This window comes from Crocuta crocuta, unplaced genomic scaffold (genome assembly GCF_008692635.1).
Source record: "Crocuta crocuta isolate KB4526 unplaced genomic scaffold, BGI_CrCroc_1.0 scaffold141, whole genome shotgun sequence".
In the NCBI taxonomy this organism is placed as follows: Eukaryota; Metazoa; Chordata; class Mammalia; order Carnivora; family Hyaenidae; genus Crocuta; species Crocuta crocuta.
The window spans coordinates 1,717,143-1,789,231 of record NW_027527951.1 but is presented as its reverse complement, the minus strand read 5'-3'; the positions used below and the strand labels follow the sequence as shown (position 1 = coordinate 1,789,231).

Genomic DNA, 72,089 nt, shown 5'->3' with positions numbered 1-72,089 from the left:
TATGAAAACTAATTTAAGTAACTAGTACAATTTCAAGGATTTCACTTGCATCCCCATTTTGAAAAGTATATTTATTTCTAGCCTTCTCAGAGTATTTTTTGGAAGCCCAGGGTCATTTCTTGTAATCACAGTCTACTAAATTTTATGGTCTTTGCTTACTTCTGAATGCACACACTCTTATCTAACCACCCATCTATAGCTAGAAACATATACCTTAAGACTCAAATGAAAGATTGTATATTTTGGTTTTGCTTTCTTTTCCCCTGGATTCATCCACTACTTTTTCTCATTTATGTAATGTTCTCAAGCTTTACACCTGCTCCCTTCCCTGGACTAGGATAAGTTACTTATTCACATATTAACTAATTCTGTAATGTTGATTGGTTTCTGGACAGAACTTGACCTGCAAGCATGTTCTGTGTCCTGTGCTCATCTGGCCCGGCATAATAAATCCTGACCATTACCCAATTCCCAGTACTGTATTTCTAACTCCACAGCTTGATGTTACCAAGTGGATATCATTTCAAACTCAACACATGCAAATTAAGCTTCCCATTTTATTACTCAAATGGGATTTTCTTCCCAACTTGTTAGTCAGAGGGTTTTTTTTCCCCCCAAGCTTCTAGGCTTAAAACTTTTGAAACCTTATTAATGATCCACTTATGAAACCCTATTCCGTGGCTACATATAATCACTTTCCCATAAAATTACTCTGTTATTTTTGTCTCTGTGCCCAATTTCTACCTATTCCCCTTATGTAGAAGGCTCTGTCTTCACTTCTAACAATTTTATTCTTAGCCATACTTTATATTCAGCTTGTTTTATTTGTTGATAAGAAATCTCCAATTAACCTGATATTGACTGTTTATCTTCAATTTAAATATTTCCAGGTGACTTTCTTCTATTACTTAGTACAGGAATCTATCTATCTATCACTATCTATCTATCTATCTATCTATCATCTATCATCTATCTATCATTTTTTAGTTTCACACTTTAATTTAAATTCCAGTCAGTTAACATACAGTGCAATATTAGTTTCAGGTGTAGAATTTAATGATTCATCACTTACATACAACACCCAGAGCTCATCACAAGTGTGCCCCTTAGTACCCAATACTCATTTAACCCATCCCCCTGCCCATCTCCCTTCCAACAACCCTCAGTTTGTTCTCTATAGTGAAGGCTTGGTTTTATGGTTTGCCTCTCCTTCCCTTCCCCCATATTCATTTGTTTTATTTCTTAAATTCCTTATATAAGTGAAATCATATACTATTTGTCTTTCTCTGACTTATTTCACTTAGCATAACACCCTCTAGCTCTCTATTCATGTCATTGCAAATGGCAAGATTTCATTCTTTTTTATGGTTGAGTAATATCTATATCTATATATTTCATCTATATCTAGATCTCTCTATAAAATTACATCTTCTTTATCCATTCATCAGTCAATGGACACTTGGGCTGTGCCATAATTTGGCTATTGGTGGAACATTGCTATAATGTTTGGCTATTGGTGAAACTGCTATAAATATTGGGGTGCATGTGCCCTTGAGAATCAGTATTTTTGTATCCTTTGGGTAAATACCTAGTATTGTAATTGCTGGCTCATAGGGTATTTCAATTCTTTAACTTTGTGAGGAACCTCCATACTGTTTTCCAGAGTGCCTGCACTAGTTTGCATTCCCTCTGACAGTGTAAGAGGGTTCCCCTTTCTCTGCATCCTCGCCAACATCTGTTGTTCCCTGTGTTGTTAATTTTAACTATTCTGACAGGCATGAAGTAATATCTCATTGTAGTTTTGATTTGTAGTTCTCTGATGATGAGTGATATTGTACATGAACATATTTAATTACAAATTCTCTTCTACAGTTTTCCCATAACTTATATATAAGATCTTAAGAATGCAGAGTGATTGATTTTTTATTATTATTTCTCTTGTGAATTTTAGTGCTCAACAGAGGATTGAAAATTGAGTAAACAATCCATAATTTTTAAATAATTGATTATTTATCGAAACCTCACTTTCCTACAAAATGATGGCATACTATAGCAACTAAGAGATCAGACTTTGCCTTCAGAAAGATGTAGCTTTGTGGGGTGCCCAGGTGGCTCAGTTGGTTAAATGTCCAACTTGTGGTTTCAACTCAGGTCATGATCTCATGGTTCATGAATTCAAGCCCCACTATTCTCACTAATAGTGCAGAGCTTGCTTGAGATTCTCTCTCTCCCTCTCTATTTTCCTCCCCAATAAACTTGAAAAAAGAGAAAGATATGGACTTGTATGCTAGCTCAAACACTTTCTCTTTGTTATGGGACCAGCTCAAGCATTTTCTGGCTTTGTAAACTTGAGTAAATTGCCTAATATCACTAAACCTGTTTTATTAGCAGTAAAATAATGATATATGGAAAATTTCTAATAGGTTATAAATTGTTGTGAGGATTATACTTTATCTTATGTGAGTTCTTATCATAGGAAGTCTCAGTATAGTATGACAATTATTATTTTATCACTATTCACTATTATTAAGGAATATTAGGTGACATTTAACAAATAAATAAGAACAGGGGCTCCTGGGTGGCTCAGTCAGTTAAGCGTCTAACTTTGGCTCAGATCATGGTCTCACAGTTCATGGGTTCAAGCCCCGTGTCAGGCTCTGTGCTCTCAGCTAGCTCAGAGCCTGGCGTCTGATTCAGATTTTATGTCTCCCTCTTTCTCTGACCCTACCCCGCTCACGCTATCTTTCTCTCTCTCAGAAATAAATAAAACATTAAAAATTTAAAAAAAAACAAATAAATAAGAACAATATTAAAATAAAGATAATAATTTCAAATCAGGACTGGCAAAAATACAAATAGACCAGGAATATAAAACCATATGAGTACATAGATATATAATCCTAGGGTCAACAGTGGGCACTGAAATGGATTGTCAGGCTCTGTTAATCACAGCAGAAAAAGAAATACAATCAATTACAAGGTTTGAAATGGACATAAAGGAAAAACTTACAAAGTCTGGTGGAGAAATAGTTTTTCCTATTATGTATAAGAAATACACTTTTGATGCTGAGACTTCTGGTGGAAATACTAAATGATGTAGTTGACAACATGTTTCATAATATCCCTGGAATAACTGAGATGGCACAAAATGAGTCCCTTGAAGTTAGGACTCTTACACCTGAGACATAGTCCCAGTGCTCAAGCCAGGTGAAGCATTATTGCAGCAGGCTGAAAGAAATGTAGTCCAAAAGTGTGGCTCTCTGTTGACATTTAGCTTAATCCAGAGATAACATCTAGACAATCCAGATAGGTTCTCCAAACAATCCTATGTAAACATCTATAAAGTATTTCAAAGTTTACAGATCACAGTGCAAGATTGTTCCAAAAACAATTTAGCTGTATTCTTTTCCTTAATCTTCTCCAAAAGCCCTGACTGCTAGTTTGTTGGATTTGAGGGCAAATATATCCTTAAATTTGCCAAAAGAAGGAATTTCAGACACTCACAGATTAACTCAATCTGTTTGGGGTAAATACTGCTTAGTTCAGAGTTTCTCCTCCATTCTTCTCTTGGGAGAGAACACTGAGGTAGAGGAAATCTGTAGGGCTTTTTGATTCTGTGTCTGTTTTTATGTCCTTTGGATGCTAATTAGCTTAAGTGTCAAAGTTCCCTGTACTGCCTGGTAGCTGGGCCTTATGTTAACATCTGTTCTTAAAATTCTAGTGGGTGAAAGTTGAGCCATTCACTTAGAATGGAGTCCAGTGTCACTCCCTTGACGATTTGCCCTCATTTCAGCTTTCACTGGTCCTCGGAATTTCAATTAGGTTGTTCTTTCACACTCTTGGTTTGGATTCTTCATCTCCACCTGTGGCCTCTGCTGCAAGGTCACCTCATTCTTCATTGCCCCTCTTCTGTTCCCCTACTCTCTGCCCCTGGAGCATGTTGGAAATTGTTTTCTGTGATACTTGCGATCAGAGGGAGATTTGGCATATATCATATTTGCTCTTTTCTCTGCTAAATATGCTGTTTTATCGATGCCGCTACTCCATTCAATGGGAATTGCATACAGGGGCACCCTGCAATGTACTTTCCTCATAAAAGCCCAAATTAGAAGTGAGTCAAAGCCTTCCAGCTTTCGGCCCCCTGCTCTGTATGTATGAAGTATCTACCTGTTGCCATCCATGCTTTGACTCCAAGGATTGCAACCTAGAATTATAGCTGTAGTGTTTATCTTCCTGTTTCTCTATTTCTGTTCCCTGGAACAAGACAGGCTTTCTTTTTATTCCTTTTCTGACTATAAAATACTTCTTTTCTGTGCTAGCTTCCTCATTCTCAATATATCATTAACCTGTTCCTTTCCTTGGAGCCATAGTGGCAGGCAGGCTTTGTGGGAACAGGATTTGAGGGCAGAATAAAAACTATTTCAGCTTATCATTTTTGGAATATTAACCCATTATGTATAATTTCACTGAGCAGAATTTGTCATAACTGTTGATTGCCAGATAGTCAGAGGTTACTATCAAATGTCTCAAATAGCACATATTTAATTCTCGTTCTGTCACCCTTCGCTAGAGCTGCCCAACTGCACGTTTCTAATCATGGTCTGTTGGAATGACAAATGATGGACTTTGCGATACACAATCTGACTAATGGCTCCACACAGCCCAACATAACCATCCCATATGTTCATTTCTAAATTTTTACTGGGCAGCTAACGAGACTTTCCCACAAAGTTTATCCAGACCTTCTTCATAGTGAGTGAAAGGACCAAAGAGAATTGATGACTCTGGCTGGAGTGCAGATGGCTTTTGGAAAGCCCAAGTTTTTTCTGGCTGTGTGCTGAGGTCTTGGATTAGGAAAAGGCCATGCTGATATTGCATTTGTTTATTTATCAAATTTAGCAAACATCTTTTGAATGTCTACTATAGGCAAAGTCTGAAATTATGCCATGAATAAGTGCATTAAAATCTCTCAGTCTACTTGACCACAACATGAACCTCTTGGGTTTTATTTTGATATATTCTTGGCACATGGGAAATAAATATCTTATCTTTGGGTCATTGTACACTTCTTCTTTTCTAGCATCAACTTCCTAAACAGGGGGTGGAAATATACATTTCTTTTCTTGATTAGAATAGAACTTGAGGGGTTTTTGCCTCTGTGGGATAAACATACAATTTCTGGATGGTCTTAACTTCTGAGTCCTTTTTCCCTTCACTAAATAACCAACACCCATACCCCAACTCAAACCATCTGTCTATAAAGTACCTTGGATTCTTCATGTGCTTCATTAGATATAATCAATATTTCATTCCAGAATTTACCAGTGTAACTATATGTTTTATCTATTCAACATGACTGTGATTTTTGTATACCTCCTGGAGCCAGATGTTTACAAATTCAACCATACAATCTTTCATATCCATTAAGTCTGGTGTATCTACAAGCCTCTTAGTGGAAAATAACACAGGTCTCCAGCTGGCTATTTTGCAGACACCAACACAAACACACTAGCTGTTTGAAGAGTTCCTTCATGCTTGTCCTCCTTCAGGGCTGTTAAAGTCCATAAATTTATGGACTAGTTAAGCTATGAGATTCTTCTTTATCCACCAGACACTTTGGTTTTACAAGGCTTGAGATTGTAACCCAGGATTTCTGAAGGCTGTCTAAGGGAGGCAGGGGAAAATATCTGCCTGTTTTAAGGATTGATCAGAAAACTAAGAGTGCCTTTTCTTTTACTGACCTTAAAGAAACCATAGACTATGGTGTTCCATGCACTTTGTTTTAAAGCATTAAGAGAATCCCTGAGATGAGTTAAAGCTCACCCCTTATCCAGAGCCATGAAATATCCATGGTAGCGACTGCTGCATACATGTTCACTCAGGGCCTCGTTTACTCCATGAATTATAGAAAGATGAAAGTATAGCCTCAAATTCAATAGGACAAAAAAGGTGGGCAAGGACACTTTAAAGCAGTAAGATTGTTCTAGGAGTGCAGTTATTAAATTATTAAGATAAGAGGCTCTAGTCAATTAGAAGCTCCTGTAACAGAATCAAACCCAATATGGTTTTTCTTTTATCTAAATATCCTGTTTTGTCATGTGTTGATTAGCTCAGTGAGCATATAATAATCTGCACTATTTACCAAATTAATTTTATTAATAAACTAATTTATTTTAAATAAATAGCATTTCATAGTACATAGGATTATGTATAGCATGTAGTATTCTATAATTATACTTCTTTCCTCCTTTCCTCCTACAGTGTTTTATAGATATACTCTCAGCATGTTTAAAAAGTATTATAAAGCCCATCAATTTCAGTTATTTTTCCTTGGAAACACTTGGGGCTCTTTGTGCTTCTTTTCCAATCTAGACTGGCTGCCCTCCAGGCTATATAAAGCTTGTGCTCTGATACTTGTCTTTATTAACATCATGGGAATTCCCTTTTTTAAAATTCTCCTTAAATTAGAATGAGAATAGTAGAAGCTATTTCTTGGATTACATATATATACCTTCATTTAGTCTCTTTTAGNAAGCTTGTGTTCTGATATTTGTCTTCAGTAACATCATGGGAATTCCCTTTTTTAAAATTCTCCTTAAATTAGAATGAGAATAGTAGAAGCTATTTCTTGGATTACATATATATACCTTCATTTAGTCTCTTTTAGTTGTAGTAAGTTCTTCAATGGGTTCCCCTTTTTTGGATGAATGGTAAATTTGAAGATCTTACATGAATAAAAAACAATTTTGCTCTACTCTTATATTAAATATTCATTTAACAATTGTTCTTTATTATTTTGTATTATTTATTTTATTTTTTTAATGTTTATTTATTTTGAGAGAGAGAATGTGAATGTCAGCAGGGGAGGGGCAGAAAGAGAGAAAGAGAGAGAGAATTCCAAGCTGGTTCCACACTCAGCTTTGAACCCAAGACGTAGCTCAGTCTCATGAACTGTGAGATCATGACCTGAGTCAAAACCAAGAGTTAGATGCTTAATCAACTGAGCCACCCAGGTGCCCCTGGTATTTGTTTATTTTAAAATCAAGTTTTGTCAGGGACTTAAAAGGCTGCTTTGTATTTTCAGAACTATTACCTATGAGAAAGTTCAACTTTGGTCACACTTAAAATTGTTAATTTTTATACTTCTAAAGTGCAGAAAATCTAAAAGTTTTTTTGTTTTGTTTTGGGTGTAGTTTTGTTTGTTTGACTTACTTGAAGAAAAATAAACACACAGAAGTTGGAATAATCACACAAATATCATTATGATACATTCAATTCCTAATCACATTTTGTAAGAAAGATTGAAAAAAAGAGGGATAATGATGAATTAAAATACAGATACTTGAATCTGGTTTCACAATACTGTGTAATAAAATATACTATATATGTAGATGTATTATATATTTTTTATAGAATTTCTCAACTATTTTGAAAATGCAGTATTTTGGTATTATTATATCCATATATAGTATAATTTACAGTGCTCAAAATTTGAGAACATTTTGTAGGATTATTCTGCATATTTTCTGAATCCAATAAATTCATGATCCTCTACAACATTATAAATGGAAATACATATTAAACACCAAAACTCTATCATTCTTACAAAGCCTCCACCCTTCATCAGTTACCCCCAAAATATATTTTAGATTGATTAGTAATTACTAATGGTTAAATTGGTGAAAAAAGTTTGCAAATCTCACCTCGACATTTTTAAATGTTGATAACTCCAGAATGTTATTGAGACTTGTCATTAAGCAAGAAAAATTTTTATTAAAGAGAAGTTAATACACAATTTATGCATTGTTTTCTTACTGTTTACTAAGCTCTTTTTATAATAACATAAAAATATCTGTAATCATTTCATTATATAAGACAAAAAGGTTGCCACCCTACCTGAATAATGAACACACATGGGGTTGTGAACTTATTGAATCTAACTGGAAAAAGAAAGTGGTAAGTGTAGTTGAGTTATAAAGTTTAGCTGGGGTACAGAAATAGAAAGGGATGGTTGCAGCAATTTAGGCTTACAAAGTAAATTGATTTATAGTCTCAAGATCCTTGTAAGGCAGGTGAAAGCACTGAACTTGACTCTATGGGCAATGGGCAGCCAACAGAGAGTTACATGTACATGAGTGAAATTATTCTATTTGCTTTTTAAGAAGATAACCAAAAGCAATGTGTCTGATGAATGAGAGGAGAGACACTGGAATAATCCTAGCAAAAGATAATGGGATTAACTTTAAGAAATCATAATAATGATTTGGAGAGAGAGAGACAAACCAAGAAACAGACTCTTAACTATAGAGAACAAACTGGAGGTCACCAGAGGTGAGGAGGGCAGGGGGATGGGTTAAATAGGGATGGAGATTAAGGAGTGCTGTTGTCATGATAATCACCAGGTGATATATAGAAGTCTTGAAACACTATACTGCACATCTGAAACTAATATAGCATTGACTGTTAATTAAACTGGATTAAAATCAAAATGACTAACTAAATAAAATCGAACAATAGAGAAATAAAAAAAGAAGTCATAAAAATGATATTTAAAAGAGAGTAGATTGGCGCAATATTCCAGAGATGAAATTTACAACTGATGGTTGCCACGGGTGATGGGGTAAGGGTTTGGGTAAAATGGGTGATGGAGAGTGGGAGATACAAGCTTCTAATTATGGAATGAATAAACCTCATGGGAATAAAACTCACAGCAGAAGAAATGTAGTAAGTGATATTGTAAGAGTGATAATGTAATAGGACAGATGGTAGCTACACTTGTGGTGAATGTAGCAAAATGTGTAAATCTGTCAAATCACTAAGGTGTACACCTGAAACTAATGTAACATTGTGTGTCAATGATGGTCAAATAAAAATAAATCCATACATTTTACAAAGTTAGTGGATGTATGAAGCAAGGTGAGAAAGAGTGAGGCACAAAGGATGATTTGGGTTTCTGTCCTAGGGATGAGAGAATATAATTACAGTTTCTATTTATATAGCATGTCACAATTTACAAAGCACTTTTCATGTTTGCTGCATTCCATTGTTTCAACAACCTATGATAAATTAATATGAATTAAATTACAAATAAGGTTTATATAACAATCTTAAAAGGCTCTGACCGCTACTAAGTAATTTCTTTGGGAGATACTATATGTAGGTACCTTTCCCAGTGACCTTTCTTCCTTATGAATTAGAAGTTGACTTGTGTTCCCCATTTCTTTGATTCTCCCTATGTTACTAGATAAATGGATTTTTTACAGTGGTTTATATAACAGGCATATGGTTGTGTCTCTGGAAAAAAAAGTGATTTAGATAGTACTTCTCAAGCTTTTAAAATACATATGAATCTTTGGAGAATCCCAATAAAATACATTCTGATTTAGTGGATGGGGGTCTGAAATTTTGCATTCCTAACAGACTTCCTGTGGCGTCAATGCTACTAGTCCATAGGAGAAATTTTGATTAGAAAAGATTTAGACCAAAGCCATGCATAAATTTGTACAGACACACACAGACTGCCTTTGATTAGGCAGGTGTGCCATTCTGGGATATTTATATCTTATTTCACCTTAAACGTCACGATCATTTCCTCACGGGTTTCAAGATGGACAATAATTGCTACCAATTGTATATGTTATATGTGTGTTTCTGTGTTTTTCAGGAATGTAGCTACATTCCATTTCTGTCACTATTGGCAAAGATTCTCCTAAAGTTCTCTCAACACGTTAATGGTCTTTTTCAAGAAAAGATCTCATAAAGAAACACCTCATTGTTAGCTGTTCATTAATAGTTCTCTTATTGGCAACCTGGATGTATGCCTCTTAATTTTGCAAGTATTTTTAAATTAAAATTACTTCCAAAGCATTTCAAATACTCCTGGCAATAACGTCTGCTTGGAAGCAGAATTTCTAATTGTCTTCCCACAGGTCCTTTCTTTTATGGTTCCATAGCCTTGTGGGTTTCCTTAATAGTCTGAAATTCCACAATATAATCCATGTGTGTTGAAAGACATCTGAAATCATCGACATGCCTCAGGGTCTCAGGATTAAGCAACTATCAGCTCTGTCCTCATATAATTGGACTCGAAGAGGTAATCTTCCATTTAGGTTCAACTCAGAAATTCCTTCTTTCTCTTTCTCTTCCTCCATCCCTATACTTCTTGGTAGAGAAAACCCATTTATGATTCAGACACATTTCTTTTTTTTTTTTTTTACATTTTTAATGTTTATTTGTTAAAAAAAATTTTAATGTTTTTATTTATTTTTGAGACAGAGACAGAGCATGAGATGGGGAGGGGCAGAGAGACAGGGAGACACAGAATCTGAAGCAGTCTCCAGACTCTGAGCTGTCAGCACAGAGCCCGATGTGGGGCTGGAACCCATGAATGTGAGATCATGACCTGAGACGAAGTTGGAGCCTTAACCGACTGAGCCACCCGGGTGCGCCAATGTTTATTTATTTTTGAGAGAGAGAGTGATACACACAGAGTGTGAGAAGGGGAGGGATGGAGAGAGAGGGAGACACAGAATCAGAAGCAGTCTCCAGGCTCTGAGCTATCAGCACAGAGCCTGTCATGGGGCTTGGACTCATAAACTGTGAGACCATGACCTGAGCTGAAGTCAGATGCTTAACCGCCTGAGCAACCCAGGTGCCCCTATTGAGACACATTTCTTAAGGAATGCATTTTGATCCCCATGGAAACCCCTCAAATCAAACTTCAAGAGATGGCTAATACCTTTTTGTGTACATGACAGAGAGGTAACTTGAAGGCAATGATTGATTTTTATGAGACTCTAAGCAAGAGGTCAGCCACCCTGGAGAAAGAAAGGCTCATCTCCACTGCTTAGATAATAAAGCCCTTTAATCTTATATATGCTGGTATAGGGTAATCAGTGCTAGCACTAAACTCTCAAAAGTTCTAGGATCTTTGAATTGATGGCCCCAGAGAGTATGTTGCCCATCTTCCTGTTCGGTTCAGGAATCCTTAACACTGTGTCCTTGAGATTCATTCAAGGTGCTGGGCATGAGTACCTTCTAAAGAGGTAAGACACTAGCTGGACAGCTCCATTTGTTACATATCTGTTACTGTGAACAGCCACATGCATTCTCTCAAGCTACTCTAATGTTTTTTACTATTCCTGCTCACCTCCTATACTTCTATGTTCTTGCCTTTTCAAGTCTACAGTGTTAATTAATTCCTGTTTACAGCTTTCAGTATTGTACCTAAGCTCTCCTAAAATGACTTCACTTTAGTTAGGAGCTTAATACTTACTAAAATATAGTGAAACTTGAACTTTGACACATGTTAACATCTAAAACTGCATCTCATGACTGTACTTTGAAATTCAGAGAAACTTCTGGTTTCAAATGCCTTACAGTTCTCTTAAGGAATTTGATGACGTCAATCTCGCCATAGGATATGTACCTTTTTCCTCTCATTTTTGGCTGCACCAATGAAGAGTTAAACAATGTGCATCAGGCCACACATACTGCTGAAGACCCAACTGGGAATATAGCCCAGGAAACTTGGCTCCCAGTCCGGTGTGTTTCTAACCACATGACCATCATTTCTGATGACTGTAAATTCACATAGTACTCTTCCTGCTGAAATATGCAGAAGACAATCACATTGGCAAACCGGACAAGTCAGTGCATGTTAAGTAAGTTCCTAAACTGAAGAGTGTGTATTTTCCAGGATTCCTGTTGCCACTGACTATGAATGGTCCACATTTTACTAGTGATATCATGACACATGGCATTTCTGAGGGTCCTTCCATTGCAGATTCCCCTAAGATTCACATTCTTGGCACTTGTCTTGTCAGACACAGATTTTGCTCAAATGTCATCTTTCTGAGAAGGCACTTCTAAGTGTTGGCAGCTGGCTGCTGCTGTTAAATTCTTCATTGCCTCTGTGCTATGCCCTCCAATATGCTTCCTGAGAGGCTGAGCCACTCTGCTTAGATTTCAACTATATGTTTTTAAACCTGAAACAGATGTTATCTTGGCTTCTGTCATTTGTTAGGAGCCTCTCTATTTGCATTACATACAAGGTAGGTAAAAAGCAGGCAATTTGCTGCCTCAAGCTATGAGGAAAAAAAAAAGGGAAAGAGGGTGAGACAAGACACAGGGAGAGAATAAACACATAAATTGGAAGAATAAAGCCACATGGAGACAGAAAGTACAACCACTTGAGCATCTATTATCCTAATATCATGAGCTATAGTTTGGCTACTACTGATTTGGCTGGCATTCCTCTTGAATCATATTTGTGGCCACCCAGATTAATGATGTGAGCTGATCTCTTGATTTAATATCAGCTTGCTCTTTTCAGCTCCCATGTCATTTACTGTCTTTAAAAAAAATGTACTGCTTGTTACTCAGCCGTCTCTGTTTTCAAGAACTCAGTCTTCTTTTATTTTTTTTCTCTCCTTTTTGTATGGGAACCAGGAACTAGAAGGCATTAAATGAGAAAAATTAACCACTCACAGAAAAGGTAGAAGCCCAGAGAAAAAGGGGTTTGTCTTTTATGGTTTCTACTTTGTAAGCTGTGGGTGTGACTCAATTTCCTCACCACCCACATAAAAAGGTTGCCACCCAATCACTGTTTTTTTCTATCCCAAACCCCTCCCCTTTGATTTTGGCTAGGAGAGACCCTAAGAAAGACTGCCCTTTCTGGAAGTTGCAGACTGTGACATATAAAAGCTGTTAGCTGCTCCTGCAGCCAGCAGCATTCAAACCTTGCAGAGTTTTGCTCTCTCAGAGTCTGTAATAAGACACACTCTTACAAGAGTTCATACTACAACCTAGCAAAGAACTTTAAATTTTTGGAAGAACAATATATTCATTTTGGCATTGTGCAGAGGTAAGCTCTTTAGCTCGACAAGTTTATTTTGCATGCATTGATTTTATACTAGCTCACATTTTTATTTTTATTTTTTAGAAATGAGACTGGCTTATTATAACTTTTTTTCTATGTATTCTATCACTTGGTGTCCATATATGTCTGGGACACATTATCAGCACATTCTCTGTTGTTAACTGTGATGCATTTTTCCTCCTCATTCTCAAGAGTAATCTCAATTCCTAATGATTTCCCTCTGAGTATATGCAGTAATGCATTATGTGGTGCAGAAATTTGGGGCAAGTGGTTCACATGCATTGTAGGGTTAGTAGTCATGCTGTTTATTTTTCTCTAGCTATAGGCAGTTTGTCTTAGGAATCTGCCTCATAACACCAAGTAAAATGTATAACGACTACTGTAGGTTGTTTCCTAGGCTTGAGTTCAACATTTATTTGCATTTTTCAGAGAAAATCAAATCAGTGTTCCCAAGTGATGACTTTGTAAATTCATACCCACTGGACACTCCCCTTTTTTTTTCTTTTTTTACTTTTCATAGACCCTAACTCTACCTTTCTGCTTTAAAGCAAAGTAAATTCGGTGGCTTCTCTTCCACTCCTCAAAATGATAGCAACCTCTGCAGTCAGCAGTGCACTTCTGTTCTCCCTTCTCTGTGAAGCAAGTGCCGTCGTCTTACTCAATTCCACTGACTCATCCCCGCCAACCAATAATTTCACTGATATTGAAGCAGCACTAAAAGCACAACTAGATTCTGCGGATATCCCCAAAGCCAGGCGGAAGCGCTACATTTCGCAGAATGACATGATCGCCATTCTTGATTACCATAATCAAGTTCGGGGGAAAGTGTTCCCACCAGCAGCGAACATGGAATATATGGTAAGAGGAATTCGTTTTCCTTAAGTAATTCTGAGGAACGACGCTGTATTTCAATTGTTCATTGAAGAACCTAAACGGTGTTTACGTATTAAGGGATATGGAGCCTTGTACACATTTTAACTTAGGTTCTTATGTGCATAATAAGCTTAAGTTTTATTCCATCATGGAATTAAAGGAGGCGGGTGGGGGGTGCAGTTCTCATTTTCTTTTGTGAGTTCCATAACCACTGATGAATCAGGTCTTATATAAAAAACAAAGATAGAGCGTGGAGTATGCTGACTGACCACATTTGAAAGGTACACTTTTTAAAGAAGATTCACATGAGACTTTTTCTGTGCTTCGTTTATCTAATAGTCATATTTATCAGCTCAAATATATCTTGAAAATAACTTTTTTAAGTTACAGGTTTTGTGTACATGATTTATTCTCTGGGTAGGTGTCCCTTCCCTTTCTTGGACAAAGCTCTTCCTGACGTTGATCTATTTGTATTCTCAGAGAACATGCTGACTTTTTCCTCTTTGTGATTTAGTGCCTTGTCGTTCAGATAACAGTGAAGCCAGCATACTTGCACACTGTTCCAACTTGCCATGAACACATTCTTTGCTCTTTTAAAAATAGGCATGCTGTGTTTAAAGCAGAAATCATTCTGCTTAGGAAGTAAAAAAAACAAAACAAAACAAAACCCTTGAGTTGGTTTTGAAAGGATAGATGTCTTCTTAAAGTTACTTTATTTTTTGTTTTGAATTTATGCAAGGTTACGGTTTAAAGTTCAGTACCTTCTGAGAGTGGCTTGGAGCCTGTTTAAGGCAATGAAGATCACCAGTCTGATATTTCCAAGTTGGGGTCGAGGGTGGGGGTGGTAACTTTTTATAAGTGCTGATCTAAAATTTGGTATTTCTATCAGATTCTAAGTTCACCTTTTATTTAAATAAGCTTTTAAGTTTGACTAATTACAGATGTCAGAGTTACAGGAAAAATAAAGGCTTGCCAAATATAAGAGAGTCATAGTTCATAGAAGTACAATTTAGAATCTATTATTTTCTATCCTAGAAAATGCACTTTCCTAGGATATTTTAAAGGAAGAGGAAAAGAGGATATAATCAGTCCTGGTGTATGAATGGTAATATAGTCTCATGATTAAGAATATGGGCTTTGGAATCTAAACGCGTGGGTTCACACCTCAGTCCTGAAATATAACATGAATGAATTTGTTATTTCATTTTCATCACCTCTAGTATGAGGATAAATGAAGTGTCTGCCACTTTGGGTTGTTTAATTGGGAAGGTATGAGTTGAGCGGTTGAGCAACTAGACCATAGCCTAGAGCAAAATAGACTCCAATAAACGTTAGCACTTTCTAGAAGGTGATACATCGATGTAGAAAAAAGAGTAAGTTTTTTAGTTAACATAAATTATGAGAGAAATGTGCATGAGATTCTATGAGATCAGAAGAGCTTATTATATAGACTGTGAGTTTAGGAAAGACTTCTTCTGCCAATCACATGGCTTGGACCAAAGTAGGACCAAAACAACTGAAGTGCTTTAGAGGCAAGCTCCTCCAAGTTCAAACCCTAACTCTGCTGCCTACTCTGTGATCTCCTGCGAGTTACACAATGTGTGTGAGACTCAATTTCCATATCTTAAAAATGAGAATAATAATATAGATACTAAACAGGGCACCTGGTTAAGTTAACAGTCAGTTAAGCTTCTGACTTCGTCAGATCATGGTCTCATGATTCGTGAGTTCGAGCCCCACGCTGGGCTCTGTGCTGACAGCTTAGAGCTTGGAGCCTGCATCCAAGTCTGTGTCTCTGTCTCTCTCTGCTCCTCACCCACTTGCACTTTGTCTCTCTGTCTCTCTCAAAAATAAACATTAAAATTTTTTAAATAAAAAATGATATAGATAATAACCAAATATATAATGCAATTCACTATTTTAATGATAACGATGGTAGAGGGCTCATCTTGAGTAACAGTGGAGTACAACACAGTAGAAATGGTTGAAAAAAGCCACATTTTTCTGGTTATATTTGTCTCCACTGGTCAAGAATTAATTCATTCCGAATGCATTTATTTAATTTTTTTCTTTGTGCCAACAACTTCGCTAATTGTTTTCATAGATGATCTCATTTGATAGCTCACATTCTCCCTATGAGGTTAAGATTGTGAACTTTATTTTACAAATGAAATCACTTAGACCTAGAAAAGCTAATGAGTAGGCCAAAGTGGTATTGACGAATGAATGGTGTTAATAGAGTTAGAATTTAGGTCTATGTAATTTCAAAGCTGATGCCTATGTTGGGAAGCCTCTTTTCATTTGCTAGGTTTTTATGTACCAGTGGGGGAAACTACTGGAGGTGTCAGGAGATCTTTCCTCCTTTAAAATGCCACTTGAAATCCAATAATATTCATATTCTTTTCTATTATTATTTCTCAAACATGAGAGCTATGATATGATTTATTTTGTAAGAACCAGACACAGTGCTGATTGTATCAATGGATAGGTGACAAAACCTCCTTCACTTAGTCAGGTTAATGAGAGGAGTAATTAGCACAGTAAGTTCTATAAAATAAAATGAAATTGTCATGTAAATACTGCATATACTTCTTTTGCCCATGTATTTATTCATTTAATATTTATTGAGCGTATATTCTATGTCAGGCACTTTTGTAAACAATAGGGTACATTCATTAATAAAATGTATCTGGTTCCTCTGGGAGGAAAACCACACAAAAAAGAATAGAAATAAATCATATTTATATTCCATATAACCATATAGTACATTAGAAGGTGATAAGGATGAGGAGATAAATAAAGCAGGTTGTGGTCAGGTTGTGAAACCGAATAGGGTGGCCAGGGAAGGGTTCACTGGGAGTGTCGTTGAGGAAGCACGGGAGTCAGGCACACTGATAGGTGAGGGAAGAGCTTCCCAGGTGGAAGGAAGAGCCAAGGAGAAGGCCCTGATGTAGGACAAAATTGATTAGTTCAGTTAGAAAAATGTGCTCAATTTAATGAAACTGGGTGAGAAGAGCAGTTTGACTAAGTTGAGCCATTGAAATAACTCGGGTGGATCACTCATGAAGACTCAAAGAAACTCTGAGTGAAGTGTAATGTATTGGCAGCTTGGAGGTTGGAGCAGAAACTGTTAAGTGACTAATCTCTAGGCCAGGTGAAAAAATACAGATCTCAATTTAACACTATTATCTTCATTTGAACATGTTCAGCATTGATTTGGATTGCGAGCAGTCTGAAGGTGAGCTCAGTTCCTACCTCTATTCAGTACCTCAAAAACTTAGGATTCTTAGCTCCCTAGGACCACAAGCTGTGTCTTCAAATTATCCTCATCGGTGAGTGGTAGCAGCCATGGGACCTTCATAGAAGAGGGTATTCAGCTCAGGGCTTTTTCTTTTCTTTTTTTTTAAGGTTATTTACTTTGAGAGAGAGAGAGAGAGAGAGAAAGAGAGAGAGAGAGAATCCCAAGCAGGTTAAACATTGCCAGCAGGGAGCCCGACCCAGGGTTTGAACACACATACCATGAAATCATGAGCTGAGTCAAAATCCAGAGTTGAGCACTTACCCGACTAAGCTACCCAGACACCCCAGCTCAAGGTTTTCTCTAACTGTGTCCCCTGATTTGTGTCCCTTTTACCACAACTTTTCAATTTGAACCATTTTTTCATGCTGCTTCTCTCCCTCCGTCTCCTCCTTAGCTTATTCCATGATTTACAGCCCTGCCCTTCAAATCTTATATCAGAATGCTGTGTCCTTTTTTGATATATATATATTTACCCTCACAACTATATTTGATATCTCCTTGTTTTAACTTCTATTTTAACTTCTATTCATGTCTGTTACTCTGCTCTCATCAAACTCGAACTCTGTCTACACTTATTTGTATAGTTCTTGCAAACTTTCTAGTTTTAAGCTTTCAGGGTGCTAAGGCCATGTTTATTTACTTTTATATCCATTTTTTAAACCAAATTCTTGAGTATAGCAGTGATCAATATTTATCTGATGAATTTAGTTCAAGTCCCTATGAATTGTTACATGTTTATAAGTAGCATCAATTTTGATATTATATATATTTAATGAAAGTTTTCTCATCATGTATTTTATTACATGCACTGAAAGCTTAAATAAAACGTTTTTCCTAAATTCTAAAAAAGTTCCTTAAAATTAAATGATTTTATCATCTTTTAATACTTGGTTATGTCAGTGTACCCTTGACAAAATAAAGTAGAAGCAATCTGAACTCCGAGTGTTGACATTCATGTTATAGTTGTATAATATTTTCTTTGGATATTTGGCCATGATCTTAGTAAAAAAACACACACTGAAAAATTTAATTTTCTAAACATAGTATCTTTTTAAAAAATAATAATATTGATAGGGCTTGAGATATGCAAGTCAAACTTCTTTGCTCTTGGCTTCTGTTCCACAATTAGTTTATTGACAAATTTCCAGGGCTCCTTGGACACCAGCTGTTTTTCATTCTTCTAAGGGCAGCTTAAACCATGACTCTAAACCACAAACCACACTAGTTTCTTAGAATAAGAATTATCCCCAAAAGAATGAAATTGCAAGACTCACACATGGAGTAAAATTTGTAAGATATTCCTTGAATTCAAGTCAATTGAATAAATTGTTTTTAAAAAGGTTGAGGTCCCTCCATGAAAGGATGAGATCCATCGATAACAGAAATCTTTGTCTTTAAAGTATAAGCAAAACCATGAAAAACAACACAAACAGGAAAGAAAACACTAAGTATATATAATTCAGTATAATATGCTGCTGCATAATATTGATGTAATAAATGAGGTACAGAAAAATACCATGGAGAAATCAAAGAAAGAAGCAATAATCCCTGTTGGCAAAGTCATCAAAAGGCTCCTTGAGGGAGGAACACAAGAGATAGATGCTCAGGAAGGGGGTGGCTTGGCTGTTATAATAAGTAAAGCAATGCATGAACAAAATCACCTGTAAAAAAGGAGCATAATGTGTTAGCCGAATTTTTGAGAAGTTTGAGAAAAGACCAATCACTTCATATAAAAGTAATTAGAGAGACTTATAGAGGTCTTGGAGCAGGGTCAGAGGCGCATTTGTGAAAGATGGCCCTAGCAGTTGATGAAGTTTAGACCACCAGTGAAGTCGACTGGGGAAGAGGCAACCACTAGGTTAGGGGTGCCATCCCTTTGGCCCAGTGAGAAGTCAGACACCTGCACCTGCATGAGCATGGTGCCTGAGATAGCAGTTTCCGTAGACGGTGTACAGTGATGGCAAGGCAGGTGAGGGACAGTGAAGAGACAATGATGGATATGAACTGAACAACTTAAAGCTGAAAAAGTGTAATATAATTTCACTATGTTGATAATATGGGCCATTTCATTTGTTTGGTGTCTGCAAATATTAGCTCTGTAGAGCTAAGAGAATAAGGCTTCCTAGATTTTTCTGGAAAAGAGAAAAATACTAGTTACCAAGTCACAGCAGTTAGTAAAGTATCAGAAAGCATGACGGCAATGAATGAATGGAGAATAGATTAATCCATCCTTGGAAACAGCCAATAAACTATTTGCCTGCAATAATTTATGACTCGAATAATGAAAAATGCTGAATTTGTTCATTTGGGCTTCATGGGAAGAGAATGTAGATAATGTTAAACCCCTTATTTTTTCTTTATTTAATAGCTGACCAAACTATTATATTGTCTATCCTTGTCTTTTTTTTTTTTTTTTAATGAAACCATATAGTGTCCCAGATGGTGCACTTCCTCTCATTTGGGAAGGATAACTCAATTTTCTTGTTATAAACATGAGAAATTTGATGTGTCTAACCTAAATCTTTTCAATGACTGCTTTTATGACTACTAGAAAGCCTCCTGAGACCCGTTGCCAGCCCGCAGTGAACTGAGAAAGACTGCTGACAGGAAGGCATTTCTCCAGCACATTTGGAACGCCACATTCCTGTTCTCATAGATGTAGAGCCTTTTAAGTGTCTTGGCTTCCAACAGAGACTGGGCACATTTTGTAGGAATTTTCTTCCAAGGCGCATGTTGCTTAATATTACTTACTTCATGTTACTTATATATGAATGTTCAGCTATTCATGTACAGAGCCAGCTGAAGGTTTAAGAACATTTTCTTTGTGACCATCTTAAATACAGGCTCTGAAGTGCAAATGTAAACGTTAACACAGCATGATTCGGAACCTCACCGTTAGCTGGTAGACAGAAAAGCTGTGAATCACATGCAGGCCACATATATGGTGACCACATTTCCTAGGATTACAACACTGCTGTTTTGATGGCAAATATCTGACCACATACAACGGTGTAGAAAAATTAAGTCTATTGTATTCCTGCTGAGTATTTGTAGAACCTAGCATCATACTGTTCCACAGCGAACACTCAACTAATATTTGTGGAACAACTAAATGAAGTCTTTTAACATTTTCTGGGCATCCAGTGTGAAGAATGTGTGGCTGTGATGATTTGATGGGCAAGAGTCATTCGTAATTCAGTCACTCATTCCACAATGTCACTCATGTGCCAGCACTGTACTAGGAGATTCAATGGGGAGCTAAGAGATGATCTTTTATAGGAAAAGCTGTGAACAGACAAGTGAGTGGAATAACAGTGAGTTGAGTGCTGAAGTAAAAAAAGTACAGGGTGCTTTGGGATTACATGAGACACACTTTGCCCTGACTTGGACTCGAGGTATAGAGGCAGAGAAGGTGTGGTAGGTGTGGTAAGGTGCTCTAAGAACCTAAGTGGTACATTGAAGGCAAGTTAAAAATTCAGTGTGGCTTAGATATAGTGTATAAAAGAAAAAGTGGTGTTTGATGAGGCTGGAACAGGCATGCAAAAACTTGTTTAGTTTTATTTTAAAATCAAGGGAAGTTATTAAAGGTTTTAAGCAGGGAAGTTATGTACTTAATTTGCATTTAATAGAAGTTATTCTGGCTACAAGGTGAGGAAGGGATTAGAAAGGGTGGAAGTAAAGACAGGGTGCACAGTCTAGAGGCTGTTCTCATAGTCTGGATAAGAGATAACTGGACACTGACCTTTAAGCCCATACGGAGGTGACAAAGTGCATTTAGGGATCCAATCAATAGGAGTAAGTGATTTACATTATAAAAGAGATTGAAGATGCATGTGATGATGCAGGGAAAAAGGTTACCTCTGCTTTTGACCTGGACAACTTGGTTTCTCTGGTTTCTGGAGAACTCAAATTCAAGATCAGGTTTCAGGTAGTTATTAAGTGGCTGCAGATTTATCATCCAGGGTATGCATCTATAAAGGTTGAAAAAAGTAGCTAGTGTTGGGAGGGAACATTCTTCTACTATAAAAATGTTTGGATAGGAATATGCTTTGGTAATCAAAAAGTACTATTTTGCATAATAGGGGCAGGGTAGTGTCAGGGAGACAGCGTGGATGGATGATTTTATGCCTGGGAATCTACTCAAGAATTTTTACAAGAAGGTTTCATTTACCTTTTTAAAAAAATAAGTACTGAGGCTTAAATCAATACAAATTTAAATCTATTTCAGGGGCCTGGGTAGCACCAGGCCCATCTAGTCTTTTTGACACATTCAGGATAAGGTATTTTTGGAAACTAATCAGAGGACTTCAGAAAAATAGAAGTTGACTAGTCTGCATGGTCTGGTGTCCTGAACTTAGCATATCTAAAAGGCATGTAATAGTGGCCATTAAATGGTTATAAACTTGAGATATTTAATTGCCTATGAGAATTTCTGAAGAATGGTGTAGGAAGGGGATAGGGAAAAATCAAGACTAACAGCTTAAACCGGTCAAGGAAAATGTTTGGCACAAAGTACATCATTGACTGAAGTTTGGAGGGATGGGAATTGAATGTTTCCAGTCTGTTTTACCCATAGTGTCTAAAATCAGGTACCAAGCATTTTTTTTACATGAATATGGAACAATGCCCAACAAGTTGGGGTTTTAGATTAAACTTTTCATGACTCTTAAAATTTCACACTACATACTCCAAACTGAAGCAGTTGAGAAATGTTGCTTAAGGACACAGTATTTTTTTCTCCTAATAAGTGCATCAAATCCATGTTTCATAATTTCATTAAATATGAACATTCTACCAAATCGGTCTCTCTGCATTCCATAGAGATCATGTTTTCAGCAGGCAGTAGGTAGGCGGAAAGGCATTTGAATTCTTCTAACTACGTGGGCAATGGCAAGATTTGGGATTTGCATGTGTAGCACAGGATAGTTTAACAATCAAGAAACCAGTTTTTAGATTATTGTAACATTGGGTTGGTGAAAAAATTAATCATGCATGAAAATGTCTTTCTGGATCACAATTCCAATATGAAATGGTAGGTGATGGGTATTACATTTCCATGGAAAGGAGAATTCTTGCTAGAATCTATCAACAAATGATGTTAAAATTTAAAGATTAAACATATGTAAGAGAGGGATTTATGCAGGGGCATTAATAAGTTTTAAGACATCTACAATGTTCTCTAATTTTTATCTTTCACTGCCTAATGTTATTTCTCCTGCAAGCAAGCTCCTTATTATCTATATACAATTCTGTTTCTGATTATTTAGTTGCTTCAGGGTTTATCTGTTTTCACTTTATCTTATTGCCTGCTTTGTTGAGAGTAAAGCTTGGCGTCTCTTAAACTTCAGGCTGCCAGATAACATGATCAAAAGTGTATCTCACACAGCTTCAGGTTTTAGGTGGCTTTCTAGTTCACTGGAGATCACCACCGGCCCAGTGCCTGAATCTCCAGTGATAATAATGTTTACCATTAAGCACACTCTTGTCCTCTTAGGGCTGTGCTCAATGCTCTTCAGTCACGATCCTGTCTAACCTGCAGAAAAGTCTTGAGAGATGAGGACAATTTTTCTCATCTAGAAACAGAAAACCTGGAGGTTGGAGAACAGTAACTTCCCCAAGGTCACAAAGCAGGTAAATCAAAATGGTGTGAACATAGTTCTAGATGACAACAAAGCCCCTGCTTTGAAAGACCATAAGATACACACTCCCTTTCATGTGCTGCTCTCCTGCTATTGAGACCACTGGCTGGGGAATTTTCCTACATAAAGTATTTCTTCATGTGGAATCAAATCTTGCTCCTGGTATTCTTTCTCCCTTTGGCAACCATATAGGAAAACTCTGTATTATGATGGTGCTTCAAGTCTTTGAGAGCCATGAACATTTATGTCTGGGACCCTTGACCTTAAGTCACCCAGCTCTTTCTTAGCCTTTAGCCCCTTTGTGTTGAGTTCCTATATAAAGCACCTCTTGCATGCAGAATATTCCAACACAGACTATTGTACAAAGATTGTACAAAGATACTTGCTTTCTGAAAACACTGGAAAAGGTATAAAGTTGTATTATTAAGTAAATGGAAAATCAGTGTACTCCCCACACACTTTTGATCACATATACACACATGAATGGTGCCCATTAAATTGTCTTAGGAAATGGAAGCAATGTGGCTCTGAGCAAGGAATGTCTTTCATCCCATTGCCATTCCTGGTTGGGTTCTAGTACATGTGTGCTCTTCTGATAGTTAGATGCCTAGAATATATGTGATCTGACAAGTGCAGAGTAGCAATGACAAATTATCTTCCATTTATTCTACTTCTGTGGATGCATCCTAGAGTTAAGTTGGCAAAATCAGTGGGCACCTTCTCCTGTTGATTCATATAATATTCTCATATTTTCATGAGTTACATATAGGTCATATGTATATTTTAAACACAGATTCAGCATCATTATAATGGAAAGTGTTTGCCTTTTAATAATGTTTATCTTTTTTTTTCAAGATTTTGGATTTTCAGAAAGTTCTGTATATGTTTCTCCCGTATGTTATTTGTGATATCCTAGTTAATAAAGACATTTGAAGTTTCCATGATTTCTAAATAAGCACTATAAATACTCTCTGTTATCTCTGTATTCATATACATGTAACCATAGAATACATCTTCCTTTCTACTGAAATTGTCAGTCTCAGAGTGAATGATGTTGGCTTGTTTGTATAGCAACATACATAGCGATATCTCTATCTCCCTCACCAATAATTCTGTCTTCTGTGAACACAGAGAACAAACATTCTCATAGAGTTTAGCACTCAGTATCTGTGACAGCATGACATTTTCCTGATAAAATTCTACTTTTAATTTTTATTTAAACTTCAATCAACAATAGAGCAGAGTTGAGAGGAAGGATACTGATGTAAATGCTTATATGTGACAATTACAGATGTTAACTATCAGAAGCGTCCCATTCTTTCTAAAAGTCCCATGTGATATGGCAGGACAAGGAAGTGAGTAGGGATGGGAAAGGAGAGGGGAAGCCTAGAGTTCTCTGCAGTCAAAATGACTCTCCACCAGATAAGGCTTTACACAATTATGTCTAACCAGAAGAGAACAGAACTATTTTGCAAGTACACATTCAACCTCCCCAGTCTTAACATTTCAATTTGATAGATTCAGGATTGGGCTAGGCATCTATCTACTCAAAAGTTCCCCAGGTGAGCCTAGAGTAATGTCCCAGGTGAGAAATTTCTTACACCATGGTTTAGGGCACAAAAGTGAACTGAAGAAAATATGTGGCTTAAATATCCACTCATCTGTTAAGAAACTATATATTTAAAGAATTAATAGGTTAAGCCAAAGGAAGAATTATACCAGTGATAATTTTATGTCATCACAAAATTTCAATAGAAAGTATTCACCACCTACTTTCACAAAACATCAACTGGACACTGTGGGCCTAGAACATGAAACAAGGTTCACTTGGGAATATGATTGATTGGCCAAAGAAACTTTAAAAGAAGCAAACATTTAAAAGTAGCACATGATTCTTTTGGAGCTTTTTAATATAATGCATTATATATATTACACATGTGTATAATATATTACCTAATAATGTATTTATGTGATGTATTACAATTTGTAATTATTCATTTATTTGATTGGTAGTGTTTTTGTTACCTGTCTGTTCCTTAGACTTTAAGATAGAGTCCATGTCAGGCCTGTTGACTGTTGAATCCACAGTACCCAGTGCATCCCAGTGAATATTCATTTAGTAGCTGCCTAGATGAATGCATTACCTAGGGTCCTATTGGTTAATCCAGAAATTTGTATTTCTTGCATTTTTGGTTGTTGAGAATAGAACAGCAGTCCTTGTGTGGTAAGTCTCTTGTAGGAGGTTTGGGGAAAAGGTGGCTCCAGGGTCAATCCTTTCTGCCACTGTCCATGAATATTAGGAGGGAAGATGCCACATCTATGTAAACATAATGATACCTTACTCAGAGTTCATAAGCTGTAGGCCCATCAACCATTCTAATTAGTGAGCATATTTAATTTTCTCTGCATGATATTGAACTGTACAGAATTTTACATTTAAAATAATTTGACAAATGTTCGAGTTGATACATTTAATATATGTATCAGGATTTCTAGATTACCCTGAGGAGTGAAAAGTTTTAGAGATTTTGAGCCCACTTTGTACTTGTTAGCAATTGGTTAGAGAGGAGTAGCTGTTGTGGATGGGGTAAATTTGCTCATTTCTGGGTCCCTATCTCTTTTTTTTTCCCATGTAACTATCCAGAGGTCCAGCAGTGATAGCACTTTGCAATCTTACACCCAACACTACTTTACTCATTTTCCTTAGTAGCCCATCCCCTCAACATAGTCAACTGAGAGTGACTATATTTATACAGTGCTTTAATGTTTTCAAAGCACTTGAGTCAAGTACAGTTTCACAGTGCAGATTTAGCCATGCATAGATTTAAAGCACTGAAACTTTCTTTCCTAACCACCAATCATATTTAAGTACACTTACTCAAATTCTGAATATATATCTTTTATCTATACCCTCATCAATGCATATATTAAGGCTTCATACCTGTGAAGCCCTCCCTCCATTAGGAATCTCTTGCAATAACCTAGATAACATATGGTAGTAGCTTTGACTGAAGTGGTAGCAATAGTGGTGGTGATCAGTGGTTATATTCTGAATATACAGTATTCTAAAGGTAAGATCAACAAGATTTGCCAACGCAGCAGATAAAATAATGAAGCAAAGAAAGAGCAGAGATAGCTACTTAGGTCTGAGCAGCTATAAGAGCAGTTGGTAAATTTCTTCTGTGAAGGAACAAATAGTAAATATGGCATATGTTACAACTTCTCAACTCTGCTATTGTAGCACAGCAACAGCCATAGACAATATATCAACAGGCTCTGGGACAGATTTGGTGACTCCTGAACTAGAAGGCAGGCAATGCTATTCACTAATAGAAGGGACATTACAGTAACAGCTGCTTAGGGGTAGGGAGTGGGGTAGGGTTGTAAATATCTGGAACTCAGTTTTCAATATGCTAAGTAGAAAGCTTAAAGTGGCTAGATGGTTTACAGTTAGTCTGGAATTCAACGGAGTGATCTGGAGATAAAATTTGGAACAGGAAGCATAAAAATGGTATTTCAATCTGTGAGACTAGATGAGATTACCTAAGTGGTGAATATAGATGAAACAAGGGGGGGGGGGAGAAAAAAGAAATGGATGATGCTTGAGTCCTGAGAATCCTCCCACATGTAGAGGTTAGAGAGATGAGGAGGAATCAGCAAACATATGGAGAAGCAGCAACCAGAGGAAGGTAAGGCAAGTGTGGAGTCATGAAACCAAGAGATGGGTGTATGTCCAGGAAGAGCAGGTGTTAGCCATGTCAAAAGGTCTGAATAGAGCAAGTAAGATGGTGTCCAGGAAATGACCAATGATGACATTGATTAGAGCAAGGTGGTGGACAGGTGGTGTGGGGAGTTTGCCTGTGTGAACTCAAGAGAGCAGGGCATAAGAAATTTCAGGGAATTTCACTTTAAAAGGAAGGAGAGAATGATGCAGTACTTGGAAGATGAAAAGGGTCAAGAGAGGGCTTTTTTTGGTTTGTTGTTAAGAAATGTATGTCATTGGCAATGATCCCCACTAAAACCGGTGCACTTTACATCATCTCCTTATATAAATTTTCCTTTCCCATCTACATGAAAGGTACCACTCACCTTACCTAAGGAAAATCTTCATTATCTTCTTTTAAACATTGAAAAATTGCTTAGGACCTCCCTTTGATATTTTGTGATATAATGTGTTCCTGTATTTGTAGTTATTTTTGAGGTTTGAGGGAATTTTTTATCATGTTCCTTTATCTATTTCTCCTATAAACTAGAATCAGTTTTGTATTATTTTATTAGTCTAATGTCAAAAATTTCCCACAGGAGAGCATTTTCTCTTCTTGTGCCCTACCCTTCCCCAAACACCCCATCCCTCTCTAGCCTTACCAAAGCACATTCCTATCTTCCTGTCTGCTTTAACCCTGAGCCTTGTGTGTTCAGCTCTCAGTTTCCTTAACTGGCCATTTCATTAGGCATGTCTACCTAATGGAGATAAACCCACCAATTTCAAATCATGCCCATGAAGTGTTTTAAAAGCATTTGGCTGCCCTCGGAGGAAATAATTTTGTCATCACTTAATTTCTTTTTAATGGTTCTTTCTCACTTTTGCAAGTCAGTACTCCTTTTCCAATTTGACTAACCCAGAAGAAGACCAAACAGTCCTAGCTAACTTATCTTTGCAAAACCTCAACACTTGTCATCTAAACTGACTTTACTTTGTATCAGAATATACAAGAAACGGTCACATAAATGCTTTAAAAAATATATGTCTATGGAACATGCCAAACGGTCTCCAATAGCATTGTTATCACAGCATACATGACAGTAGCCAATTTAGAAATGTATCTCTAAAAACTCAAAGTGTGATAAAATGATAGCATTTTATGTCTTTGAAGATGGTTTCCATGAGCCGAATAGATTTTTCAGGAGGTCACTTTTGTTCTCAAAATTAATATTCTTGGTTCTTCCTTAATTTAGCTGCACTTTGTAAATCTTTTGTTCTATTCAGAAATCTAGCATTTTGACAACCACATTTATTGAATGTTTATTACCAATTGATTTAATTAACTAAATGTCCTAAACTGCATTTATACATTTAATATATCTGATTTTAAAAGTATTTCAATTGTTAGGTTGAAAATAATTTTTATATATTGAAGTATCTTCAAAGTCTACAGTAAAGTGGCTCTTCAGCTCTATATTTTGCAATACTCCCTTAAAAATTTGACAAGATTTTTTTTTGTAATTTCAACTCAAAATCACAAAAGTAAGTAATTATTCATTTATATATTTAATGTTGCAATTACAAAGCTAACCTCTTGTTTTAATGGGCACATTTTCTTAACCACCACTAATTGTAATAATATCAAGTGCATACAGTTTCCTTAGCCAGAAATTCTTTTCTAACACTTTAAATATGATTCTTTCAAACACTTCTATATTTAAATCTTATATGTGGAATTAAAAGATATTACCCATTTAAAAAAAATAAAAAAGCACTATGTCATCCCAAACAATGTTGGGAATGTATTCCCAAGCAATTTCTAGACTTGCTTTCCAGTCAGACATTTCTTGTTGTGCAAGCTATTGACTGGGATTTAAGATGGGTGCTTCAGATGTCAGTGTGCTTCCTGACTCTAGCTGTCGCTGTGTTGTGGATATCAAAACTTACAGAAATATCTGGCAAAACAACCTCATCCTTGGACTGGATCATATCACTCTTCAATTCCGTCTGCTTATGAAAGTCAGCAAACTTCTCCCACACTGCAACATTCTTTGATTTGATTTTGTATTTCTTCAGGTCAAGCTCTAAAAACCACTGAACTTGATGAGAATCTGCATTCTTTTCATACCCCTTCTATTTCTTGGAGCCACAACTCTTCTAGATATTTAAATGAAATCAGTTTGAATTTTGGATATCTCTCATGGCTTAGTCCAACTACGGTTTCCACAGACAGGATGCTAACTTTACAAGTAGAGTACTTCATGGTGAACATTTTAGTACAAAGTAAATCAATCCATTTATTAGCTGGCTCACTAAATGGCTCTAACAACAAGAAATGGAAGAAAACCACTTGGGGCACTACGGCATACCTACAAGCATATGCATGCTCTGACACTGGTTTAAGCAACCTTTAGTTTGTGAACTATTTAATTGAATCATAATTTCTAAGTTCTACTGGGTCCTGTAAATGTTTTTGGGTATCCATGCATCATAGTCCTAATTTTTGCCTCATGTTTAGAAGGCAATATCAAATTTTAAATACTTACAACTAAATTTTCTATGAATGTATCTAAACTATTTAAGAAGGACAAAAACTAGAAATACAGAATGTCCAAGCTCATTGAATAAGAGCTAAGTATCAGATATTTAGTTTTCCCATAAAGGTAATAAGTAGTATGTTGCATATTTAGTAGGCATTCCATAGGATGTTAAATAAGTGCACATGTGTGCTCTTTCTGTTGCTGTATTTGTAGAATATAATGTTAAAATTATTTCAAATAAATGCTATTCATACTCAGAAAAATTCAGCAGATTGTTCATCAAGCATCTAGAAATTTATATGTTAAGTTAAATGCTTAAGCAATTTACAACTTCATTTCCTGAACTTTTGTTTCTTTCACATGGTTATTCTGGGGCACATTCATTGCAATTTAGAGTTCCTGGATAGGAAAAAATAGATCATATTGGATCATTCCCCAACTTTTTGTTGAAATTTCCTATTATTATTAAATAAAGTTATCATTGCTTGCTATTTTCAAACCTCACAGACCTCTCATCATAATAACAAATTAATTACCACTGGATATTAAGGGGATAAATAATATACCCATTTTCTCCTGGAATTTGTAACCAATGGAGAAAGACAGATAGTAATTGCAGATCTTAACTTTCCAGTAGGGAATGATGTAATTCCTAAATTTCAGAGCTCCCTACCAGAGTTGGATCTTCCCCTTCTCTACAGGATGGCTGTGCGTGCCTGAGGACAAAGAGGCAAGAAAGAGTATATAGCACCTTTGACTTCCCCTGCAGTAGGTATCAAAGAGACAGTCGACCATGTCTCCCACAGGGAGTCAAAATGACCAGCTTTCTGTAGGGACCTAACCCATGCCCAAGAGGCCCTCCAGCATCTTCCTTCAGGAATATAGAGACAGGTAGAAATCCCTCCCATCAGTTCCCTAAAACTAAACACACAGAGAGAAAGAAAAGATTATCCCTTTTCCTCCATTAACTATATTCCTCAAAATTTTCATTGTCATATTTGTACATAGAAACTCATGCATAAAAATGTAGACATCAGTAATGCTGAATACATTATCTTCTTATCAAAATTCCTTATCATGTTTAATAAAGTATGTTCATATAATATATTTTTCAGGCACGACTTTTTGGTTTATCTTTTTGACATACACAGTTTTAAGTTTTAAACTATATTAATGAGCATGAAGACAATTATATATGCTAAATTACTTTTCAATTTCTAACAGCCTTAAATATTTTTAATTATTTTGAAAGGAATCTAGTTTTATTCTCTCTGTGTAATGGGAAAGGCTAGAATTGAGCAAGTGGTAGGCCACTTTGATGCTGAGGCTACTCAGGTATATTAAATTATGAGAAGAGAAGATGAAAGGAACCCTAGAAATGACCCCATCCAAATTTATTTCATAAATGAGTTAAGTGGGAGAAAGGATAATTGATATGTCTTCAGATGATCTTAACAGTAGAATTGGGATTAGAACAAAAGATATTTGATTTTCAGGTCAGTGTTATTTGTGCCATGCTGTGCTGGTATTTTAGGACAAGACTATAATTAAGTGTTTTTAGCAGTTAATGATCTGAGTGCTCACTGTAGTTCAACATGTACAAAGTATTTAGATACATTGTTTTCCCAAGTGATTACAATTAATTAAGAACCCATCAGGGGACATTAGTTTTTGGTGCTATTCCTTATGGAATTCCTTTGTAAATTAATTGTGTCATTGTGTACTTCGGTGAACTGTAATCCATATTTCATTGAAAAAACATGAAAAGAATAAATACTAGATGAATCCAGTATGAGCCAAACAAATGCTTTTAAAGTTTATTTCAGTCTTGGGATATTAAGACTTTCATTATAAATGTATTTCAAGTTGCTGACACACTTTGCCCAGATTTTTACAGATAAAACAAAGGAGAAGTTTGAAGTAATAATTTATAAAATTTATGTCTTAGCTAAGTAACTGAAAACAGTAGTGCAAAATCTCTTATGTTAGAAAGTGTTTTCCATTTTTTGGATATATTTAACATTGAATACTTACTGATTAAATGGCATTAGGTAATGTTTTGCCACATTTCAGTTGTATTGTGGATAAGTGAGGAAAGTGTGTCCTGCTATAACTCCTTCAGTAATCTTTCCTTTATATGGATGGACAAAGGAGATGTGGCTGCTGTCACCATCGAACTACTCCAGACCCTTCTTAAATAATTCTGATTTTATTTTAATGTAATTCTGAATGACTTTATGTAAGATGGCTTCATTTTCCTAATTTAAAACATCTTCTGAGTACCCGACAAATTTCTGTTGAAGGTGGCTGCCATGGCCTCATGGGACAGAAATATCTCTGGAAGAGTTCATCTATTATTTTGATTTTTGCCTGTTTTATTTCAAAGTCACTAAAATAGTTTCTCTTCACTTCAATACATTGTTATATTAAATAAATATATGTATCCTGTTATCCTTGTGGAAAATTAAAGCTTTCAGTGTTATAGGTTTAGCACGTTCATGAGTTTGCTTGAAAGCTTTATAACTCAGTGAACTCATGGCCATCAACCCTAAGGTAGGGGAGTCTTGCTTAGCTCCATACAACCTGATAGAGGAGAAAGTCACCAAAAGAATGATAAAATAAAGGCGATTATGAAAAATAGGAGCACAACGATCTGTAGGACATCGATACACTTTCATATGGAGAGCTCCATGTGAATTTAAGTAATTATAAAATTGTCACTTTTCGTGTAAGTTCTAACCTTCTAAAATATACTACTAAACACTGGCTAGTCACAATTTGAATAACTTTTTTTCAGATGGAATAATATGTAAATATTGAAATGATTTAGGAAATAATGTCATGATACAAACTATAAAATTCAATTAAAATCATTCATTACAAAAGAAAAATACTTCACTAAATTACATTTTCACTAGGGAGAATTTTTGAAAGTATTTTTTTTCTATACTGATTTACAAGAATTACAAATATTCTCTATTTTCTGTTTTTGTACCTTGTAACTTGTTATAAAACAGATTACCATTTTAGGGGTGACTGTGTGGCTCAGTTGGTTGAGTGTCCAACTCTCTGATTTATTATTATTTTAAGCTTATTTATTTTAGAGAGAGAGCATGCAAAAGGGTAAGTGTCAGTGGGGGAGGGGCAGAGAGTGAGAGAATCCCAAGAAGGCTTCCCGCTCCCATTGCAGAGACTGACACAGGGCTCCATCTCGGAACTGTGAGATCATGACCTGAGCCGAAATTAAGAGCGAGCCACAGCCTCTTGATTTCGGCTCAAGTCATGATCTCATGGTGGTGAGATGAGCCCCATGTTGGGTTCCTTGCTAGAAATGGAGCCAGCTAAGATTCTCTCTCTTCCTCTCTGCTCCTTCCCCACTCGTGTGCACACACTCTCTCACAAAGATATCTGTTATCATTTTAGAGTTGTTATCATTGGCAGGTCCACAGATTCTTGGCTTAATTTCCCCATACAGCTTTAAAGATAAAAATGTCAATTTATATGGTAACTAATATAAATGTATATTAAATCTAAGGCTCATTTAAATTTTATCCCACAATTCTTTTCAAAGAATAAGTTATATGTCAATAACACCCTCATTATCAATTTAAACACCTTTCTTTTTTGTGAATAATTACTTTTTTTCTTAATTTATTTAATTGGATTATAATATGCTATATTTTCATAGCAGTCCTACATAGCATAGTCAAATTATTTTTATCATAGTTTGTTTCCATTTAATAACAACTAAAATTTACTTCTCATATTATTGTATTATTACTACTATCAAAGATTCAAATAATATAAAATATGAAGGCTCCTTGAGAATTATTATACCATAATATGATTTGACCATTAAAAATTACAGTATAATATTAGACATTGTTAATTTTGATAAATTGATTTGAATAAATAATTTGATGATATTAGTTGTTTAAGATATATTAATAACATGACTCCTTATTGCTGAGCAGATGACCTCTAGGAAAATCAATGGACTGTGGTAGATTAAAATTTCAGTAGTCAGTATGAAGTGTCCACATGACAACCTGATAGGGTATTTTTGTTCACCTATCCTTTACTAAAACTGATGTTTGGACTTAGGCTTTGGATAACACCATGATATAATCATATTGCATTGTAGAATTTGAATATCAGTGGTCTCAATTTACTTCCTTTTGTTTAAAATAGTCTAAAGAACCAGAATTGAAAAGACTTTAGGAAATAGTACCATTTCTTCTTTTTACTTTTTCTCAGTTACTAGCAAAGCTGTTAAAGTGGAAGATTTTTTCCCCTTCACAGGTTTGGGATGAAAATCTTGCAAAATCTGCAGAGGCTTGGGCAGCTACTTGCATTTGGGACCATGGACCTTCTTACTTACTGCGATTTTTGGGCCAAAATCTGTCGGTACGAACTGGAAGGTAGGAAACAGTTTCACTGATACTGTTCATCCATATGGTTTATTACATTACTTATGCATCCCAAGGGGGGTGACACCAATTTCAAGTAATATCAACAAATATTTATTGAATGCTCATTACGTGTCAGGCAATGATGCCTCGTCTAGGACTGTTTCAGATGTCTTCAGGGATTATTTAATTGGTTAAAAGGGCCTACTAGACCAGTTTCCTCTTTCGCCTTTGGAACACTATTTCTTAGCTGTATTCTTCACTTACCTCACACAGTCTTTGAAGGGATTAGGTGTGTGCTATATACTATATCCTCAAGAAAAGTTCTGACTGTGGCAGAAGCCATTTGTGTGTGCAACTTTCCCACGATTGTATATATCTGTATATATATGCCTGTGTGTGTTATACAAAATATGTATATTTACCTATGTATGTATACACACACACACACACAACTATGTGCAGCTATGAGAAAGGCTATCCCCAATGATAGAATAACTTTTCCACCATTGTGGAATGTCATCATCCAACATTCCAAAGACCCATTCTCTTCTATATCAGGTGTGCTATTATTACAATTATAGTAATTCAAGTTTAAGGGAAAAAACACACTGAGTTCTAGTATCATAACTAAATTTGTATATCTAACTTTTAATTGTATACATGATTCTGGTGGGAGAAATTTTTGACATAGATAAAACAAGATAAAGATGAAGATTCTTGAAATATTTGTGTTTCTTTGAAACAACCAAGCATACACTTAAATGAATATAGGCTCAACTGCTTTGGTACTGGGTCTTTTCATGCTTGGTCCTACTTGTAGGAATAGAGGATTCTACTAGGTGGTGATGGTAATTGCGAGGCATGGATTTCCTTTTCGTTAAGCATGAATAATTAGCAAGAAGAACAATTAACTAATAATTCAACATGAGCTCACTATATACTAACACTACTGTATTCTAAGTTCTCATTGTTTTTCTTGATATCTAGATATCGCTCTATTCTCCAGCTTGTCAAGCCATGGTATGATGAAGTGAAAGATTATGCTTTTCCATATCCTCAGGATTGCAACCCCAGATGTCCTATGAGGTGTTTTGGCCCCATGTGCACACATTATACACAGGTTATTTCAATTGTCTTGTTTTGATTCATAGTTTAAAAATGCTCTTGCTATTTTGGGGAGTATGCCTTTTCTTAGCTTCAACTTCAATAATGATATATTGGTTTATTTTTGCAGATGGTCTGGGCCACCTCCAATCGGATAGGATGTGCAATTCATACTTGCCAAAACATGAATGTTTGGGGAGCTGTATGGCGACGTGCAGTTTACCTGGTATGCAACTATGCCCCAAAGTGAGTACTAGACTGGATTCTACTTCCTGGGACCTTTAATGAGGTTAAATATCTCTAGTCAGATAATTATCTTAATACGAATAAGACTTAAATACAATACCCTCTAATTCTCAAATCTCCCATCACCCCCTTATATCTGAAAAATAATGAGATGAATGGTTGTTTTTCACAAAGACAGGTATGTGGGGCTAAATTGTAGGCAAAGTAATTTAGGATATGGAGATTCACTAAATTCCCTCCACCACCTTTTTTTAGTCATGATAACTGTAAAATAAACACTGTACTTTCAGGCTTTTGATAGCTCTATAAAAGTTATCAGAAAAGAATCTTGTAGGGAATTTATCAACACTGCAATATTCCCATCTATCAGTACTAGAATATTGGCTTATTTTTTTTTAACCTGGGAAAGCAAAACAAAGCCCTTCTTCCTTCTTTCTTTTAAGAATAAAACTAAAAGTTATGGTTTACTAATTTCCTAGATGTTTAACGTGTCATTTATTACCTGAAGGGAGAATTTAAATGCTATGGCTTCTTTTTAAATTAAAGCTTTGTCATGATTTAAGTTTCAGTATTGAAAGTTAAAAGTTTTTCATTAGTTCTATCTTATGGAGTACATAAAAATGTATTGTGAAATTGATCAAGGATTATAAAATATAGTCATATTTATAAATATTCTTTATAAGATGAAAATAAATAAGACTTTGTTAGTATTTGATAAAATGCCTTCTTGATAACAATAATTCTTCAGATGATAAAATGTTCCAGCATTTATACATGAGTCTGTTTCCATTTGGAGTAAATACCAAAATGTGCAAAGGATTTATGACATTCTTGGTGTCTTCCAAAGTAAGTCCCAAACAAAGATTTTTTCCAGCTTTGCCAATATGGGGAGGGAATGAGAAAACGTTTCACAAATAACTGCATTACTCATTAATATGGTAGTATGCCAGTGGCAGTGTTCTTGCAAAGTTAGAAAAATAGTGATTTTCCCCATGGTCCCCCTTCATAATTATTAGAATAATAGGGTTTGGAAAGTAAAATGTGTCTGCATTACCAAAAGCATTAAAATTGTGCATTTGCTTGATATTTTCAGTTTCACACTTTATATTTTCCTTTTAAGACTTTATCCTTTTTCTTGACATAAATAGGTCAAGTAGTACTCATATGGTAAAAGAGATTTGTGTTTCAATTGTTTGGCTGTTTGTTTTTTAGAGTTTTCTAATATTATTGATGAGATATCTGAATGTTTTATGTGTACAAGAGATTAAGATATTGTGTTAATATGCTTTATTTGTTGTAAACAAGAACCATTATTTTGAAGCCTAGAAAACAAAGAAAGTTGTAAATCCCTGACTGATATTTGAGTGTGAATTTTCCAATGTCAATATAAAGTTATCTCAAGCCTTTTTGGGAGGATGGGGGGAAAGAGAGAGAGAGAAAAAAAGACTGAGGTGGAGTGAGAGAAGGAGACAGGGAGGGAGATTTTAATTAGATGGAAGAAGGACAAAAAATAAAAGGATGAATAATATAAGCTTATTAGTAGACTGATTTACTATTGAATATAATTATTCTCTATTTAGTAAAAATCTGTGATTTATGTAAAAGCTTGTGGTGTAATATGTAATACTTTTTACATGCAATAAATTTACATTTTGAAGTTTATGTTACCAAAAATATGTGCTATATAATTTCCAAAAAGCATGTGTAATGAAGAGAAAGATATGAAATCAAAATAGCATAGGCTGGGCCCAAATACACTTATGCTTTGGGTAACGATACAGAGGGAAATAAGATTATGAATACAGAATAGGAGAGATTAGGATAGAGGGGTGAGCTACACTCATAAGAACATGAGGCTTCTTGAGTGTTTCTGGGTAAGAATGTGACATTACCAAATTGTATTTGAGGAAGCTTAACCAGAGGGTAGAGTATAGAAAGAACTAAATAGAGGTGGACTGGAATCTGTTGATATTCTGTAATATGAATAGCTAATCACCACATTTTTATTTTTATAGATTAATTTTCCTCTATAAATATTTTTTATAGTTTTTAAATGACTTATTGCAGCAGATATTTTATGTAGGTACACTTTAAGAGTCATTACTTGGTTTTTTTTAGGTCTTAATGAAGATGAGAACCACCTGTTTCATATTTTAACCTCCAACCTACTGTTGTCTTATCTTCAACCCTGATTTTTACTATTGACAACCAAATTTTCTCCTGATCATTCAATTTCCTTCAAATTGCTGGCTCTGTTGCTATTTCTTAGTACTCTAGGTACTAATCACCATGCTACTGAAAATAAATCTACCACTTTCTTCATAAATGAACAGTAAGGCATTATGGCTATTTTTAACTATCATGAGTGATGACTTTAATGTATTACTATTATCATGGCTATCAGTACAGATAAAAATATTGATAACACAAATAACTTAATGTTTAGCCTTATCGAAAAACAAATGGTATTACTAAGAATGAAAGCTATTTTACACATGATGAAAGGTTTTGAAATCATCTTTAATTGTTTCTCTGAGCCCTTAGTCTCTTACCATGAGAATGGATCTGAATCTCATTTTATAAATATCGAGAACTTAAAATGTTTTACAACCTTAGAAACACATTTTGTGAACCCCTATTTTTTGTGTTATAACAACTTCTTTCTCACTTCATCATTTCTAAGCCTCCCAGAAAATACTAAGTACATGTATATATTACCATCCTTAGCATTACCAGGAGTTTTAAAAATGGGAGTGTGTCCTGCCAATGTGCTCTAGAAGGTAGTTGGCTGTAGGACAGAGACAGATGTGGTGATTGAATAAGCATCAAGCCTGGTCTCAGAGGTCTAATTATGTCACCATTCATTGTAGTGCTTTACATCTAATCTGTACATTAAGATAATATTAACTTTTACAGAGAGAAGATTTAAAAACTAAGATTGAGAGAATAATAAGTTACTGTATAAATAAGAAATTGATATAATTTTCAGTGCCTTCCTAAACTGATTCAACTTCTCAAAAAAGATCATTACATGTGAATACATGTGGTCATGTGCTTAAGGACAAGCAAATTGTTTTAAATGGGTGTTAATGTAGCACTTATATGCTTGTTTTTCTTCTTTCTAGGGGCAACTGGATTGGAGAAGCACCATATAAAGTAGGGGTACCATGTTCAGCTTGCCCTCCAAGTTATGGAGGATCTTGTACTGACAATCTTTGCTTTCCAGGAGTAACATCAAACTACCTATACTGGTTTAAATAAGCATATCTTTTCCTTCAGGAAATGGAATGGTTTCTGGGAATAGGCATATATATATATTGAGTTTTGCACATATTATACATATTTTATAATAGTCTTGTTTTCCTTTTATTATTCATTGTATAAATTCATGTTTGTCTAGTATGTTTGTTTCATCTTGAGGTAATCAAAACATCCATTTCTATCTTCTGACCTCTAAGCCCAAATTAAAATATTGTAGATGTAGTATTGACATAGTTGATGCATCCAACCCCAAAACTTGCTTTCCAAAGGAAATATGTTATGTTTGTAAGGAATAAAATATATATTTGCCTATAATATATGTGTGTATGTAGGTACATATACACATATATGTATATTTATATACATGCACACACATATAATAGATGAGGTAATGCAGACAATAATGTGATTCAGTAGTTAACTTGAGAGGAATCTTTAAGAATACTATCCTGAAATATATATGAGGTGGTGAGACATCTTCAGTGCCCATTTCTATAATACCTACAAAGTGATAAACTGCAAATAATACTCTGTGAAATCTGGATATAATAATTTAATTGATCACCCAAGATTTTATGCTGGAGGTATATTTTGTCTTATTTGTGTTCACCAAAGGATATGCTCAACTTATGTAAGTGTCAAATTATGACTTTTGTTGAATGTCTTTTACTGAATCAGTAATCATGTGTTGAGTGCTTACTGTGTGCAAGGCACTCTGCTCGTTATGTTTTGATAATGCAAAGATAATGAGATACAGTTCCTGCCTTCAAGAAGCTCACAAAATATTCAGAAAATAATGCAGTTTAATGATTTTGATGTAAAATTACAGTTTTTTTAAAAAAATGATTTTAATGTAAGTTTGAGGAAGTAGATGCCACCATATTCACCTGTAGGGGAAACAGGTGGTAAGATACACTATATAATATGTAAGGCTTCTGACAGGCATGAAAATGTAGCTACAGTGCTTGGAACTAAAAGAAGCAGGAAAAGAATTGACTTCCCAGGGATTACTGTATTAGAGTAAGTAGCTGTGACTTTGGAAGACAGAAAGCAAAACACTAAAAAACTTCTGAGAAGGCCCAAGAGAATTAAGATTTAGGAGACAGGTATGAAAAGTCACAGAAATATACAAGCAGAGAGTTTCAAAAGGGCCTATCCTGAGAGTCTAGTATATCTTGAGGCCTGTCAGCAGAGGGTAAAGGATGCCAGGAAAAAAAAAAAAACCACAACTGGAGATGCCAGGACACTTCTGTCTCTTCATGTCATTATTTAGTGAGAATCAATCCAATCACTATGAGCCTCTGAGCATCACCTTAAAGATGCTGCATGTATACCACAGTTATGGCTTTGCGAAAGTAAACCTCTTCAGACGGTTCAGTAAGGATTACTTACCAAATCTTATTTCTATGTCTCTGTGGAAGAACAATTTTCAGTTCTCCATTGCGGAAGTCCAATCAAAATCACTATGAAAATTTCACTCATGTGATTTTGGAAATGCTGTGTTTCCTAATTCAGGAAATCGCTGTAGAGAGAAAAATTCAACATCTGGGTCAAGACACTTATACTGCATTTCTTTGGGGGATGGTATGTGACTGAGAGAGACAAGGAGAGAAAGAGAGATTCAAGTTATGTAATGCTTCCATAGAGTTACAGAATGAGCAAACAGGGTTCGTTCCAGAGTGCAAATAACAGAAGGAAGCTACTTGTTTAAAATTCTCTGCACATTTGCAGTTTCTTAGGGTGGATGCACTGAAAGATGACAGTTAATTAAATCCATTCAATGAGGGGAAAATCCACCATCTGGAGTTTAGGTTTACAGGATGACAAACAATTGGCCTGATTCCTTTTACAAATTGAATGTGGCGACCAAATGTTTTGATATCATACTACTCTTGTTTTTGTGAGCACATATATAGACTTTATTAAAAATAAATATGTTTGGAGACTAAAATGGAGAAAAGAAATAGTCATAAGATTCAACCCCTGGTCTAACTTTTATCTAACTAAGAGCAATCGGAGCGAAAGGTAATTAGTGCGATGTTTACTTGATTTATCTACAAAGTATTTCCATCCTTCATTTTCCTGTATTAGTTCTACAGAAGAAGCAAAAGTGCTATTAAACAAAGATGACTGTTTTTAGTTCCAGTTCTGTTGCTGGATTACTTGTGTAGCTCGGTTTCTCAGTTCTGAAAAAGAATAATGATATTTGCTACACATTTCACAGAGGTTCCTATGAGGCTAAAATTACCATAGTAATAGAAATTTATGAATATGAAAAGCATCATTAATGTTATGAAACTTATTTGGGATTAAAATTAAGTCTTTTGAGCTTCTCTTTGGCAGAAATTTTGTCTGATTCTTTGTATTCATCCCAGCTTCTTATATAGTGGCTGTAATGCAGTAAGTGCTTAATAAATGTGTCTATGAATATATTTTTAGAATTAACTAAAAAGTCTAGAATTGCAACAGTTTAAAGGAGTTCCACCTTTTCATGTTTTATTGGAAAAAATGTCTTAAATACAAAGCTTTTAATGCATCAAAAATCCAGATAAATCGTCAAACATACCAGATGAAGACTAGGGCCTATGCATGTATAACTCACACCACAGTCCTTTCCAAATCATAACTAACGCTAGACATTTATTTATAATTTAACAACTCAGCTGAAAACATAACGGGTATTTTTGTTATGCTATGTGTACTTTTTAAAGTTAGTAATATAAAGGAGCCATGTGAAATGTTTTATTTTCCAGGCTAAAACAAATGAAAATTTGCTGGTATCAACACCGTGTGTCATATTTTTCACAGCATTCAACCATGGTGCTAGGAGAGATATTTCTCGCTGTAATTCCCAGGGGCAGAAAGGGTCTGGGTAGAAGATACTTCTTAAGAGCAGCTTTAAACAGTCAATATTGAGGTTTTCATTTCAAAAGATTTCATTACAAAGAAATTGCATCCTACATATTCTACATCCTACATATTCTACATATTTTACTGATCCTCTATGGTATAGATTTTTATCACCCTTTTTTGAGTAAAAAAGTAAAAAATTTCTGTCACAGCATAGATTTTTTTTTTTGGCTTCCATGTCATCAGATGACTGAAAAAAAAATGACAATTTTGGTAGTTAGTCTGATGGATTTCTTTATAGAATTGTATTTGATGACTTGTGTAGGCACTGTCTTAATGTCCCTGGTGATGACAGATAAGTTTGCTTTGCAAATGTGGTGGAAACAATTTTTATTATTATCATTTTGCTTCTGTTCAGTACGCAAAGCATCGGGACTTCTGTGGTCCAGGGTTTCCCTACTGGCTTTGCTTGGCAGCCGAGCCTTTGGTTCCCTTGAAACCTTTGTGGAAACGTTCCTTTGGAAGCTCTGTGCAGCTTCAGCACAGAGCTGACCAAACACTAAGGCAAGTTCACCTAATGCAACCTACTCTGACTATTTGAATTGAAACAATATGCATTTTTCTCATTGACACATGTGTTAAATCAACTTATAACTTCTACCTAAGCAAATCTAATACACATGAGGCCAGTTGAAGTGTTCTGTGAAACGCTTATGAAATGAATACATAAGCTAAACATACTATTTGAATGTGTCCAGGAAGGAAAGGAATGCTTAGCCTGTGGTATATGTTCTCCCCCTTGTACAACATCATTCCTTATGTTCCTCAGTATTATTGGATGCAAATCTAGACATAAATGGAAGCTTTTACCTACCAAAGTGTTTAGGGAGAGTAACGTTAGATTTCTATCAATGTATAACAGTATATTTGACTTTATATATATATATATAATTTTTTTGTATTGTCATTTTATGTGTGGGGGAAGGCATATTTAAACCCATGCAAAATGACTTTTTAAATTTATGTCATGATATAATTTTGACTCATGAGAAGTCAATCAAAAACTTAGAAAGTTTAACAATTCACTCATTAATGGTGCTGAAAATCTGTTGTAACCACCATATCCTTGCTACAATTTTGAGGTTTCTTTTTAGTTAAAGTTTTTATTAAGTGTGAACTAGCAATATCAATTCTGGTGCTAAATATATGGTGCTAAATGAATTGTTAGTGTTAATGGTTTCAGTAATGCTCTTTTCATTCATCATTAAAAGTGTTATCCATTTAACTCCTGATTCAGAAATATTAATAAAATCCTGTTAAATTCATCTTACCCAGAAATAGGCCAGTGAACTCTTTTTTGTCTAACAGTCCAACATCATTTATATGTTACAGAATTTAAATATATATCATTAGAAGAACTTATCAATTTTCTTTTTAAGGCATTTTTTAGCTTGGCCACATCCAAGTCCAAATATCACCTGAAGGTTAACTTACACCTTCATCAACCATGCTGTAGGCACTGGCGCCCTCTGGTGATTGTGAAAATAAATTTTTGATGGCTGCTTGGCTTGCAAGAAAAAGCCAGTTTTTTGTTCAAAAAAATTTAAGTTGCACAATATTCAAATTCTTGGATCCTTCTTAAATCTGACTGCATTTGAAAATTCTTGCCTTCATTGACATAATTTCTAAGAGGATAAGAGAGAATATATCTTGGCATTCACTTTCCTAAATAATATCTTTTTTATGATATTTTAGTTCTGAGGTGCTTATTGAAGTGTTTTCTTTTAACTAAGTATTACTAAAGTACATTTTTCATTTAGTTTACATCATAAATACAATTATAATTAAAAATTAACAAAATAATAAGTGTGTCTCATTTCAGAAGTGATCATTTTTATTTGGCGTAGTACATAAGATTGAAAGGAGATATGTTAAAATAATTAGACTATCTCCATTTTTACTTGTTAGTCTAAAATTTGATAGTGTTCTTTGGTCATGGTATTTCACTAAAGATAACATTGTATTATTTCTTTCAAAGTCCTTGTAGCCTAACCAATGTACATGCTTAAAAGCTTAGAATTATATCACCTGATATAACTGATGAAGACAAAATTCTTAGGTAAACTTCCGGTTGAGGTATGTCATTGACATTATATGTGTGTATCACATAATTGTGATGATCTGTGTTGATAGAAATGTCTCTTAAACTACGTTAGCATAACCAAGTGAAATATATTTTGAAGCAGTTTTCCACATTAGTGTTTTCAAATTTATTTTAAAGCAAGAGAATACTTTTTATGATCTCAATTGCATATAAAGCTCTAACATATACTACACATAAAATGGACCTTCTTATACCTCAAGTATTCCCCAGTGCCTGGGAAGTTTCTTCTGATAGGCCTAGGAAATATTGATCTAAAATGTCCAGTTAGAAAACATTGATCTAAAATGTCCAGTTCCCCCACCCCCGGGGTTTTCTCTAATATAATCAGTTAATTAAAGCAAGATAAAAATTTGAGGCACTTAATTATTTCAATGGTTCTTTTAAATACCTACTTTGCATATGTTAGAAGCTTCTGGTTTGATGAATTAAATGCTGACTTTAACTGGTGCTTGGATATAGATCACCGGATCTTGTGTTTTGTTATTCAACATATAGAATTTTGGTATCATAGTAGTTTGAGAATTGGAGACAATTGTGGTGCACATATGAAAATAATGTGTTTTTAAAGCAATTAAATGTTTCAAATATGTACATAATCCTAAAATATACTATATGGTTTTAAATTACTTTAAAAGATTAATTTGGATGTTTTATTCATTTCCTAACACTGTGGCAGTGAAAGGTGCTTTGATATTGTCATATAATGTCATGAATGTGTGTATACATAAAACCTGTGTAAACCTCTGTCCTTATAAAGCCTAACAAATGTAGCTTTGTGAGCTCTGCTGTACTTTTATTCTTTCAATAAAATATTATAATTAATCATTTTGTTTTAAAAGTGTCTCTAATTCTTTTATTTTCAATAGAGTTTTCAAAATAAATCTAGAGCTAGATGGCATGATAATTTTGATAAGGTATGAACTACTTTTCTAAAGCAATGATGATACCTTTAATGCATCACTGAAGTACACCAAATATCTTCTATTTTCCTTTTTTCCAGTTCCTATCCCTGCCTAGTTCTTTCCTTCTTCCTTTATTTTCCTTTTTTTCCAAAAAAATAGTTTGAAGTACAAATACAAAAGACATTTCCATGGAGGGAGAGGAAAAGAACAATATATAAAGAAGTTCTGGCTGAGGGAAATTGCAGCAGTTGAACATAAAAATTTTTATGCTCCCCACACAGAGGACCTGTAGAGAGATTGTAGATGTTCCGGAGAGGCACACCTCAGGCCACTATTTGGCCCAAGGATAGCGATTTCCAGAGTGGCTCTGCCTTGTAGCAGGGTAATTCCCTCCTCTCTGGTGAGATGTAGATGGAGCAGGCCAGTTCACTGAGAAGGATCTGAATCTAGGACTTTAAATTTCTCCTTGCCATGTGTGATAGATATTGTGATTTATTATAAGAAATACATATTTGCTCTTCCTCTGGTTTTTGGCTCACAGCTGCCCAAACCCTTGGGATTTCCTAAGTATTGATGGAGAGTGATAAAGGTGTGTATTGTTATGTTAACGAGGTTACATTTGGAGAACACTTTAGAATGGGAGCTGGTTGTGGATGCAGCCAACCATGTGATTAGAAGAATGGAAACTGGTCCCACTCACTCTCTGACCTCAGGAGGAGAGGGGGATTGGAAGTGGAATCAGCAGCCAATGGTCAATCAGTAATTAATCATGCCTATCTATTGTAGCCTCCATAAATAATAATAATAAGAAGAAGAAGAAGAAGAAGAAGAAGAAGAAGAACAAGAAGATTCTGAGAACTTTTGGGTTGGTGAACACATGGAGGTGCTAGGAGAGTGGCACACCAGGAAAGGGAATGGAAAAGTGGAAGTTCTTACCCTTTCCACATCTCTTCTGTCTGTCCCTGAGTTATATCCTTTGGTTGCAGAATTTTGTATCACAATACCCGAGGTTCATTGTCTCACAGCTTTGGAAGAACGAAGAGGGGGACACAAAATGAGCAACAGGCAAAAGTTTATTTGAGTATAAGATTAAAAAGGAAGAATGGTGGGGCGCCTGGGTGGCTTAGTCGGTTAAGCATCCGACTTTCGCTTAGGTCATGATCTCGCGGTTCGTGGGTTCGAGCCCCGCGTCAGGCTCTGTGCTGACTGCCAGCTCAGAGCCTGGAGCCTATTTCAGAGTCTGTATCTCCCTCTCTCTCTGACCCTCCCCTGTTCACGCTGTCTCTCTCTCTCTCTCCTAGAAATAAATAAAAATATTTTTTTTAAAAAAAGGAAGAATAGTAGGAAAGCTCTCTTTACAGAGAGGGGACAATAGAAAATTAATATAGGCAAGGGTCCTTGTTTCAGTAAGGTTCTGGTCAGAACCTTGTTCCTTCTCAGTGTAGACCCTAATTGGCTTGATAGCTCTCGATGCTGGNGGGGGGGGGGGGGGGGGGGGTGGTCTATGGCCAGACTCAGGTCTTTTGTCAAATTCCTGAGGGGAAACCTGAGGGGGAGTAAGTAGTGTCTGTTACATTCTTAAGAGGATCCTTATGCCTGAGGATTTTTTTTTGTGTCAGACACATTGTTCCCAAATAGGTGTTTTTCCCCACCAAGGGACCTCAGGCCCTAATCTTTCCCTCTCAGCCTCCTGAGTCCTATCTTCTCTTATCACAGTTTTATAATAAACTGGTAATCTACTAAGTAATGTTTCTCTGAGTTCTATGAGCTGCTCTAACTAATTGAGGACAAGGAGGAAGTAGTGGAAACCTCTGATTTATTGCCAGTTGCTTAGAAATGCAGGTAATAACCTGGACTTGCACTGGCATCTGAACTGCAGGGAGGGAGTCAGGGGAACCCCAATCTATAGCTGGGTGGGTTGGAAGTTTAGGGTCCACAGCTGGCATCTGAGGCGGGGGCCAGTCTTGTAAGACTAAAGCCTTGACCTGTGGGATCTGATGTGATCTTCTGCTAGAGAGTATCAGAGTTGAGTTGAATTCCTGGACACCCTGGTGGTGTCTGAGAATTGACTGGCAATGTGTGGGAAGTCCTCTACCCCCTAATACACACACATTGGAATTGGTACCACAATCGATTTACCATATTTGCCCCAAAGACAAAAAAGCTTCACTAACCTAAGCCTTTTCCGAGGGTCTCCTCCGGAGTCTTGTGGCTCAATTGCTTCTCTTTCTCCTGTTCGTCCCAACTGTTCACATCACTCTGTCATCTTTTAAGCCTCCAGTTTCCCATCCACATATTTGGAAAGTTACAAAAGGAGTTGGCTGAATAGTATGTCCACTATGCAAATAAAATCAGAACGAGAAAAAATTTCTGTACACTGGTAGAGAGTTGTCTTCTAGGATACGATACTAAATGAAAAGGCACAGTACACAATTATGTAACTAGAATGCTGCCCTTATAAGAAATATTAGCAGAAACAATACACTAACATAACATGCAGTTATAATACACATTTGTTCTTATTTGCAAAAAAAAAAAGTAGAACTATAAATTAAGAAGAATAAAAATGATTACCTGTGGGAGTAAGAAGGGAAAAGAACATAGGGGACAAAAATATATCAAATAACTTTGAAACACAATGAGCATATATCTTTTTTATTTTTTTAATATTTATTCACTTTTGAGAGCTAGAGAGAGAGAGTGCATGTGAGCGGGGGAGGGGTAAAGAGAGGGACACAGAATCTGAAGTGGACTCCAGGCTCTGAGCTGTTAGCACACAGCTCCAACGTGGGGCTCAAACTCACCAACCACAAGATCATAACCTAATCTGAAGTGGACGTTTAACGGACTAAGCAGCCACCCAGGTGCCCCAAAATGAGTGTATATCTTTAGCAGAATATATTGTAAAGACAGACCTACAAAGAAGCACTTAACTTTATTCAGTAGTCTGTCCATGGTAGTATTAGTGGGGAACTGACGAGGGAGAATAATGCAAATAAGGAATTAGGGTACTCCTTTCAGTTTTTCAATGTAAGAGAAAAGAAGTATATTTTCCAAAAAAGTTAAGTAACACTAAAGTGTTAAATATGAATTTGAAATATTAAATATGAATTATTAACTCAAGGCATCTTCTTTTTGAAAATTAATATATTTTTAGCTTTGAATGGTAAAAAGCTCTAGGTGCTATGGCAATCCAATAACAATAGGTGCATTTCTTGCACATTGTTGTCTCTGACACGGTTCACCACTAAAAGTAATGTTTGGCATCCCCTCACCTGTCATCAGCCCAATCCAAGCTGCCATAGTTTCTCACGTAGATTAATGGTGTCCAACATGGGTTTTGTGCCCCCAGAGAGTGCACAAGAAGAACCATTAAGAAAAGTACTTCAAAAACACAAGAACTTCTGGGGCGCCTGGGTGGCTTAGTCGGTTAAGCGTCCAACTTTTGCCTAGGTCATGATCTCGCGGTTTGTGGGTTCGAGCCCCGCATCGGGCTCTGTGCTGACAGCCAGCTCAGAGCCTGGAGCTTGTTTCAGAGTCTGTGACTCTCTCTCTCTCTGACCCTCCCCTGCTCACGCTGTCTCTCTCTCTCTCCTAGAAATAAATAAAACATTAAAAAAAATTTTAACAAAAACACAAGAACTTCTATTTGTATTTAATTTTATCTAGGAAAAGTATTGTTAAGATTTTCTATAGGCTAATGAGGTAGACAGCAACCCCCCAGGTCCACACATGTAAGAGTTGCAGGCCTTCTGAGGAAAGTGGGGTGACTTGAAGGAACGAGTAGCTGTCCAAGGCAGCATCGCCATGTTCCTCACGTGGCTATTTGCTCCCAGGGCCTTTCCACATAGTGCGTTTTAGTGAGGCATATAAGAGAATTAACTAACTTTGAGATCCAACCTTTACTGAACATTAATAAATGTTCTTGGAAAATTCCCGCAGAACCAAGATTCAGAATAATTTGCTAATGAAAGCCCAAATTAACCCTAAGGAAGTTTAACTGTTATGATTACCATGCTTATGATAATAGGCTTTCTTCATATACATGATGAGGTAAAAATAATGGTGATCCAATCACACATGGCAGACTGGCCAAAGAATTAAAACTTTTCAAGACTATTTGGAATGGTGATGATGCTATTAAATATTCATTAATAATGAACATTTGCCTTGATATATTAGCTGGTAACAGTGAAGCTTTATGATTAGCAAACATTTTTGAACCAACATAAATGTAAAATTGTGTTTTAAGGGATCTATATCCTTAGAGAATCTCTGCTAACAGAATTAATTTACCACAGAACCAGTTAACCAAGCCTGTTTTTCCAGAAAACCAATATCTTTCATCTAAGTTACTTTTTTAAAAAATCTGTAGCTGAAATCAGAATTAAATTAATATCCTTTTGGGAACATATCCATGTAGTATGAATGGTCAACTTATGATAGAGATTGCCTACAGAGACATTTTTATGTTCACCCCTGATTTCACCCTTATATGGGAAAGAATGAGGGAAAGAATTCTAGTTCTGAGAGAACAGCACCAAATTCTTTAGCTTTTTTCTGCGCTATTTGTACCTAAAAATGAAAGTAGTCTACAGAAAAAGAGAAAGAAACAATAAGTAAAAAGAAGTATGTTAAGGTCTGCATTTGCTCAGTAATTCCATGTGAATCAGATAGGACAATCTGGAAATAACAGAATTAATTGCTGTGTGTGAATCTTCAGCCTTTTCCCCAAAGCACTTAGGGAGTTCTTGTACACAAAACACTGAGACTGTGAGAATTCTATTTTGACTGGATTCATGAACTGAAGCCATCAAACCAATTTGAAGGAGAAACATATTCAAATAGAAAAAAAGAAAAAAAAGTATGGGTGCCTGGGTGGCTCAGTTGGTTGAGCCAACTCTTGATTTTGGCTTAGGTCATGATCCCAGTGTCCTGGGATCAAGCTGAATGCCAGCATCCACACTGAGCATGGAGCCTGCTTATAGATTCTCTTTCTCTCTTCCTCTGCCTCTCTCTCACACTGGGTACAGGGTACTCTAGATGGTGGTATTCAAGATGGGTCTCACTGAGGAGGTGAAATTAGAGCAAATGCTTGAGTGATATTTGTTCTTCATCAGATGAAACTGCATGGGAAGATTTCTGTCATCTATTTATTGAAAACAGTGAGTGCTTATTTTCTTCACTCTCTCTGTTGCATTCAAGGCACTCTTCATTCTGTTTTGTTTTTATTTCTTTGTTTTTAATTCTTCTCCTTGGGTTCTGTACTCTTTGATCTCTATTATCTTTGGTACTTTTCTGTGGTTCAAGTGAGAAATAAGTAGGTTCTTAAATATGATGTGAAACTGAATTTATGGCACACCCTATTGTTAAATCAGTCTTTCTAAGGCCAACCCTGACACGTAACATCCCTGTTCATATACTTCACTTTGTTTCTTGCCCCTGTAGAATAAATGCAAACATTTCCTTACAGCTGACCTCCCTTATACTGAAATGAGAGTTTTTGTTGATGGCTTTTTCCCACACATATTCTATAGATGAACTAACCTAAACTTCTCAATATCTCTGTCTAGTCTTGTATGGGTTACATTGTCTGGATGCTTGTGTGTGTTTATGTATGTGTGTGTCCTCCATGACACACATCCTTGTCACATAGCTTTAATTTACCTCCTCTGACAATCTTAGGATTCATGCTTGTCCTTACAAACTTGTTCTCTTTACTTTAAGCACCAGTTGCACTGAACTGCATCTCAATATTGCAATAACCTCTTAATCTCCCTCATTGCATATTCAAAAATGTTCCCAAACTCTTATTTTATTATGCTACAAGGCCTATGCTAAGGTCATCTTTGTATCACAAAGTATTAGCACAGAACAGCCTTTCACTACTGAAATAATGCTTTTTATGCAAGACTGTGGTTAAGGTGCCACACTGTTTCTGCTATAGTCACCTATCTGCAGATACATGGGTAATTTACAGATGCCACTCTTGTAACTATCTGTAGTAGCATACCTCTTTTAAAAAACTCACAGCAACTTAAAAGAATATAATCATAGGACATTTAATATTTCTTTTGTGTTACCTTTATTAAATATAGAAGCAATAATCAATACATGTTAATAAAATCTATGCCAAGAATATGCAAATGATTTTAAGATTTCCAGCCACTGACAAAATAATGTAATTCAGCAGGGGGACAGGCGAGTGGGTGGTGGTTTTCTTGAAGATATTTGAAGTTGTAGTTGAAGAGAAACACTGACTAACAGTTTGAGTAATTAAGGATGTAAATATTAAATAATGGTTTAGTGTTCTACTTTATGCTTAAGTAGAAGTATTTTCAAAGGTGAATCTACTGTAGGCATTTTATACTTATTAAATATTTAGGAATCAATTAAAATGTAAGAATTGATTTCCTTATTCAAAAAATTTAATGATTTGGGGAAAATACAACTTTATAATTTTAATAAGTAACTCTTAATTGTAAATACTATTCAGGGCATTTTGTTTTTTATTTTATTTATTTATTTTTAAATACATTTTTATATGTTTATTTTTGAGAGGGGGGTGGGCAGAGAGAAAGGGAGACATTGAATCTGAAGCAGGCTCCAGACTCTTAGCTGTCAACACAGAGCCTGACACAGGGCTCGAACCCCACAAACCACAACATCATGACATGAACAGAAGTCAAATGCTTAGATGACTGAGCCACTCAGGCACCCCTACTCAGGGCATTTTAAAGCACCTATTCAATCATCTAGTTTTTAAAATTTTTAAACAAGCAAAATACACAAACAAAAATAAAAATATATAATGGTACAATAAAATCATTTTTATTAATATGATTGTATGATTAATAAAAAATATTTTTCATATGTTTGTACACATACACATTTGTGCACATTGGGAGAGAAGAGTCCATATTATTTGCATTCTGTTCATTTCTAGTGAAAGAGATAGACAGTCACAGTATGTTATTAAATGTGCTATAATGCAACATTCTAGGAAAGAACACCTAGGAGAGACCTAGGGATTATGAGTAGGATCTTTCTGAAGGATCTGATATCTGAACTAAGTCCTCTCTCCCTATATCCCTTTTCTCTGATCCATAATTATAATGCAAGTTTTACATTCCTCTGATTTACTGAGATTTTTCCCAAAGTGATGTGAAACATTTGCCAAGAGATTAAAAAAGCTCTACAACCTCAAAACATTATCATATATGTATCATATATATTAAATATATCATGCATATAATGTAATATGTGATATATATATGTGTGTGTGTATATATATACACACATATATATGTATGTGTGTGTAATATATATATATATATTACCCTAAGCACATCATAGTCAAATTACTAAAAGTTAAAGACAATAAAAGATCTTAAAAGCAACAGGAAGTAAAGGTCCTCTGTTATTAACACAGCAACAATAAGACTGATGGGTGACTTTTCAATAGAAACTCTAGAAGATAGAATGCAAAGGAATAATATCCTTAAAATATTGTATTATAAGTAGAAAACCTCCAACCTAGAATTATATACCTATAGAAAATACCCTTCAAAAATGACGAAGAAATGAACATAATCGCGGAAAAGAAAAGAAAGCAAAATTGCTAGAATTATTGCTGAATACCTGTATAGTCAGAAACATTAATGGGAATTCTTCAGATACAAGAAGGTAATCCTGGCTGGAAAAATAAAACTACCTGAAGAAATAGAAAGCATCAGAAAGGTGAATATGGGAATAAATATAATGAAAGTTAAAGGTTTAAAATAATAATAATGATATCTCATGTAGTTTATAATATATACAATAATACATATATGACAATAATGTAATAATGCAAATAGTTTAGGAAAGGAAAAGTTTCCTTTCCTCCATTCTAGGTTCTTTGGTTGATCTAATAATTAAATTGACACCAGATTGTTTTTCTCCTGAAAAACAAATTTAATTTCATACATAGTGGTCCCACTAAAATATGGAAATCAAAAAAGTGGCTAAACTAGACAGCTTTTATATCATTTAAATGAAGAAACAATCAATTTGTGAAGAATTGACAAGACAGACAATACGGTTTGGGCTTGGGGTTTGTTTATCCAGCCATCTTAGCCCTAAATCGCTATCCCTGATCACAAGGGTGTCTCTTCCTCTGGGTATAGGAAAGGAATTTTCCACAAGGGAGATTTATTCACTACTTTCAGGAAGACAAAAGAGGGTCACAGTGTCCTTCTTGCTCTGGATTTTTCTTAAGTAGGTTTAATTCAAAATAATCAATATACCATAATGGCATAATTGGATGTGGCATATTCTGTTTCCCTTCAGGGATAAATGGGATTAAACTGTCATAAGTTTCTTGCATTTATGAACAAATGATAGTAGTATTAATTTAAGTAATGAATTAAGAAATTATATTTTAAACTCTGGAGCAATCATTTAAGGGATGATAAAAGATTATAAAAATAAGAGCCCAGCAGAACAGGAAAATGGAAAGACACTGATTAATTGAAGGAGGTCAAGAAAGGAGGAATTAAGAAACAGAAGAGCTGGACAAATGTGAAATAAAAAGCTAGATGTTGATTTAAAACTCAACTATATCAGTCTTTAATGTAGTTAAGATATAAGAATTACAATTTTTTTGCACCAAATAACATAACTTCAATATCAAGAGATGACAGAATTAAAAGAAAAAGTAGACAATTCAGGAATCATAGAGGGTGGGGGGCTTAACGCATGTCTCAAGTGACAGAATCAGCACACAAAAAATTAAGAAAGACATAGAAGGTCTGATCAACCAACATGACTTGTACAATACATGTATAAGATTTCATCCAACAGTTGGAGAATAATGTCTCATATGTGTGACCATTTACCAAATAGGACCATATGCTGAGCCACAAAGCAAGACTTAGCAAATCCCAAAAGACTGAAATAACACAGAGTATGTCCTTTTGTCTCAAGGGAATTAAACTAGAAAAAAAAATAAGTATAAAGAGAACAATCCCAAATGTTTGGAAATTAAGGAATTCAGCATGGGTCAAAGATGAAATCACATGGAAATTATAAGATTAACTGAATGATAATGAAACAATGACATAAACACTTGGGTGCTGCAACAAAAGTAGTGTTTAAGTATAAAATTATAGCTCTAAATGCATGCAGCAGAAGAGAAGTTAAACTTTAATGACTTCAGCTTCTATCACAAGAAGCTAACAAAAACAGCAAAGTAAACTCTAAGATTGTTTGAAGAAAAAAAAAAAGTTAATACAAGAGCAGAAATAAAAAAAAAAACAGCTGTATGATAGAAAACACAGATAAATCAAAAATAATTTTCTTTGCAAATATTAATAAATGTGATACATCCATAACAAGATGTATCAAGAATGAAAAACTAGATCCACTTACATTATCTTACAAATAATAAAAAATAATAAAATATATTATAAATGGCTTTATGTAAATGCATTTGAAAATTCTGATAAAATAGACAAATTACTTGGAAAAAAATCAATAAAACTACCATAAGAAGAAATGAAAAAGTTGAATAGCAAAATATTTATTTCTGTAATGAAATATTTAATTAGTGTTTCTTTGAAACATTCTTTCAAAGAACTCTCAGGACCAGATGATTTCCCATTTGTAAACAAATGCTAAACATTTGAAAAAGAAATAATAGAAAAGTTCCAAAGGCTCTTCCAAAAAGTTGTAAAATAAAGGACACTTTCCAGTTTGTTTTATGTGGCCAGTATAACCTTGATACATGAAGCTAATCAAGGACATTACATGAAAGAGTAAGTACAGGCCAATACCTCTCAAGAAACAAGACACTAAAAACACTAGAATCTAGTAACATATGTAAAAGATAGCATATTGTGGATATTATGATGAATAGGTATTTAGTTTTACAATTTAAAGTTTATTTACCACCCAGAAATCAATCAGTATAATTCTTTTTTTTTAAATTTTTAATGTTTTATTTATTTCTGAAAGAGAGAGAGTGAGAGAGAGAGCGCAGGAGAGGGTCAGAGAGAGAAGATACAGAATCTGAAGCAGGCTTCAGGCTCTGAGCTAGCTGTCAGCACAGAGCCCAAAGCAGGGCTCAATCCCAGGAATGGTGAGATCATGACGTGAGCCGAAGTCGGATACTTAACCAACTGAGCCACCCAGGCACCCCCAATAAGTATAATTCTTATCATCATTAAAATAAAATTCATACATCATCTGAATAGAGGCACAAAGATCATTTGATAAAAATTAGCACACTATCAGAAAAAAACACCTCTCATTGTTTCAGAAAAGAAGTAGTAATTTATATATATATAACTTCCATTAATTTGATAAAAGCTATTGAGAAATATTTTACTGCTATCAACATATTTAAATGCTTAAATATTAAACAATTTTCTACTGAGATAAAACAGTGATGTACATTACCATCACTTCTATTCAACAATTGTACCTGAATCTTACCCACTGTAAAAGGACAAAGAAATAAAAGAATAGAAAAGAAAAATTAAAACGGTCATATTTTTTAATGTTTATTTATTTTGAAAGTAAGAGAGAGTGTGAGCAGAAGGAGGGGCAGGGAGAGAATTCTAAGCAGCTTCTGTGCTGTCAGCAGGGAGCCGGAGAAGGGGCTCCATCTCAGGAACCCTGAGATCATTAACTGAGCTGAAACTAAGAGTTGGGCACTCAACCATCCAGTGGTTGTGCCACCAAGGCACCCCAAAACTGTCATTAATTCAAGACATGCTTGCATGTATAGAAAAGCCAAAAGAATTTACAAATAAATAGGATTAATAAAAAGTCACTCTTCATATAGATGTCTGTTTGAATTTCTTCTTAATAGCAACAAAAGTAAATAAAAATTTAAAAGTTCATTTACAATAGTGCCAAAATACCAAATGCCTAGTCTTTAATGAAATACATACAAGATAAAAAATTTACTATTTTTACTATTAAAACATCCAAAAAATGGGAAGATGAGTGAAATAGAGAAAAGGCATTAGGAGTACACTTATCTTGGTACGATAAGTTCTTCTACCAAGAAGTAGATCGAGTATTGGATCATGGTGTACACCTGAAACTAATATAGCATGGTATGTTCATTATACTTCTATTTAAAATACACACAAAAAAAGGCTGAGAGAAATGGTAAGAGCTTGTCAATTAAAATTTATATACCTTCTCATCCATTGGAAAACCCAACATATATATTTTTTAAGCTTATTTATATTTAGAGAGACAGAGACAGTATGGGGCAGAGAGAGGGAGAAGAGACTCCCAAGGAGGGTCCACACTGCCAGTGCAGAACTTGATGTGGGGCTCAAACCCATGAAGCTGTGAGTATATGACCTGAGCTGAAATCAAAAGTCCAACACCTAATCAACTGAGCCACCCAGGTGCCTCAAAATACCCAACATTTTTAAGACATCAATACCCTCCAAATTAATCTACAAATTCAATACAATCCCTTTTAAAATTCCAGTACTAATTTTACAACTACTAGAGTTAAGTAAGGTTGGTTCTAAGATAGACAAATCAAAATGACTAGGGTGTCCAAAAACAAACATCCACACATGAAACCTAAATCCTGATTTATGACATAGGCACCACTGCAGTTCATTAGGGAAAGATCAATATCCTTTTGGAAAAAAAAATTGAGTCTTCCCTCGCATAGTATATGCAAAAATTAACTTGGGGTAGATTGATAGACAAATAAGCAACAAGTAAAACAATCATCTAAATGAAACTTCGTTATGATTAAGACCTTCTGCTTATCAAAAGATAGTATCAAGAGAATGAAAAGGCAAAGCATGAACTGACATAGTTTAGAGTTCACTTCTAGAAGTTTTATATACAGAATTATTAAGTAAAACAATATAAAAAAGACACAATTCTAAGTGACAAAACATTTGAGTTTTTACTTTTAAAGATACAATTGGCATTTACTCACAATTTCTTGATTATTATTTATTGCATCTTATTCCCTTTATATATATCTTAGGCTTCATTTATTTCTTGCAGAAATTAAGTGCAGTTATTTTATACTCATAACCAGGAATGTTATCTGTAGAATATTTGGGGCCTGGGTTGAAGCCAAGTTCCTCCAAGAGGAGCTTCCTTTGCTCACTTGGTCTCCTAGGGACACTACCAATCTGGAACTACTTTAAATTAAGTTCCTTGATTCAGATTTTTCAGACCACAAAGACAGAGTGGAGTTGGACTGGAAACGTTTGTCGCATAAGGGCTAGCTTGTGGTTGCAAATTCTCAAGGACGATTTTACTTTCTTACCAGCTAATGCCAAGATAAAGTCAGGCAAGTTTTCAAACTGTCTCCTCCAGTGTGGTGGGTTTATTTCTCATCTTCTCTTACACTAATGGGGGCCAGCTTTATGTAAAGTCCCCTACAAAACTGCCCACCTGTTTCCTCTTTTGTTATCATATTCTTCAGATTCCTCCTCTTTCAAATAGGATTTGAAAGAATCATTGAGAATCTTTAGTTAGTAAGTGGCAGAGCCAGGATTTGAACCCAAGCAAATGAACTCCAGACTGTGTTGTTAACTATTTCTCAATTTCATATGGAGGTTTCTTAACAGAATGACTAGTAAGTTAGTAAAAAGTTGATAAATATTGAATAATGCCATTGCCCCTAGTTAAACACTGAATAATTGGTTGTAAATAATACTACCATTATCATAGATAATAGCACCCAAGTGATTATAGAAGCAAAAGTAATTGCTGTAAAGAAAAACAAAAAACCGTGTCTTACAAATATCCTTTGTGCTGTGTTCACCCATAATTACATCAAGAAAATTGATCTAGCCTTTGGCTCCACTATTTGACTCTAAATCATCAAACAGTTTTTTTCATTAATATTTTTGATCCTTTTCTGAAGTCAAGAGTTTTACTCTGTATAATTTAATCTCTGATATAATAATATCATTTGTAAAATAAAACGTTTTTTACATTTTGACTTTCCTTCTCCCAAATCAAAATAAATCTTTCATTTTTGCAAATTTAATTTTGTAAAACATTTATGAAACTACTAGTTTGCCCACATTCTCCATTGAAATATTAGTAGGTAATTCTCCTCTTTAAATTTTCCCTTTTCGAGATCACATCAAATTTCTAATAGTCTTGTTAAACAGACCTTACCCCTACAAGTTTAAAAAAGTATATGTTCCAGTAATTTGAACTTTCATGAATAGATGGTTGGGAAATAATCCCAATACATAATATTTTAATATGATAATGAAAGTGCATTCACATTTATGTACAGCTAAAAAGCCTTTAGCACTTAACTGGAACTTGATTTTAGTTGTTTTGAATACCTTTTTCCATTCTAAAATTTCAAGAGAGTAGGAATAGCTTCCCAATCCACAACGCTGATGCAGATACTGAAACTAACCAGATTCCAATATGAATATAAAAATAGAAATAATATGTAATTTAAGCACAATGTAATAAAATTTAGGTGGCTTTAGATTTTTGGCTAAATGCTCTACTCCAGAAGACTAACTGGACAACTGGATTGGACAAAAGGTACACTGAGAGTTGGGGAACATTAAATAGAAGTCAAAGAATATGCAAGGTTAACATTGTTATAATGACCAAAAAAAAAAAACAAAAAAACAAAACAAAACCCCCCACACAAAAAAACTAATGTTAGTTCCTCCTCTGCCAGATAGATTCACATTTTCTCTAGACTACTTTTTGTTTCATCATGAAATAGAATTTTTCTACTATTTTTCTACTGGCTGTCTCAGGTTCACAATTACTTAAAGAGCGAGCAGAATTTGAGGCTTGCCTTAAAAGCACTACATTTCATATAGATAAATAATTCAAGCAAACATTTTGTTAGAGTGAATGATTTGAGAAACAATGTAAGGAATGAAGACAAAATATCTTCATTGCTATCAGATCATTTTATAAAAAATTAATTCTTTAAAAAAAACGGAAACAATTTTCACTACACTTCCATGATGATAGATACATAGATAGATAGATGATAGATAGATAGATAGATAGATAGATAGATAGATAGATAGATAGATAGATTTCCATGGAAGATTAGATTGAGAGGATCTTAGAGAAAAATTTAAATTCCTGCTAGAAATAATTAAACAAGAAATTATACCCAATGGGGGGAAGAAGAGCCCATTAAACTAGAAACAGAGTAAATACCTTTTTCAATATGAGCAATAAGTGGAAAGTCACCTTTTTCAGCTTTAATTTGTGGTACCCATCTTTTCCCCACCTGCAGTTGCCAAAAGGGGAACAACATGGCACTTTTGGACATGTACCCTGAATGGACGAATATCTACCCTGATATTTCCCCTAAAATGTAAGTCAGTCTGTTTATGAGTAATATCATGTGTGTACCCGGAAGAGATCCTGGTGAACAGAGCTAGCTGCTCAGTATAGAACTTGCCATGCCTATGTATAGTTCTTTTCCTCATTGTACAATGTGATCACTCTTCCACTGGAAGCTAAAGTAGCCTAAAGTTAGTTTTCAGGCTTTCACTCGAAACAGTTTTCTTTAAAGTAGTTTCCCCAACTGATTCTTTTGCTGCCGTCAGTTAACCTGAGGTTAAGAGAAGAAATAACTCCAATAAGCAACTGCCGATCAAGCACAATTATCCTCTGTGATGGCAGCAACTCTAGACCGTAAAATAATTTCCAATGTTGAAATCAAAACATGAGGGTACAAAGATTATTTTCCATTCAGTCATTATTATCTTTCTTGGATTAAAAGTTTCAATTTCACCAGATTCCTCAGATCTGTTTCTTTTTAGAGTTTTGCTCAAAAGTTGTCTTTTTTCTCCCGCTAGTTTTACTTCCCAGAACAAATAAGCATTGCCACTAACCATGGCCGGCAGTTTGGCTGGTACTTGAGCAGAGATCTCAGTGCCTGTTGTACACAATAATGTTTCAAAAGGTAGAAAACTAGCTTCTGGCTTAGAGGAAGCTTTGGAAAAATGTTTACATTCTCTTTGACCTACATATAACATATCTGTGCATCTGGGATATTAGCCCATTATTTCTTTGAGGATTTAAACAGCTTGGGATTTGCCCTTAACCTTCCAATTACAGTCTATGGGTTCACCTGATTTTAATATACTAGTTCCCTCTCTCTGCACTCCACCACATTGAATGGAAAACTGGACGGCTTCTGCTCTCTAAAGTTGTATTAGCTCTTCATGTTCTTTACAGAGCTATTTACTTTATGAAACGGTGATTGGAAAAGTGTTTCAGTGACTAGGTGATTTGTACTGTTTTTAAGTTTAAACACAATGCTCAGAACTTCTTAGGCACCAAGTACTGTTTTAATTATTCAAAACATCTGCCCTTTCTCATTTGGTATTGTTGTCAATATTGGTACAGTTTCTAAGAAGTATATGAGATTTTCCACACACTACAGAAGACCCCTGCTTTTATATTCTGTCTTTGTGCACACACAATTGTCTTGGGGACAATTCTGCAGTCAGCTCATAGCAACGCAAAAAATAGCTCCTTTGGATGTCATGGATAAAGAAGAGAGCTGGAGAGGTTTTTCCGGTGAAGTCTGCCACACTTTGTCCAGGAGAATAGTAAGAAAAGCTATGTTCTTAATACTTTGCACTTTGTTTACATAGATTGACCACCTACAGCAGGCCAAGGTGATGGAAGAGCAGACTGGAGATTTCTGGAAAGTGAGTTGGGATGAGTTAAGAATAAGATATTGTGACATCGTGATATCCTCCTGTCCTGGCAGTCTCTAATGCTGTCGGGCTGCTGGCTTCTTTCATTGTTCTGTATTCCCTAAATTTTGGCTCCAATTGATTCAGGAACATCTAGCTGGCAGAAGTACACATTGTCTGCAGTGATTGTTTTACTTTAGTTTTTACTATGCCTACTTCTCCTATTTGTAAGGATCCAGCTTGGGGAAGGACAGTCAAGGAAAGTCCAAGGGATGCCTTTGTCTCTCTACTGGTTTGTCTGGAGAGACAGCTACAAAGGGAGCAGCCCATTAGTGGGCGCATGGTGGGTCTCAAAACAGATGTGTGCACTGGATAGCCTCCGCTTTCTTACCCTATAATCTCAACTGCCCTTTCAGTCTTCAAGTGTTGTAACTCTCAGATTGGGTCAGTAGACATAGAGTAACAGTGAGGGTGCGGTACCTTCTATCTAAGCAAGAAGATCTTATGATAGGAACTTAGATTAGTAACAGGTTAACTTCCATAACACTACTACTAGTCATTCGAGAGCCTCAGTATCCCAGTTCTTTACAGTTCATCTTTTCTCCCTTTTACCCTCTCTTTTACTCAGTTCCTAATTTGTCCTTCTAATTCTCCCATTGAATAAAATTCCACCTCTCAACTCCAGTCATCTTGTCATTACTTGGCCATTATCAAGTAAAATTCTGTGAAACCATGCTATACAATTAAACTTGAAACCCCGTGGTTGGTTCTGGCTTTTTGGTTCAATCCACCACTGCTAGATAAATTAACTTTTGGGTATAAGAATGTGAAATGACTTACTAACAGTTTGTGTACACATGTCTTTTCCTCTTTTAATTACTATCCCCACTTTAGATCTCCTTTCAGATTTATATCCTCTGGACTAATAGACTAAGCCTCATGCCCAATTTTTTTTTCTTTCAGTCTTGGAGGAAAATCAGAAGAGAAGAGGAATGTGTGGGAGAGACATTACTTTGTAGATTTTATTTCATCTCACCATATCCTCTCTGGCGTATCTCATTACTATCTAAGCAAGCTTGATTTGATTTCCATACTAGCTTCCTAAAAGCTACAGAACACAAGAGAGGCAGAATAGCATATTGGTATAGACTCTGGAGACAAAAGGCTTGTTTGAATCTGGGTTTGAGTCTTGAGGAGTTTGCTCATCCTCATTGTGTCTCAGTTTTCTCATCTATAAAATGGGGGTAAAAACAACCTCATAGGATTGTTGGGATGATTAAGAAAGTTATATGTAAAGGACTTTACACAGTGCCTGATCCAGAGACATCTCTCAAGAAGTGTTGGCCATTCTATATATGGTCTTTGATTTTAAAGAAAATGTACCAATTTCTTGGGTAGATTTGCCCATCTCACAGAGCAGCCTAAACTAACAGTAGTCCATAAAGTTATTTCAGGGCTTTCCATCCTCAGTTCTAGATCTATTCATCTCTCCTTCGAACCCTCTTTCCCAGACTTTTACATGAATTACCTTTCCCTATTCAGAACTCCATTTAAATGGTACCTCTTTAATAGATGTCGTCCCTGGCTATGCTGTCTAAAGTTGCACCTCACTATTTTCTAGCTCTGGTCTTATTTATTTTTTCCTCACAGTACACTTTATTCCTATTTCATCAATTTGATAATTAACTTTTTGGTCTCTTTTTTCCACTGGATAGCAAATTTAATGAGAGTGGGGATCAAGTTTTACATAGATAGATCAATAAATTCATTGAGAGGTGTTGATAAATATTGAATTATTGAAATACTACAAGACCATCAGAAATTTTAAAACAGAACATCCACATTACACTTGCTTCTTTGAGAAAAATTGAAGAAATGAAGATGTTCAGAAAATACTCAGAATGTTTCACCTACTTCCCTCCCACCCCCCCTCAAATAACCCTACACTGATTTGGCATTGGGTTAATTAACTGCTTATAACAAAAGAGAAAAGATAGAGTAGATGATTTGATATTTTATATTCCACCAAGATTATATGCTCTAGGAGTCACTGAATATCTTCAAACCATTGTTTAAATGTGAAGTCAACTTGATTCAGCTAATATTTATTAAGTGCCTAGGAGAAGGCATAATTCAGTGAGCTGTCAAAGATACAGGTGAGAAAGATGCAGTTTGTCCCTGCACTTCACAACAATAGAGTCTAATAGAGTTGTTAAATATACCAAAAAGATAATAAAATGCATTACTAAATATATTATGATAATTCTGTTGCTATTCCAAAGCCAAAAAAGTAGTTAAAAATATTACTTAACTACGATTTCTCTCACAGTTACTTTGCATAGAGCCTCTGGACACTATTTGTTTTTTATTTAACTTATTTGACTTGACATTTAAATCTGGTGCTTGAAAAATGCTCTTTCCAGATGTACTCTGAGGCTTGAGATAGAGGAAAGCATAGGAAAAGAAAGAGAACTAGAAAGGTGCACAGTACATTGGAGAGACTGCAAGGAGAACAATGAGATTGAAGCAAATGTTCTGTGAGGCTGAGGCAGGAGCTGAGGCTGTAAGAGTTGGCTGCATGAGGGCCACTTCATGACAAAGAATCCAGAAATTCTGTTGGCCAGAAGTGTCTACTAATAAAAAATGAATATGTTAAAATTGCATAACAATATTTTCAATAAAACATATTAGTATTACCATAATATACTATTGGGAATGCCAATAGCATATTGGGGTTACTAGTAAAAGTATATTTAAATACATTTTAAAATTTTATATTAACATAAAAATAAATATTTATTTATTTAATGTTTATTTATTTTTGAGAGAAAGATAGAGACAGAGTACAAGCGAGGAAGGGGCAGAGACAGAGTGAGTCACAGAATCTGAAGCAGGCTGTAAGCTCTGTGCTGTGAGCATAGAGCTCAAAGCAGGGCTCAAACTCATGAACCATGAAATCATGCCCTGAGCCAAAGTCAGATGCTTAACTGACTGAGCCCTCCAGGCTCCTCAATAAATATATTTTTAATGGCAATATCAATGCATATCAAAATACTCCAAGATTTTGTTTATTTCGGGTTGAGGCATCATAAGCTAATGATTGATTAACTAAGCTATTTATTGATTAATTTAGATCGTGCCAGAGAACTGAAATTTAAGAAAAGCTGATATTCTTGGAGAACATTCTAATACCTAGTTAGTTAACTGTTGGTCTCTCTCAGTTTTTTATTTCAGTGGTGCTTTCATTTCTATGAGATAATGACTTGAACAGAGCCAGGTGGCCCCAAATATTACAAGGACTAGAGCTTGACCACATAACAATAAATTGCACAGTTAGAGGGTTATTATGCCTTTTTTGAAGGGCATAAGTCATTATTTTCAGCTTTATTTGTTCTTAAAAATAAGCCATAAGTTGAACTGAGGTTTTGTCACGTGGATGTGTGTGTGCTCATGTATGGTTTAGTGAAAGTTTTGAATCTATTTTTCTCTTGTATTTATAGACTCTGAGGCAAAATTTTTGAAAATATGATATAATTAATGAATTTAATGGGCTTGGATTTTAAGAAGTACCAGAGTGATTTCTCTTACAAAAAAAGAATGTGAAAATCTTATGTACATGAGTTTTAAACAACATTTTGACAGCTCTTTTGAGCTATAGTTGGCATACAATAAACTGACCAGATTTAAATTATACACTTGGATGAGCATTGGCATACGTGTATTCCTATGAAACTACCAGCACAATAAGATAAGGTACAGAATGTCCCCATTACTCCCAAAGTTTTCCATGCTTTTTGCTACTGTCTTCCTCAGACCCTCTCCTTGATCTCAGGCACTTCTATTGGCTTTCTGTGTGTAATTTACTAGAGTTTTATGTAAGTGGAATTATATGCTTTACAGGATAAATACACACTGATGAATCTCTAAATAATTATACTGAGTGAAAAAAGTCAGACCAAAAAAAAAAAGGTGTATTTTCAGAAGCTTTTAATTCCAGAGGGTTTTGTGGTAATATGTTCATGTTTTATCAAAAGAAGACCTCATAATTCGTTTCATGAATCTTTTCAGTTAATTTTGAAAAATTCAAATTTTTTATTAGTAATTATACAACGTTAGGGAGGAAAAGGAATTATAATCTTAATACAAGTGGTAAAATCAACAAGTTGGATTCTCCAATGTCTTAGATCTGATTAACTAAATCTCAATACTTTATAGTCTAGTCGCCTTCATTAAATAATAACAAAACAACTAAATACCTTATAATAATATGGTTCAACTTTAGCCAAATATCTCAGAGGGGAATAATGAAAATTAAAAGTCACAGTTTCAATTTCTTTTTCTTTATGGGTAAATATTGAAACTGACTTATAAGATTTTTAGGAAAAATCCTGCCAGGGAGTAAAACTATTAGAATCCTGGAAGAGCAATCTTCTCTTTCATCTTGAGAAAACCATTAATATATGATTTTCTGTTTTTATTGTAGATGTCTCATCTCAGTTCAATGACCTCAGATTTTCCATGAGAATTCTGACCAAAATACTCAAATTCTTTAATGGCAGGCAGGCAGGCAGGCAGGCAATTCTGCCTTTCTAGATCATGTGTTTTGATAGTTATTAAGACATTATATAACTCTTTATTCTGCTTACTACCATGTCTGAATGCACAAGTGCACACATGCATGCGTGAATTAATCTCCATTTGATTCATTGCTTCTACAGTGAATGTGTGATCTTAATTTAAAGATTGTATTATTTTTCAGCCTATACCTCAGTCTAACAATGGTGATCATAATTTCTGATCCTATAACTTCCAAATTCGCTTAAAAATATTGGATAATGTGACTTCTGAATGAGCCTCCCTTTTCATAAACTAAGAAACAAACAAATTTCAGGACAAACTTGTACCAACCATGAAAAATGGAAATGAGAGTCAGGTTGGAGTTGTTATGCTTCTGACTTAAAACCAGCAACAGGGGGGCACCTGAGTGGCTCAGCTGGTTAGGCATCTGACTTCAGCTCAGGTCATGATCTCACAGTTCATGGGTTCAAGCCCCACATAGGGCTCTGTGCTGACAGCTAGCTCAGAGCCTGGAGCCTGCTTCGAATTCTGTGTCTCCTCTCTCTGCTCCTCCCCAGCTCACGCTCTGTCTTACTCTGTCTCTCAAAAATAAATAAATGTGAAAAAATTAAAAAAAATCAGCAACAGGGATGTCTGGGTGGCTCAGTTGGTTAAGCATGAAGCCCTTGATTTTGGTTCATGTCATGATTGTCTGGTTTGTGAGATGGAGCACTTAAGCTGATAATGCAGAGCCTGCTTGGAATTCTTCTCTCCCTCTTTCTCTGCCCCTTTCCCTGCTGTTTCTCTCTGTTTCTCTCTCTCTCTGTCTCTCTCTCTCTCTGGGGAAACAAAATACCCACCAAAAAAACCCTAAAAAATCAGCAACAGAAGAAATCTTACTGTTTGATGGGAACACAGAATTGCACTGAAATCTACATGGGTTGCTATCAGATAAGCAGAGGTAAATCATAAAATGAATTGTTAAGTGGTAACAGTTTCACTAATTTAAAGGGAGGGCATTCCAAGCCAAAGAAATAGCATGTACAGAGTATATTTGTAAAGTTTACAGAACAATTTTCTCTTGATTAGTGACAATTCTTCTTGGACCTGTTTTGTAAACCTTTGATATATTTTGTTAAAATTTTCTTACAGTTCTATTTATGTCACCAGAATTTAAAAAGCACTTATTAATCAATTGGCGTTTTCACTTCTCCATTAATAAAATATTTTTTCTCCTAGAAAAGTTGACAACATCCAACTGACATTAGACATTTTTGTTTCATGCTCCCTCCCTGTATTTAATCACATACATTTGTGAATTTCCTGCCTTGAAACTGAGGAACCCTGGTGTGTTTCAAGAGGGGGTCATTGGAGTTTCTTTTACATGCAAACACCCTTGTACCGTGGATGAAAGAACTCAGGAGAGCTGAGGCCAATCAATATTCAGGCTCTCAGAGCACCAAAAGTAAGACTCTTGAGCATTTTAATTCCATGAGGGAGTTACACACGTATATATAATATCTCTGAGTTCAAATGTCACTGAAATACTTGTTTGTTGTCATTAGCTACAGTTTTATCATTCACAAAAGGAAAACATTTGAATATGAGACACTCATATATCATCTTTTGCGGTCCTGTCTCTGGTGGAATGAAAGCCTCTAGATTAATAGAGACAAAAAATTATCCTGTAAGCAAAGAATAGCGGGATATTGGTAGTATGTATATGATGGTGACCATCCCCCAACTTCTGAGGCTTGTTTTTCTTCCTAATGCTTATTGTCACAAGATAAATGATTTAATCCTGTTTGCTTCGGTTCTCCCTCCCCTTCTAGAATGAACATTCCAGGAGTGTCTTTGTTTTGTTCACTGCTGCATTCTTGGTGCCTAGAGTAGTGCTTGGCACTACTAAGTGCCTGATAAGTACTAATGGAATGAAATAAATATATACTAATTGTGTGTGTGTTGAAGGCTTGACGGGAAGCTCATTACAAAATCACTGAGGTTTTAAGTCAGTCTCTCTACTCTTCCTTCTCACAGCACTAAGGACTCTTCATATATAGGGGGAAGAGGTACAAATTGCTTTCAATGATCTAAGAAATAGTGGAACATGCAACACAACATGATGGTAGATAAACTCAGATATATAATTTCCAATGTAAGTTACAGTTTCAGTTTTTTCTTGTTTGTTAAACAAAGTATATGAACTAAGAACGAAAAAAGGAATTTCAGAGCCTAAAAGGAGAAGAGATGGGAGTGGCGAGTGCTTTCACTCAGATCCCTGACTAGCGAGGCAGCTGGATGGGCAGAGTAGTCAGCTTGCTGGTCGGTGCAGACTACCCAATACATTACTTGCTATCATTGATCATACAGGATGCTTTAAAGTTAGCCTCCACCAGGGGCGTCTGGGTGGCTCAGTCTGTTGGGTATCTGACTAGCTCAGGTCATGATTTCACAATTCAGGAGTTTGAGCTCCGTGTTGGGTTAGCCCTGTGTTGGGTTATCTGCTGACAGCTCGCAGCCTGGAGCCTGCTTCTGATTCTGATTCTTCTGATTCTTCTCCCCCTCTCTCTGCCCCTCCCCTTCTCATGCTGTGTCTCTGTCTCTCTCAAAAATAAAGAAAATCATTTAAAAATTTTTTAAAAAAAGTTAGCCTCCACCAGCTGTTGGGTATTACCAAGAGGACTAAAGATACAAGTCCAGGAACTTCAGTGCACCCAGAACCTTGGGTGTTCTTATTCATCTGACACCAACTAATTGCTTCAGTTAGGACTGTGCATAGTTCAAGTGTGATTTATTTTGTGTGTATTCCCCAATAGACTAGTAGACTATCCTCAAAGACCTTAGTCTGTACTTTCTTACCATATTCTCTTCCAGCAGATGTGCCTTATTATTGTCCCACATGAATTCCCTCCCTTTAATCTCAAGTTTGTGTCTTCTTGGTTCTCAGAATTTCTTGCCTTCTCCCTCAATCTATTTAATAATTGTCTGACTTCACAAGATTTAACTTTCTTTTTTTTTTTTTTGTTTTAAACAAGATTTAACTTTCAAGTCCACCTTTTCCAGGAGCCTTTCTGGACCCCTTTAGCTTGCAGACAGCTCCCAGCCTTTGCTGTCCTCTGCTACATGTCTGTTCTACTCAGTCTGTCTATAACACCATGATTTATGGAGGTATCATCTCCTCAGCTCCACAGCCTATTTCTGAATGGCAAGGATAAATTGACTTGCCTGTCTTTCATAAAATCTAGTTCCTCTAATAGATCAAATACTAATTTATGCTCAGTATATACATTTGATAAATAAATGGCACGGCTGACAAAAGATTAGCTTCGAGGACCATCTCAAGGAACTGCTATCACCTCAAGATGAGATTATGACTTTCTGGTATCAATGCTTCTAGTGGTGATGTCAAGGGTTGCGGTGGGAGTGTATGAAGAGTTGGGGGGGGGGTGTTATGATGGTACCTTTCTTCCCCAGAAAGAGCAACCAGAGATGGAGCTACTGTCACGTTGTAAATCTCAGAACAGCAGAAACAGAGAAATAGAAAATGGTCCCAATTGCCCATACACCTCTAATGGCCACAACTCCTTCTTGCAAATGGAATGTTTAAGAGCAACCTCACAGAAGAAGTATAGAGAGGAGAAAAGGAGCTAGAAAGTTCATAAACAAAACTGGGTAGGAGCTAGAAGCCAAATCCCATAACCAGAATCTGGATATTTAATTCCTCCAATTTCAGTAGGAATCAGGGAAGCAAAGTTATGTATAAGTGGCTTGTCTTTGGTAACCAAAGTGGTTGAATGATCTAACAATATTTATTGAACATATACTATGTTCCTATTACTGCTTAGGGGTCTAAATATATATGCAAGTAATACTATATAATTATGTTCATTTTCTTTTTTGTTGTTGTTTCAAGTTTTTACCTAAATTCCAGTTACTTAACATATAGTGTAATATTAGTTTCAGAAGAAGAACTTAGTGATTCATCACTTACACAGAGCATCCAGTGCTCATCAGAAATATGTTCATTTTAAATATAAGGAATCTGAAGCACAGAGAGGTTAGTTTACTTGCTCAAGGTGAAACAGCTAGTAACTGGAGGACGCAGCATGTGACCCCAGGTGGAATAGAAAATTTTTGCTTTGAATGTAGATTTAAAGTGCTTTAGAAGCTAATTATAAGAAAACAATGTTGAGTAAGTGGCAAAAAGTAAAATCTTTTTTTCCAGAAATTTTCAATCTTATTCACTAGTTCCATGATTAAATACCAAACTATAAGCATTAGTTATAGGCAAAACTGGTGGCAGTTAGAATTCTGAAAATACCCAAGCTATTTTTTTTTTAATGTTTTGGGTTTGGCAAAGCCTCCTAACACATTTTGCCAAGCCGTTTGCTCCTTAATTTTTAAGTCCTTGAGTATTTCCAGGGAAATATAATACATATCTAATTCATTTACACTTAACTCATCAAAACTTTGGTAAGGGTTATCTCATGGCCAAAAGTACTTTTCCCTCTCCAAGGAAGTTATGTTTCACTGACATCCAACTGCACCAAGAGCGCCAAGCTCAAGATCTCTCCTAGCACTTAGCAAAGCGAAAGTGGGTTCTGAACTGGAAAGCCAATCAACTATTAGGTTAATTTACAGCGGGCATAGTTGGGGGAAACTATAAATGAACAGTGGCTTGTTTGAATTCACAGTCTATGATGTATTTTGGTTATGTAAGATAAAAACAGTGATAAAAAGGAAGTATCTAAAAAGAAAGTTTTTTGTACAAATCATACACTGAAAAATCACTAATTTTTAATTCTAGTCTCTTCTTTCTGATTTGCTAGACAGGAATTACATCTGCTTTCTGAAAATTTATCCCTGGAGGTGGCACATAGTTAGCACATATTTAGCTGGTCTAACTCATTACCTTCCTCCAGTGGTTACTTTTTCCCTTCCTTCTTTCCTTCCTTTCTTCCTTTTGTCCTTCCTTCCTTCCTCCCTCCCTTCTTTTTCCTTCTTTCTTTCCTTTTTTCTTTATTTCAACAGATTATTCATGCACACATTAAGAAAAAAATTAATCAATACAAAGTAATTGCGCAGAGACAACTGTCTTTGCCAGTTACTTGTGTTTCATCCTATAGACATTGGATGAAAATGAAAGGGTGCATGTGTGTGTGTTGTCCGTTTGTGGCACCAGCAATAACATTTGCAGACTGTTCTGCATCTTGCTCTTTCTCTTTTAATATATTTTGGAAATCAGTCCCCACCAATAGCACAGACCTGACTAATTGCTTTTAAGGAATATAAAATGTACACATTTATATGAATTTACATACTTGAACTTACTGATTGATAAGTAGATTGTCTATTTTGGCTTTTGGTGCTGTTATGTTTTGTGTGAGGAGCAGATATTTAAATACTTTTTTTTGGCAGTTGTTGTCCCTTTCCATTTTCTAGCTCTTCTCAGGTAGATTTGATAGAAAATTTCCTCTTTGTTTAGACTTTCAAATGTAACTGCATGACTTTGAAAAGCACTATCTTTTTGTTATTATTATAGTTTATCGTCAGGTTGGTTTCCATATAACACCCAGTGCTCATCCCAACAAGTGCTCTCCTCCATGCCCATCACTCATTTTCCTCTCGCCCCCAACCCCCATCAACCCTCAGTTTATTCTCAGTATTTAACAGTCTCTTATGGTTTTCCTCCCTCCCTCTCCTTAACTATTTTTTCCTCTTCCCCTCCCCTATGGTCCTCTGTTAAGTTTTTCCTGTTCCACATATGAGTGAAAAACATATGGTATCTGTCTTTCTCTGCCTGACTTATTTCACTTAGCATAACACTCTCGAGTTCCATCCATGTTGCTACACATGGCCAGATTTCATTCTTTCTCATTGGTATGTAGTATTCCATTGTATAGATAAACTACATCTTCTTGATCCATTTGTCAGCTGATGGACAATTCGGCTGTTTCCATGATATGGCTATTGTTGGAAGTGCTGCTATGAACATTGGGGTATACATGCCCCTATGCATCAGCACTCCTGTATCCCTTGGGTAAATTCCTAGCAGTGCTATTGTTGGATCATAAGGGAGTTTTAGTGCTAATTTTTTGAGGAACCTCCACACTATTTTCCAGAGGGGCTGCACCAGTTTACATTCCTACCAAAAGTGTAAGAGGGTGCCCATTTCTCCACATCCTCACCCCATCTATAGTCTCCTGATTTGTTCATTTTTTTTCTTAAATATTGTCTAGTTGGTTTCCATATAACACCCAGTGCTCAACCCAACAAGTGCCCTCCCTCATGTCCATCACCCCCTTTCCCCTCTCCACATCCCCAACAGCCCTTAGTTTGTTCTCAGCATTCAAGGAGGAAGCTAATGGAGTACCATGAGGGAGAAAAAGGGGGGAAATAGTTGGGGAGAGGGAGGGAGGCAAATCATGAGAGACTCTTGAATGCTGATTTGTTCATTTTAGCCACTCTGACCAGCGTGAGGTGGTATCTCAGTGTGGTTTTGATTTGTATTTCCTTGATGATGAGTGATCCTGAGCATCATTTCATGTGTCTTGGTCATCTGAATGTCCTCTTTGAAGAAGTGTCTGTTCATGTCTTCTGTCTATTTCTTCACTGGATTATTTGTTTTTTGGGTGTGGAGTTTGGGGAGTTCCTTACAGATTTTGGATACTAGCCCTTTATCTGATATGTCATTTGCAACCATCTTTTCCCATTCCATCAGTTGCCTATTAGTTTCATGGATTGTTTCCTTTGCCGTGCAGAAGCTTTTTATCTTGATGAGGTCCCAATAGTTCATTTTTGCTCTTGATTCCCTTGCCTTTGGAGATGTGTTGAGTAAGAAATTGCTGTGGTTGAGGTGAAGGAGGTTGTTTTCTGCTTTCTCCTCTAGGGTTTTGATGGTTTCCTGTCTCACATTCGGGTCTTTTATCCACTTTGAGTTTATTTTTGTGTATGGTGTAAGAAAGTGGTCCAGTTTCATTCCTCTGCATGTTGCTGTCCAGTTCTCCCAGCACCATTTGTTAAAGAGGCTGTCTTCCTTTCTATTGGATACTCTTTCCTGCTTTGTCAAAGATTAATTGCCCATACATTTGTGGGTCCAATTCTGGGTTCTCTATTCTATTCCATTGGTCTATGTGTCTGTTTCTGTGACAATACCATACTGTCTTGATGATGAGAGCTTTGTAGTAGAGGTTAAAGTCTGGGAATGTGATGCCACTCATTTTGGTTTTCTTCTTCAATATTATATTGCTATTTGGGGTCTTTTGTAATTCCATACAAATTTTAGGATAGTTTGTTCTAGCTTTGAGAAGAATGCTGGTGCAATTTTGATTGGGATTGCATTGACATTCCCATTCATATGGGACTTTTTAACAATATTTATGACATTTTAACAATATTTATTCTTCCGATCCATGAGCATGGAATATTTTTTCATTTCTTTTTGTCTTCTTCAATTTCCTTCATATGTTTTCTATGGTTTTCAGCATACAGATCTTTTGCACTTTTGGTTAGGTTTATTTCTAGGTATTTTATGTTTTTTTGTGCCATNATCTTGATGAGGTCCCAATAGTTCATTTTTGCTCTTGATTCCCTTGCCTTTGGAGATGTGTTGAGTAAGAAATTGCTGTGGTTGAGGTGAAGGAGGTTGTTTTCTGCTTTCTCCTCTAGGGTTTTGATGGTTTCCTGTCTCACATTCGGGTCTTTTATCCACTTTGAGTTTATTTTTGTGTATGGTGTAAGAAAGTGGTCCAGTTTCATTCCTCTGCATGTTGCTGTCCAGTTCTCCCAGCACCATTTGTTAAAGAGGCTGTCTTCCTTTCTATTGGATACTCTTTCCTGCTTTGTCAAAGATTAATTGCCCATACATTTGTGGGTCCAATTCTGGGTTCTCTATTCTATTCCATTGGTCTATGTGTCTGTTTCTGTGACAATACCATACTGTCTTGATGATGAGAGCTTTGTAGTAGA

The 72,089-nt window shown here is 35.6% G+C and overlaps 1 protein-coding gene across 1 annotated transcript; it reads left to right on the top strand.

Moving 5' to 3' along the window:
• The first annotated feature begins 13,465 nt into the window (after positions 1 to 13,465).
• PI15 (peptidase inhibitor 15) lies at positions 13,466 to 38,020 on the top strand. The gene is made up of 5 exons (XM_077752465.1): positions 13,466 to 13,738; positions 33,239 to 33,357; positions 34,336 to 34,468; positions 34,583 to 34,698; positions 37,824 to 38,020. The coding sequence occupies exons 1-5, from the start codon at positions 13,466 to 13,468 to the stop codon at positions 37,957 to 37,959; spliced, it is 777 nt and encodes a 258-aa protein (XP_077608591.1). The 3' UTR covers positions 37,960 to 38,020.
• The last annotated feature ends 34,069 nt before the right edge of the window (positions 38,021 to 72,089 follow it).

Excerpts from the sequence above, each read along its gene's own strand:
- PI15 (XM_077752465.1), top strand. The coding sequence starts at position 13,466 with ATGATAGCAACCTCTGCAGTCAGCAGTGCACTTCTGTTCTCCCTTCTC. Across the intron at positions 13,739-33,238 it reads CAGCGAACATGGAATATATG|GTTTGGGATGAAAATCTTGC; the intron begins GTAAGAGGAATT and ends TCCCCTTCACAG. Across the intron at positions 34,699-37,823 it reads GTATGCAACTATGCCCCAAA|GGGCAACTGGATTGGAGAAG; the intron begins GTGAGTACTAGA and ends TCTTCTTTCTAG.